General features: G+C 32.1%; 3 protein-coding genes across 16 annotated transcripts; all 3 read left to right on the top strand.

Moving 5' to 3' along the window:
- Positions 1-1,474: 1,474 nt before the first annotated feature.
- Positions 1,475-10,007, top strand: LOC143068106 (uncharacterized). 2 transcript variants are annotated; one of them, XM_076241893.1, is made up of 8 exons: positions 1,475-1,584; positions 1,896-1,979; positions 2,716-2,997; positions 4,231-4,420; positions 5,919-6,052; positions 6,689-6,844; positions 7,466-7,594; positions 9,369-10,007. In XM_076241893.1, the coding sequence occupies exons 1-8, from the start codon at positions 1,554-1,556 to the stop codon at positions 9,677-9,679; spliced, it is 1,317 nt and encodes a 438-aa protein (XP_076098008.1). In that variant the 5' UTR covers positions 1,475-1,553; the 3' UTR covers positions 9,680-10,007. The 2 variants fall into 2 exon arrangements, with proteins under 2 accessions (XP_076098008.1, XP_076098007.1); XM_076241892.1 differs by having other exon boundaries at positions 5,919-6,058.
- Positions 10,008-13,574: 3,567 nt separating this feature from the next.
- LOC143068105 (cell division cycle protein 20 homolog) lies at positions 13,575-26,603 on the top strand. 2 transcript variants are annotated; one of them, XM_076241890.1, is made up of 11 exons: positions 13,575-13,714; positions 17,868-18,005; positions 18,532-18,697; positions 19,349-19,545; positions 19,943-20,074; positions 20,371-20,570; positions 21,634-21,728; positions 22,250-22,475; positions 23,093-23,218; positions 24,583-24,700; positions 25,849-26,603. In XM_076241890.1, exons 2-11 carry the CDS (start codon positions 17,870-17,872, stop codon positions 26,037-26,039), a joined length of 1,587 nt encoding a protein of 528 aa, XP_076098005.1. In that variant the 5' UTR covers positions 13,575-13,714; positions 17,868-17,869; the 3' UTR covers positions 26,040-26,603. The 2 variants fall into 2 exon arrangements, with proteins under 2 accessions (XP_076098005.1, XP_076098006.1); XM_076241891.1 differs by having other exon boundaries at positions 13,657-13,680.
- A 3,526-nt stretch (positions 26,604-30,129) lies between these two features.
- LOC143068104 (uncharacterized) lies at positions 30,130-58,048 on the top strand. Of its 12 annotated transcripts, none has more exons than XM_076241877.1 (15): positions 30,130-30,365; positions 38,061-39,723; positions 40,544-40,654; positions 41,862-41,993; positions 42,659-42,772; positions 43,281-43,304; positions 44,901-44,969; positions 45,544-46,182; positions 46,425-46,748; positions 50,251-50,355; positions 51,099-51,143; positions 52,400-52,495; positions 52,607-52,633; positions 54,633-54,698; positions 55,455-58,048. In XM_076241877.1, the coding sequence occupies exons 2-15, from the start codon at positions 38,070-38,072 to the stop codon at positions 56,093-56,095; spliced, it is 4,047 nt and encodes a 1,348-aa protein (XP_076097992.1). In that variant the 5' UTR covers positions 30,130-30,365; positions 38,061-38,069; the 3' UTR covers positions 56,096-58,048. The 12 variants fall into 12 exon arrangements, with proteins under 12 accessions (XP_076097992.1, XP_076097996.1, XP_076097997.1 ...); XM_076241881.1 differs by lacking the exon at positions 41,862-41,993 and adding an exon at positions 41,188-41,232; XM_076241882.1 differs by lacking the exon at positions 40,544-40,654.
- The last annotated feature ends 14,041 nt before the right edge of the window (positions 58,049-72,089 follow it).

The following is a 72,089-nucleotide window of genomic DNA, read 5'->3' as shown; positions in this document are numbered from 1 at the left end:
GGGCATCCGTGTACCGGTGACACATTCTTGATTCTGATATTTTTAACAAGATCAGATTGGCACTCAAATAAGTAGTGAAACTCATTTCCAATTGACAAGGATCAGAGATGACACTGTCTTTCAACTCTAGGAATTCTATTCCATCTTCCTGTTTCAATTGGTACTTTTAGGTTACAGCATCGCAGCTTACTTATATTTTTACGATCTGCAGATGTTTCTAAGCCAAAGTCAATTTTGAAAAGACCGTAATATTCCCCCCCTCGATGAGTTTTTGATTTGAGAGTGCCATTTTTGGATGAACTCGTCTGATAATTTTTGCTTTATACTCGTTTTTAACTGAATTGGATCCATTTTTGATTGCATATCCCATATATAGCTAAATCCAGTATTGTCAAGTATGGATTTAACATGTTCAATCAATTTAAACTTATGCAATCCGGATTCGTTCAACTTGAACATTGTATGATATATAGAATAGAAGAAAGTTTATGATTATTGCAAACAATTCGGTTCCAAAAATTAACAATTCTAATTTTGATTATGATACCGATCGGACATCGACCAAGATCACCGTAAATCATAAAATTTGGAGTGGTTGTTCTAACCCAAGCTATATCAAAAGCTGTTTTACAGGTTCGCGTATTGCATTTCTTAAAGTTTTACACAAAGTAGTTTTAACATGGTAAGGCATTATATTCATTCTTCATTGATTAAATTTCTTCACATTTGCATTTGAACTTTAGCCTAAAACTAACTCTTATCTAAAGAAAAAAAACCAAAGTAGCACCTTAGAATGGATCATCCAGTATCAATTGGTGACTTAGCATGTTGTATTTCGGGAGAAAAGAGAAAACAATATTCCTTGGACGCGGGCAATGATTCCTTTAACAGGAATATATCACCCCACATTGAACTGTAGTTACATTAAGTAAACAACCAATGTCAGTTTCTAATTCTTATACCACAAAAATAATATAAAACAATTATCTAATATTTAATGCCAAACAAGCATTTGGGTTTACGATTGCATTTCCTTTTTTTAAAGAAAGCAACTTGTTTTATTATTGTTACATTTCCATGTAACCGTAGCCAGTGCCAACTTTAATTGCAGACTGCATGTTAACTGGAAGAAAAACTAAGTCCATTTATAAGAAAAATACAAATAAACAGGTACCAAATTTTAACAAAATTTACTGATCTTTACTTCTAGATACTAGCCTTTGATCATAAACAAGCTTCTGTCTAAGTTTGGTACAAATCCAGGATAGTATAAGAAAGTTATTATAAAAATTTTAAAGACTTTTATCTCAGAGTGAATGTATGATCATGTATTGTTTCTGGCAGAAAAACTAGTGAAAATCTGGGAACAGTATCCACTTTTTGAATAATTCTGCACATAGAATACGGATCTTATCCGTCCGTGAAAGATTCTGTAAATTCTGTAGTCTATTTCTGGGTTAAGGTTACATTTGCAAAGTGAAAGTAAAAGTAGCAAACAAGGAAATAAAAAAAATCCCGTTTAATTTAGTTAACGAATCAAACGGGTTCATTTTATGAAGTATTATGTGAGAAGTCGATGGCTAGGTAAGTAAATTTTGTATAAGAGTCGTCATTACGTCAATGACTCGTCATTGTATCATGTACTATGTACACAATATTAAACAAAGTATTATAAGATTATTAAAGAAAATACCCTCATACCAGAGCTATATATATATACTCACGGTTTGGGTTATGAGATGTTTATTGTTGACAAAATATGTTATTGTAAAAATTTTGTTTTTATTTCACTTTAGTGTTTTCATTGTGATTCAATATTCCATATAAAGAATATTAATAATCTGACATTGATGTCAAATTAAAATTTTCTTGATTTTCATGTAATCCTTTTTCAGATATAAAACAGCCAATGGAACAATGTTGGATGATGATATTAATCACAGGCTTTATTCATAGGACTTTATCATTTTGTCCAAATGGTCAGTATTAAGATTTGTCCGGAACATGCATGAAATATTTGCCACTGGACATTTTTATCAATCAACAATCATTCATTATAAAATTTTATCCTGAATGTGCATGAAATATTTGCCACTGAACATTAAACAACCAACAGTTAATCATCATGTAAATTGGTCCTGAACATGCATGAAATATTTTCTACTGGAATTAAGCAACTATAACAATCTATCAGTAGAGATAATCTAATCATCATTTAGATTAAGACTGATTATACCTAATTTTATTTTAGAAAATATATATATATGTGTGAAATATACTTTTTTGGTCACATGTCTATTATCTTGATGGTATGAGCCAACTTTCCTTATTACAAAGGTGTAATACCATTAAGCAGTATTCATTAAAATGATACTTAGTGTTGAGTGGGTTTACCAGCACATGCTATGAAAAATGTGATATCTTTTCTTTATGGTCAAATGTGTCAAACACCAGCATTGACTACCCTAATGACTGAATTTTCTTGTTGATGTCTCTTTTCAAGGAGATATTATAGTTTTAAACTAACTTAACACAACAATAAGTGTCATTGTGAATGAAAGATAAAATGCATGTCAATCAAAAAATGAATTTATGGTATAAGTTTGTATCTGTCATTAATTATGTCATGTATATATGTGTGATTCAGGTTAAAGTAAAAGTGAAACTAAGATGAGCTAATTCATCAATGCATCTTATATCTCTCAACTATTTCAGCTACAAACATCTGCAAAATAGAATATATTAGAGTTAACAAATACAAAGACCTTCACTGTCCTACCTCAGGAGCTACTGATCTGATCAAATGGCATTACAGGGAAAATAATAATAGGAACTGGACTTCTTTTAAATTTAAATTCTGCCGTAATTATCCAGGATTTACTAAGTGCAAAGTAAGAGATGGTGTGTTAAAACTGAACCATGCTTCTGGTGAATATGAAGGATTTTATAAATGTACTTCCAAACATACTGAACACTGCTTTGAATTGAAATTATATAGTAAGTATGACTAAAAGGAGATGTTGGTACAACCAATGGCACAAGTAATCAATTGGCGATTATCTATCAATCCATTTCAAAATCATCAATCCCTCCCGGAAAAAAATATTACGCAGAACTTTTAAAGTTTATTTTTGTATTGGTAGAGAAGATGTTTGTTGAAAACTTAATAAAAATCTAATCATTCCATTGCCAACTTTGCCCATTATATGATCATATGGCAAACATTAGTTTCAAGTAAAATTCAGATAAGCTTATAAATATACTTGGGGTTGAATGAAATGACAATTCTATTATTTCTATACCTCACACATCCAAATAATGGGGTTACATGGTTGATAGTTTTTGACTTGTGTGTCCATCAGTCTGTTATACATCTTTGTTTCCAGATGCCAAATTAAAACCTTTACATTGGATAACAATCTTACATGGATAGACATTTGGTTACGTATGTTGATATTTTTGTTTCCCTTTATCTAGTGTTGAGATTACAAAGTCTAAAAATTGACAAAAAAATATGCAGGATATTGGTTTCTTTGTGCTAAATCCAATACAGTTTTTGGCATTGTAACCTGACTTGATATATACCTGGGAGTCACATATATAGAAAATAGTCATGTCTGTATTGATTTTGAGGTCACTACAATTAAGTCAAGGTTGTAATTACTAAAATCAGACTGAAATTTGTGAGAGAAAAAAATGGTATTAATCAATTTATTTATTCAATTGCAAACTTACTTGTATATGGTTACATGTAATGAGAGAATGCTGCCTATTGTGTTAAGGTCATAACATCTAAGGTCAAGGTCAATGAAACAAAATAGACAAATGTTCAGGAAAGTTCTTTCTAAATGCTTATTCATACACTTCATATTGGATTGCAATCTTACTTGGACATATGGTCACATATCATGATAGAAAGATCCCATTGTATTTTAATTCTCTTCATTAAAAGTCAAGGTCAAAGTAACTATAAAGGGATCTGTTTCGACAATATTACCTGCTGAAATCATAACTTCAAAGATTCATACCTCAAAGTAAACAGAAAAAAACCTATACCATCTGGTTGCTTTAAGCCCTTCCCCCAGTTAATGTAGGTGTGTGGTATATGACATGTATGAACTTGCTAACATGTGTGAGGTTATGAATTATTTGACAATGTTAATTTAATGTGGGTTTTTTTGGCACCCCATTATATTTTTCTGAATTTCCTCGTTTTTTTCTTCTTTTTAGATTGTGACAAAAGAAAAGAACCACTAATATATGAACCGCCTAAAGAAATAACAGTAAACAAGAATGAGAGACGTATGATAAGATGTGGGGCAGACTTTGGTTGTGACAAGGGCATTAAGGGAACTATTTCCTGGGAACACAAAGGGCAGATAATTAACGAATCAAATCATCTATATCAAACTTGCTTTAGGTTTGTATTATTTTTAAAGTATTATCATGGCTTGATTGTTTGTCATTGAAAAGTAAGATAATAAATCTTTGTTAGTTGATATTGGCTTTAAACTAGCTATCAGTAACTGTGAGTTGTCTCAGAATCAGATATGTATTTAGTGTCTTTTTTGTAGGGATATATAAAAAAAACTCTTCTACATTCAATCTGGGTTTTTATGGCCCCGCAACAAAGTTGTCGGGGACATATAGTTTTACCCTTGTCCGTAATTCCGTAATTCCGAAATTCAGTAATTCCGCAACAAACAATTATATGTTGGTTTTTTTTCTAAACGGCTTTAGATATTGGACTGATTTTTGGTATGTGAGTTAATCATGATGAGTTACAGATAAAGTTTGAGTTTTGTTCCGCTTCACTAATTTTTGTCGAAATATCGGGCTTTGGACTTTGATAAATAGTTGAAAATCACAGTTATACAGACTTTTTTTCTAAATGCCTTCAGATATTGGACTGATTTTTGGTATGTGAGTTAAACATAATGAGTTACAGATCAAGTTTGAGTTTTGTTTCGGTTCACTAGTTTTTGTCGAAATTACAGGCTTTGGACTTTGATAAATTGTTGAAAATCACAGTTATACAGACTTTTTTTTCTAAAGGCTTTCAGATATTGGACTGATTTTTGGTATGTTAGTTAACCATGATGAGTTTCAGATCAAGTTTGAGTTTCGTTATGCTTCACTAGTATCTGTCGAAATTACAGGCTTTTGACTTTGATAATTGTTGAAAATCACAGTTATACAGACTTTTTTTCAAAACACTTTCAGATATTGGACTGATTTTTTGGTATGTGAGTTAACCATGATGAGTTACAGATCAAGTTTGAGTTTCATTCTGCTTCACTAATTTTTGTTGAAATAACGGGCTTTGGACTTTGAGAAATTATTGATTTCTCAGTTATATGTTTTTTTTTAAGGCCTTAAGATTTTGAGCAGATTTAGTATATGTGAGACTACCATCTTATTTGTGTCCGCATGTGTTGTTGAAATTGCAGATTTTTCAAATTTTTGGAACGGGGCCATTCGTGTTGTTTTGACACATCTAGTTTTGTTGCTTGTTTTTCTGCTTTGTTGAAATAATGAATAAAGCCTTTTTCAACCAATTTTTATCATTTGTACTTATGTTGTACTGTTGCACTATTGTCCAAAGTCAGGAGCCTTTTAATTCAGTCTTTTGTTGCTGTATATCATATTTGTATTTTGTTTATTGTTTTTACATCAGGCAGTTGGTTTACTCGTTTGAATTGTTGTACATTTGTTAATTCTTGGCCTATTATAGCAGGCTATGTGTATGGGTTTTGCTAATTGTTGAAGGCCGTTTGGTGACCTATAGTTGTAAATTTTTATGTCATTTGGTCTCTGATGGAGAGTTGTCTCATTGGCAATTATACCACATCTTCTTATTTTTATATTCATCAACATTGCATTGCTAATTTAATGCTTTATGATCCTACATTTTACAGGGAAAACGTAACAAGTATAGAATCTCAACTGACAATCCAACATGTGATAGAAGAGGACATACTTCATCCATTTGTATGTGTAGTAAAAGATAATCAAGGAACAAATGTCAGACGGTTCAATGTTACACTGATAGGTATAGGTAAATAGTTAAATTTTAGATAATGTCAGTAATGATGATTATAAATTATTGAACATTTTCATTTAGCAAATAGTTTATAAACCTACATGAAAATTAGAGTATACAAAATTGTTGGCCCTTCAAAAATAACCCTCATAAGTTATTAAATGTAAATAAAAAAAAGCTAACTTTAGTCTAGTACAATAATTGAAATGTGCCAGAGAGTTACTAATATAGAAAATATATGATGATATATATCTTAAAAGTACTCAATGGACAGGTGCTATTGATAGTATCCAATTTCAAAATATTGAATGAAACAAACTTCGCATATAATTTTGAGTTTTTAGAATTAAAAACAATACGATTAGAGTTACTTAAACATAACATAAAGAAACCAGAGGCTGTCAAAATGACAACACAGCAGGTTTTTCATCTATTAGTAACATTGTTAAAGTATTCAAGTGTCATTACTCCTGAACAAAATAAGCAGTATAATTGTAAAATTCAAACTTTTCTCAATAGATCTTGGAGCTTATTATAAATTTGGTATAGATTCTGGAGAATTGACCATTTAATTAGATTTTATTGACTTTTAAAAATACTAATAGTCAAGTCAGTGTCAATGAGAGTTTTATTTTTATATTTCAGATCCAAAACTTACAACATGTTATGTGACATATATTATACTGGCAGTAATTGGTTTTGTTTTAGTGGCAGCATTTATATTAATAGCTCTATTTTGTGCAGGAAAAGCTTTTTTCATTTTAACTCATTGTTCTTGCTTTAGCAGAATGAGTTGTACAGGTAAATATGTTAAGAAAATATTTCATTGTAAATATATAATTTCAATAAAGATTCTTGTAATAATGCAGTAACACTAGGCAGAGAGTGAAAATGTAATTTCATTTTAAAGGGTTAAGAGAGCTTTTCACATCACTTGTAGTTCAACGTTTGTCATTGTCCATTAATTTTTAAAAAAATAATCTGGTAGGGGACAAATTTCTGAAAGAGACAAGCAAAAAAAACCCAATAAATAGTCAAATAGTCAAGTGATTAGTAAAAAAATATTGCTTAAAGTAGGGTATGCACCCTTAAACCCCCACTGCACCTTTATACATGTGTATAAGTCAGTTTAAACTTAGATTAAAAACAAACTGCTTTTCATTAAAAAGTGGTGAAAGGAGAAAAAATTCTGCAATGTACAAAAATTAAGTTAAAGATTAGTTGCGGAACCATAGCTCATAGGTCCTTATGGTATTTTTTTACTTTTGCGGACCTATACGGTTCCGCAGCTAGTTAAAGATTTGACAACCCCTCAGGAAAAAGGTTCTTAGAAGGTGAATACATGTATATCTAAACAGTTGACTGTGCTATATTCAATATTAAACTGACACTAATAAATGAAAGTTATTTTCTTTCTAACAGGTTCTTACAGTTATGATGTATTTATTCTTTATGATGATGGAGATGAACTTCGAGCTAAGAAAGTTAAAGATGCACTTAAAAGCAATGGCTATAATATTGCCACTATGGATATTATTAAACCAGGATTTGGTAAAATCTTATAAAATTATAAAAATACTTATATGAAGGGAAGAATATCAGAAATATAGACGGTCATACAAAATTCAGAGATAACAAACACTTATATCGCATTGAAAATTTATATTCTTTTTACAATTTGTGACTGGATTTCAGAAAAAAGGTCTTACATAAGTTGAACTGGTGTATAAGACAACCCTGTCATCTTTCCCTATTTATATATAAGAGACTTATGCAGTGGAAAATACACTACCGACTGTTTATATATATATATATATATATAAAGAAAAATGTAACTCTTCTTACACAATATATACACAAATATAGCTAAATATGGTCTGTAACAATCTCCATTATAGTTGACATGTTGGATATTAATGATGGCATTGATTTAAGATTGATGGGTTTTTATGCCTAATTTATGGGCATTATGTTTTTTGGTCTGTGCATCTGTTCATCTGTTCATCGCTCTGTTTTTAATTGATATTCACAGTTTAGCACAATGTAAGTGTGATACTGGAATACTTTTTTTGGGTGGAGCAAACAAGATCTAAAAATATTTAAAGGAATTAATTAGGGCCCCGCCGACTAAGGCGGGTCGCCCTATAGTGATCAGTCTGTCCGTCCGTCCGTCTGTCCGTCCGTCCGTCTGTCCGTCCGTCCGTCCGTCCGTCCGTAACACTTTAACTTTGTGTCCGCTCTATATCTTAAAAACCGTTATGATTTCAAAGTTAATACTTGACATCCATTTTAACCAACACCAGAGGGTGTGTCATGATGTATGTAAAACTTCCTAGGTCAAAGGTCAAGGTCAAAAACTTTGGTTTCAGTTGACAACCCTGTGTCCTGTGGTGAAGATCGTGTCCGCTCTATATCTTGAGAACCGTTATGATTTCAAAGTTTAAACTTGACATCCATTTTAACCAACACCAGAGGGTGTGTCATGATGTATGTAAAACTTCCTAGGTCAAAGGTCAAGGTCAAAAACTTTAATTTCAGTTGACAACCCTGTGTCCTGTGGTGAAGATCGTGTCCGCTCTATATCTTGAGAACCGTTATGATTTCAAAGTTTATACTTGACATGTATATGAACCAACACCAGAGGGTGTGTCATAATTTATGAACGACTGCCTAGGGCAAAGTTCAAGGTCAAAAACTTTGGTTTCAGTTGACAACCCCATGTCCTATGGTAAAGATTGTGTCCGCTCTATATCTTGAGAACCGTTATCATTTCAAAGTTTATACTTGACATGTATATAAACCAACACCAAAGGGTGTGTCATAATTTATGTGCAACTTCCTAGGTCAAAGGTCAAGGTCAAAAACTTTGGTTTCAGTTGACAACCCCATGTCCTATGGTAAAGATCGTGTCCGCTCTATATCTTGAGAACCGTTATCATTTCAAAGTTTATACTTGACATGTTTATAAACCAACACCAAAGGGTGTGTCATAATTTATTTACAACTTCCTAGGTCAAAGGTCAAGGTCAAAAACTTTGATTTCAGTTGACAAACCCATGTCCTATGGTAAAGATACAATTTTTTAATGCACATTATTCACAGCGGGGCCCACAGAGATGACTCCCATCTCAATGATATCTAGTTATACCTATAATTTGTGATCCTTGTTCCCATTTTGGAATCTTGAGATCACATATTAACATTTTACAATAGGTAATTTTTCGTACTAGCCAAAGATGAACAGATAATGGCCAATGATAATATTATGTGCATGACAAAACACCTTTGAATATAATAAAAAGCATCAGAATGATTTTTTTTTCAGATTCAACTAAAGGAGTTAAGGACATAATGAAGGAGTGTGCCAGTTTACTTGTAATTTACCCAGGATTTAATATTTCTGAAGCCTTTGATCATCAGTTAACTTTTGGGAAACAAACTATAAAACCATATCTTTTATCGGTATTGGTAAATACTAAATGTAGAGAGCACTGCACGACAGATAAGGATTTTAAATCACTGGGACTAAAATGTTTTGTCTTTGATGACAATTTTTATAGCCGTATATCTTGGAGATTACCAAAGTTAAAGAAGTCAAAGAAAAGCAAGAAATATACTGAAACATTAATATCATAATTATTTTAAAAATAATATTTTCTACAGAGATTCTATTGTTTGAATAGTTAGAAATCTTTTTTTTGTCTGGCCATTTGTTTGGACATGTTCAAATGTTCAACATCAACAGCTGTATCATGTGGCAAGAAAGTTTCGGGATGAGGTTTTAGATTGCAAATGCATGTATGCAATGGACTTTTGAGAATTAAAAATCAGAATTGTATTTTAAGATGTTTTACAGAAAATGAGAGAGAATGTGATATATTGCTTTAAAAACAAATTTCTATAGAACAGTCCCAAGAAAATAACATGTGCACGTAAAATGAGAGGAATAAAGCTTGAAATCAAACTGAAATTGCTGATTTACCCCATTACCTTTACCTGTATCAATGGAGGTAAAACAATTCACAGGAAAAAAACTAAATCAAATATACTTGGATGTACTTTTCTAAGTTTGGCTATAACGGAGATATATATGAACATGCACTGATATGCCTGGACTGGGAATAGTATACCATGGTTGGGGTAACCCTCCCTCATTTTATTTCATTCTTTTTTATTTATTTCCTTAATAATATTTTTTATGCCCCACCTACGATAGTAGAGGGGCATTATATTTTATTGGTCTGTACGTCCGTTCGTCTGTTCGTTCGTCCGTTCGTCCTGCTTCAGGTTAAAGTTTTTGGTCAAGGTAGTTTTTGATGAAGTTGAAGTCAAATCAATTTTAAACTTAGTACACATGTTACCCATGATATGATCTTTCTAAATTTAATGCCAAATTAAAGTTTTGACCCAAATTTCACGGTCCACTGAACATAGAAAATGATAGTGCAAAGTTCAGGTTAAAGTTTTTGGTCAAGGTAGTTTTTGATGAAGTTGAAGTCCAATCAACTTGAAACTTAGTACAAATGTTCCCTATGATATAATCTTTCTAATTTAAATGCCAAATTAAAGTTTTGACCCCAATTTCACGGTCCACTGAACATGGAAAATGACAGTGCGAGTGGGGCTTCTATGTACTATGGACACATTCTTGTTTTTTTATATTTTTGTTATCAAAAACCTGACAATTTATTTCCTTGTGTTCAAAGTAGCTGAACATTTTAAATAAAAAATTGTGGAAAATCATGGATGACTTCATCTGAACCAAACTTTAAGGAAAGATAAATTCAGGATCTTCTTCAGGAACCATAGATGCCCATTAAAGCCATAAATCAGTAGCCAGACTCCTTACCTTGCAGAAAATTCATAGGTAGAATATTAAGAATAGGTATCCCACCCTCCCCCTCTCATTTATTTGACAGGCTGTTTATACTTATGGGGAACAAATATGCATGATCCATAGAACAGCCACTAGAATAATCAATCACATTTGGTACTTTAGAAATACATTCCTATGATATTGCTGTTTTTGTATTATTTTTGTCAAGCCTGCGACTTTTGTCGCAGAAAGCTCGTCTTAAGGATAGTGATCCGGCGGGGGAGGCTATTGCAGCTACGGCAGCAGCGTTAGCTCTTTTTTAAAAAGCTTTATATTTTAGAAGGTGGAAGACCTGGATGTTTCATACTTTTTTAGCTCACCTGGCCCAAAGAGCCAAGTGAGCTTTTTCCATCACTTGGCGTCCGGCGTCGTCCGGCGTCCGGCGTCGTCCGGCGTCCCGCGTCGTCGTTAACTTTTACAAAAATCTTCTCCTCTGAAACTACTGGGCCAAATTTAACCAAACTTGGTCACAATCATCATTGGGGTATCTAGTTTAAAAAATGTGTCCGGTGACCCGGCCATCCAACCAAGATGGCCGCCACGACTAAATATAGAACATAGGGGTAAAATGCAGTTTTTGGCTTATAACTCAAAAACCAAAGCATTTAGAGCAAATCTGACATGGGGGTAAAATTGTTAATCAGGTGAAGATCTATCTGCCCTGAAATTTTCAGATGAATCGGACAACCCGTTGTTGGGTTGCTGCCCCAAAATTGGTCATTTTAAGGAAATTTTGCTGTTTTTGGTTATTATCTTGAATATTATTATAGATAGAGATAAACTGTAAACAGCTAAGTGTTCAGCAAAGTAAGATTTACAAATAAGTCAACATGACCAAAATGGTCAGTTGACCCCTTCAGGAGTTATTGCCCTTTATAGTCAATTTTTAACCATTTTTCGTAAATCTTAGTAATCTTTTACAAAAATCTTCTCCTCTGAAACTACTGGGCTAAATTAATCCAAACTTGGCCACAATCATCTTTTGGGTATGTAGTTTAAAAAATGTGTCCGGTGATCCAGCCATCCAACCAAAATGGCCACCACAGCTAAATATAGAACATAGGGGTAAAATGCAGTGTTTGGCTTATAACTCAAAAATCAAAGCATTTAGAGCAAATCTGACAAAGTTAAATTGTTTATCATGTCAAGATCTATCTGCCCTGAAATTTTCAGATGGATCCGACAACCGGTTGTTGGGTTACTGCCCCTAAATTGGTAATTTTAAGGAAGTTTTGCCGTTTTTTGTTATTATCTTGAATATTATTATAGATAGAGATAAACTGTAAACAGCAATAATGTACAGCAAAGTAAGACCTAAAAATAATTAAGTCAACATGACCAAAATGGTCAATTGACCCCCCAAGGAGTTATTGTACTGTATAGTAAATTTTTAACAATTTTCATAAAATTTGTAAATTTTTACTATAAACATTTTCCACTGAAACTACTGGGCCAAGTTCATTATAAATAGAGATAATTGTAAGCAGCAAGAATGTTCAGTAAAGTAAGATCTTCAAACGCATCACCATCACCAAAACACAATTTTGTCATGAATCCATGTGTGTGTCCTTCATTTATGATATGCACATAGACCAAGGTGAGCAACACAGGCTCTTTAGAGCCTCTAGTATATAGATACCTCATGTTACGAAGCTTTCGTCTGTCACATGATAATTGTCCTTGACCTCATTTTCATTATTCAGTGACTACTTGAAAAAAAAGTTCAGATTTTTTGTTATGTTAATTTCTCTCTTATTATGAGTAATAGGATAACTATGTTTGGTATGTGCGTACATTGCAAGGTCCTCATGCCCGTCAGATAGTTTTCACTTGACTTTAACCTCTGATGATTTTATGGATTAGTGAACAAGATTCAGTTTTAGTGGTCAAGTCCATATTTCAGATTCTATAAGAAATAGGTCATATATATTTTGTATATGGAAGGATTGTAAGGTGTACATGACCAACTGGCATGTGCCCTCTGACCTTGACCTCATTTTCATGGTTCAGTGGTTATTAGTTAAGTTTTGTGTTTTGGTCCGTTTTTCTTATACTGTATGAAATAGGTCTACTATATTTGGTGAATGAAATGATTGTAAGGTGTACATGTCCAACTGGCAAAGGCCATCTGACCTTGACCTCATTTTCATGGTTCAGTGGTCAAAGATAATGGTTTTGATCGAGTTTTGGTCTTTTTTTCTTATACTATATGCTAAAAATGTTCAAAAGGAGAGATATTTTATTTTCTCTCCTTTCTCCAACTTTTTCTCCTTTCTCCCCGCCTTCCTCTCCTTTCTCCTTTCTCCAACCCCCTGCCACTGCCCTTTCTCTCTGTCTCCCTTAATTACCCCTGTCCTCCCCCTCATAGTGGTATGTGTGAGTGTATGCAAGTGGGAGAGAATGGCTTTTTATTTTTACTTTATGTGATCTGAGACTACTATAACTGTGTTATAGTAGTCTCAGATGTGATTACATGCTTGTTATGAGCCCTATGATTAGGAAATAAAATATCTTTATCTTTATCTTATCTTATCTTATCATAATTTCCCGGGGTTTTAGTAACACAAATAATGACCAATCAAATAATGCACTTTTGTAACATTTCCGGTTAAAATAACACGTGATAAAATTCCCGCAAATTCAAAAAACCCAAAACAAAACAGTCGCTGAGCCACATTGCAAGGATTTTAATAGTATTTCTATTAAAATCCTTGATGGATTTTAGAGAGAAAATATTCTTAAGAAATTTATGACACAGAAGACAAGTGAAACTTAATTCTTAATGCAATAAGCAGGTAATTACTTTCTATAAGTGCATGGCCCAGTTGGCGAACTTATTATTATTTTTTGAGATATTGTTAAAATAAAAACTGTTTCGATCCTTGAGAATGCTTAGCTAACTGTACAGCTTACTTTCAGTTAAAATTGGTATATATAAAAATTCCATTTGCCTTCCCTAGACGAAGACACATTTTTTGCCCTCACCTTTTTTCTAAATTATAATTTTAATATATATATATCAGTGACCGCTGCTGTGGATAGTAAACTAGGTAATAGAATTGATGGTGGCACGGTAGTATTTCTTGGTCCATAGGGGATAATGATAGCCTTTTTCGAATTTTCACCCATTTCTAACACTGCGAAAAATTCTACATTCACAGTTAACTGAAGTACTTTCATTTTACTATTCAGAAATTAATTTGAATGTGTATCATGACCGTTTACTTTTTTTGCTATTTTTAAAAACCTAAGGCCACTAGTACATTTAGGTCTTTTATCGCGCAGTGAATACAAAATTTAAAAAAATTCCCAAAAACTTATTTTCATCTGTATGTAAAATTATTTCATATTTTTCTACACCTGATTCATCCCTCAGTTTGGGAAAGTATGTTCAGTTGATACTGTATTTTAAGTCCAATCACACTGTTCAGATACATTGACCTAAGTAGGGAAAACAAAAGAGGAACCTAAATTATGGAATGCAAATACTACCGTGCCACCTTAAAGTGGATCTCCTGTAGTTGGTGATCGCAATATACTATTGAGTCTTGGAAAGAGAGAGCTGAAAGAAAGCAAAGAAGAGAGTTAAGAGTTTGTTAAAATGCTAAGACAGTACGTTTCCCTTAAGAAAAAAAAACATCAGAAGATTTAAAACTTTCTTTGATTACAATCACAGTGTACCATCATGGCATCATCAGTTAAACATACAATAATTTCATATAAAATTGTCATGTCATATGTAAATATCATTATGACACCTTAAATAAAAGATTTAATTACCTATGTGTTTTGTTTATTTAAGTTTCATCATAAGGAATTGAAAAATATGGCCGTATTTACACCTCCAAAAGTTACTATGAGTACAGACAAACTGGTACATCCAGGAAAGTTTTAAGGCATGGCAGGAACTAGATAAATAAAAGTTATATGAAGTCTACGTTTCAGAAAATTAAAAACTTACCTGGATTTTGATGTTCATTTTTTTCCAGTCTGCAGAAGATAGCAAAATAAACAAACACCAGAGTTTCATTTGATACGGTCCACTCAGTTACACAGTTTAAACCTGTTAAATAACCTATTGTTTAAAGGTGTCTATTGTCAAATGATTGTCCATCTATTGTCCATTTAAATCAATACTACTCACAACATTGATTATATGAGGGGAGCTTCTCAATCATTTTCACTACTTAGTTATTTTTTGCACCTTCTGCAGGAACGAAAAAAAAATGGATAGCAAAATCTAGAAAAGTTTATAATTTTCTGAAACATAAAATGCATTTAAAATTTATATATCTAGTTCCTGCCATCCCTTAAAACTGTTACAGGTGTATAGGTTAGTCTGTACTCAGAGTAAAATTTGGGGTGTAAATACGGCCATTTTAGCCAAAAGGTTATGATGAACCTTAAAAAAACACAATACTGGTACAATACTGGAATACAATACTGGTACAAAATTTTTGGAAAATGACGCGTCAGCAGCATTGTTCCGATACCAGAACAATAGGAAGTCTATTATTGCCTCCGCCAAACGCACTCGGTTTCATATTTACTATTTTACAAACTAACTGGTATCTGCTTGTATTCCGCTACACTCAAACAAAGTGTTGCAGTCGGACGGGAACCAGTTTACATACTTTATTTTATTTACAAGAAAATTGTTGACCTGTCCATAGAAAGGCTTACATGTATAGTCCGTGGTTTTATTCTCCAAAATTGGACCTTCCAGAGGGGGTGCGGACTATAGAGTACAATAAGCAAGAAATAAGAGAACAAGTTCAATTTCGCGGCGAGGTGGTTTGTTTACCTTCCGCCATCTTTGTTATTGATATTGTAGCGGGCGCTCTCATCATTTTTCAAACTAATAATTTTAACTTATCCATATTAATAAGTTATTTCTATTTAATATCAAATTTAAACTGATAAATATAACAACTAAACCTTTCATTACAAATTTCTCGTTTCTTTTCAACATGTTCAATGCATTTGAAATAAACTAGTATCTGCTAGATTGAAACGATTCAAACATAGTAAAAAAGACAACCGTAAACCAGCTTAGAATTTGTAAACTACAAAACATGCAAAACGTAATCGGTTATTTTTCATTCCGTTTTGGTGTTTCATACCGACTTATATGGTTTGTATAAGCTTAAGACCCTTCAAACATTAATGTGATAGGTATATTAAAGACTGTTTTACAAAAGGATGGAACTGTTTTACTTTCAAAGTCGTATTATAGTGATATCTGTCATGTACGGATTTCGACTCTCACCAGTTAATTTCTTCTTTTACACATGCTTTTTAAACTTCCTCTTTAAACATCGCAAGTTTCAAAATTGTTTTTTAAGTGAATTAAACTTATTGTTACAATCATTAAGCGTTCTAGTATCATTTTCAAGCAGTTTCTACTTCTGTTTGATGATGGAAAACAGGTTTTCTCAAGAAAATACCGCAAACGATCGCAGAGGATTTGAAATGTACAAGTCAAATCGCTACCTGGTTAAATCGGCATCTAGTCAAATCGGCACCTATTTGAAGTCAATTCGGCATCCAATAATATTTGTTATAATATTTTCTATTCAATTAATAACTTTTATCAAGTACATAGTTAATATGTTGTTGTGTATAAAGGTAAACAACGAAGCCCTTACCCAAGCCGTTGTTTTAACAATGAGACAATTAGAAAAATAAAATGGAAAACTATGAGTCCCTTTCAATAAATAAAACTTTCATGCCAAATAATTAGCAAATTTAAGGTGTTTTTTTCAGGAAAGTTTAAACAGCATTAAACCAACAATCCTGTAAAATGCTCAACTGGTTAAAAAATGCATAAAAAATATCCAATACCTCATATATATATGATTAAAAATACACATTTAGTTGAGAAAAATAAATATATACAAAATGTACATGAACCCCCAAAAATGTGAAAGTTAATATTTTTGGACAATCGATATCCCTTCCTTAGGTATTTAACTCTTTTTGCTTAAAATCTTTTTGCTAACGCTCAGGATAAAATTCGAATATCACGGCCCAGGCCATGTGTAAATTTCCAACAATCTATGGCTTTCATGAATTATTTCTTAATCATGGGTACAAGGACATCAATCGTAAATATAGCTCAAAATGCAGACTTCTTATACGTTCAGGTATTTCACATCCACTCTTTTATACATGTAGTAATATTCTTTATAAAGCACAAAAATGTCAGTATTCACCTCACAAGCTTACAAAATCTTTAAATAGACTTATTATATAGTTACGATACTGTTGTCAGGTCATTAATGATTGCAGGTAGGGTTGAGATCTCATAAACATGTTTAACCCTGCCGCATTTTTGCGCCTGCCCAAGTCAGGAGCCTCTGGCCTCTTTTAGTCTTGTATTATTTTTAATTTTAGTTTCTTGTGTATAATTTGGAGTTTAGTATGGCGTTCATTATCACTGAACTATTATATATATTTGTGTAGGGGCCAGCTGAAGGACGCCTCCGGGTGCGGGAATTTCTTGCTGCATTGAAGACCTATTGGTGACTTTCTGCTGTTGTCTCTTTGACACATTCCACATTTCCATTCTCAATTTTCTTATTCATAAACTATAATTACTTGTAGCAAAAACTTCACAACAAAACATAAATTTAAACATTTAAACATCATCAAAAAATTTATAAAACACCAATTATTATATTAATAATGTGGAACTTAATCTCTGTTTAGATCTTATTCAATGTACATGTAGTATTGTTATCTGAAGCACTTTTCTTTAAATAATATACATTTTACCGCCATCCGGAATGATCAAAATCAAGGCCATATCACTTTACTTGTTGACTCTAGCTTGGTCTCTAGACTAATAAACTACATGTACATGTATGTGCCATACTTATGTCCTGTATACAGTGTACTTATGTATATACATGTATTCCATTACAAATTTGAATTTATTATTATTAGCAATGGCACAGTTTAGCTTTGAAAACATGGTGACAGAACTGACAAAATTAGATGGCCCTATACAGAATGGTCCACTCATGAGATGGCAGAGAAAGGCAGCAGAATCAGGACTGAAGTTATCTGTACCTCTTGATAAAGGTAAATTATAGTAATAGTTGTGTCCTCGTGTAGTGTGATGATGTATGAATGTTTTGAAATGAGATTACAATATTTTCATGTAAACTGGTTTAAGTTTTTCTATTAGAAGTGGGTACTAGACAAATTGGCCTCTTTCTAAAGTCCTAGCTGTAGGATTCTCTACTCAGACTACTGACGAGAAAAGTGATAATGATTAGAATTTTTTTTTTTATTTCCATTAACTAGAGTAATTCAGATAGACTTTAAGGCTCTCAGGTCAATTTCCATTAAATTATAAATAATTTCAGAGCATTTAAGAAGTTTTATGTTTGTAGATATTCAAAAGATTTTTATGATTAAATAGTGTAAAATATTGAGTTACTGATCTAGTTTTATTTCTGACCTCAAACTTTTCTTAGAATAAATATGTCCTGTCATTCTGCTGGAGGGACCATTGGAGTCCTCCTGACACATGATTTTAAAGGGTTTTTTAATAAGTTCAAAATTGGAAATACATGCAAAATTGTTAAATAATTATTTACTGTAGGCGGACAATCACCAAGGCGACCAAAATCAGCACGAACTCCAGGAAAGACTCCAAAAACACCAAGTACAGCAAAAACACCACATAAAACGCCAGGAAAACAAGGAAAGGCGCCATCAAAAACACCAAGCAAAACCCCAGGAAAGACGCAAGCTCCACAAAATGATAGGTTAATTTAAACAATTTTCTAACAAATTGAAAATAGCTCTACAACACATATCTATTGTTAAGAAAGAAGACATTAAAACTTTAAAATCTGGTAGCATCACAGGAAAACACAAAATATATTTCCTTACTTACCAACTCACATATTTTTCAAATGTTTAAGTAATACAAGCTTTTGCTGTCAACTGTTTGTCTAAAATGCTAAAAGACGGGGGAAATGATTTTCAATTTGTAAGTGGATGATCAACTGGAAAGTAGAGCTCAATATTTCTCATTATTGCCATTTTATTTTACTGTACCAGACAATCTGGTTGAGTCTTTGACGGAATATACAGAATCAACAGAAATTGTTATATTATAAGTGATACATAAAATTCAGCTACAGTTTTGTGTGTCAGAGATACTCAAGAATCCTAGCCATTTAGTGAAAGTCCAGTAAGGACGACAGCTGTCCATTTTCAAAATTGTATTTTACCTCTAAATATATTTTTTTTTGGTTAATTTGTGTTGTATTTGTTGCATTCTTGCCTATGTTCAATCCACATCTATTGTTTTTGACTCAAAGTTCTGTCAAAGACTCAAAAGATATTGTAATATTATATTTTAAAGTGATAGATAAAATTCAGCTAAAGTTTTGTCTTATTGGTTCCAACAGATTTATACCCAGTAGATCAACAACAGATATAGATCTTGGCCACTTTGCTTTGATGAATGAAAATTCTGAAAATGCAGATCCTGAGCCTAATAATGCTCAATACCAACAGCATCTGAATGAAGCTCTAAACAAGGGACAGAACCCACACAACACTAAGATTTTATCTTTCAAGAACAAAGCTCCAGATGCACCAGAAGGTTTGTAAATGTAAAAAAGAAGATGTGGTATGATTGCCAATGAGACAACTCTCCACAAGAGACCAAATAACAAGAAATTAACAACTATAGGTCACCGTACGACCTTCAACAATGTGCAAAGCCCATACAGCATAGTCAGCTGTATAAGGCCCCGAAATGACAATGTAAAACAATTCAAACAAGAAAAATGTTTTTTTTTTTTAAACATTCCTAGTCAAAATTTCTCTTATTATCTCCCTGAAAATTCATCTGTACGTATGTTTGCAGCTTTTGTAAAAGCAATAACTGCAGTCGTATAGCTAGGAAGTGAATAAATGCTTATTCTAGTTATATATTGACTTAAAATTTGTTTATTTGAATACTTCTTCTTTTAAACAATGTTTTACTTATTTTTAAGGATATTGTAACAATCTAAAAGTGTTATATAGTTGCGCTGGTAAATCTACAGCTCCCAAGGGAACTACACAGAGACAAATTCCTCAGCAACCAGAGAGAATCCTTGATGCACCTGAGCTCTTTGATGATTACTGTAAGTAGTATTTTAAAGGAGAAAAAAAATACAGAAAAAGAAAAAAAAACACTGAGTATATATTCTTTACATTTTTAAAACAAACATATACCAGCATAAGATTTTAGTATATCCTCAATGAATTAGATATCAGTCTTATATTGTAAGCCTAATAACTTTCCCCACTAAAAAATAAAAAGAATATAAAATTAAAATCTTCATGAATACTTTGGATTTACCAAATATCCACAGCAATGAATGCACTCTTTTCACATCTTATATTATCTGTCATTGTGTCTGTACATTGTATTTTGTAGATTTGAATCTTTTGGATTGGTCTTGTTGTAACTTATTATCTGTGGCACTTGGTGGAGGTGTATATATCTGGAATTCTGCTGATGGATCCATTATACAGCTGATGGAATTACAGACTCCTGACGACTATGTATCCTCTGTAAACTGGGTAAAGGAAGGGGGGAATTTTCTAGGTATTGGAACCAGCAATGGCTCTGTACAGGTGAGGCACTTATATTTTATCCAGTTATTATATATTATTAATTAACTACACTGTTATTGGACTTAATATGATGAAAACTGCCTATGCAATATAGTGTGTAAACTGGGCCAATACAGAATAACTTGGCCAATATAGAATTTTTTCTGTATTGGCCGAGTTATTCTATATTGCCCGAGTTGACATAAGTACAGGATTTTTGAATGTCTCTTGATTTAACATTGAAAGTCACGATAAACACAAACTGAAAGTAAACAGTTGTTTTGAAGATGCAGTTGTCATTTAGTTATCATAAACATGCTGAAAATGTCAGTATGGCATACATTTCAGGCGAAAGACGGTCACATTCATTTAAAAGGTATTTTGAAAGCCGACGATGGAACTATTTCAGGTTTGGGGAACGAGTAGATTATCACAAAGTTAATTTCTTGACGACCTCATAATTTCAAGATTGTACACATCGATTTTAAATTAGTTTCTGCATAACACATGCAATGGCAGTACCTTTCCAATTACTATTTATGTGTTGCGTCTAAATTTAAGTTGTAACACTTAATAGTGACTGAAAAGGGTAGAAAAATTCATCAGATGAGAAATGCTGAAGACACCTGGAAACAGCACCAGATCATTATGTATTGCATCTAATAAAAAGAAACAATCTGAGATTTGGATAGTTCCACTTCAAGGTAAAAATATTTATCTCTTTTGAAATGAAATTAAAAAAATATTGTAACACTGTAGTTAATTAATAAAGATATTATTACGTGTATTTCTATATTGGCCTTCGGCTATGCCTCAGGCCAATACAGCAAGCCTCAGACCAATAACACAAGGCCAATACAGAAATACTTACGTAATAATGTCATAATAATAATTTCAAAATATTTAGTGATATTTGAATAGTTCTTAAGTCCTAATTTAATTGATCAAACTCTAGTCATTTTTCATAAATTATATTATGTTATAAAACATGATAGTAACATTTCCATTCTTTTTTGTGTGTCTTGGTCATGGTTCTGTTAAAAATAACTGATCAATTAATTTGAATTATTATATATTATTTTAGTTATGGGATGTAACCCAGAATAAGATGATTAGAAACATGTCTGGCCACGCTGCCCGTGTTGGGTCATTGTCATGGAATGCTCATGTTTTAAGCAGGTATATATGCCAAAAATGTAACATTTCTGTACACAATTGCAAGGAATGTGTATCATGTGTATACTTGTGAACATCATATGCTTAAGAATTTCACTAAAATATTGTATTTATGCATGCATTTGTCCACTTGCTGTCTTGTTCAATTGTCCTGATATCACATTATTGACTTTGAGTTCTCCAATTTTTGTGAGTACCAATTTTTGAGGATTGATATTATAGTGTTAACAAATATCCTTCTCAAAAGTAGCAGTTTTTATGAGATTTTATATTTTGATGTATAATATTTAGATAAAATGTATTTCAGTTCTATTTATTGAAGACTCTTTGTGGTGATAAAAGCAGCAAATTAAAAGTAATGACAAATATTGGAAGTGTCCATACGTTTAACAGATTAAATGGTTAGAATAATGTGTTCCATATTTGTATTCATGACAAGCACTTACTGCATAAAAAAACAGTATATTTTGAAAAGAATGAAAATTTACTTTGTAATTTTATGAACTTCTTTAATGATTTTTCAGTGGGTCTAGAAGTGGAGCTATATATCATCATGATGTTAGAGTTGCCAATCATCATGTGTCCACTTTAAACAATCACAGCCAGGAAGTATGTGGTTTAGCCTGGTCCCCTGATGGGAGGTACTTAGCCAGTGGAGGAAACGACAACCTCCTCAACATATGGGATGCTACTTTGAGTGAGGAAGTTGCACCATTACATACATTTTCTCATCATCAAGCAGCAGTAAAGGTACAAATGTTACATACATTTTAAAGTATTTAGCAGTATTAAAAAAAATTAAAATGTTGATCTGTCTAGAAGAATAGTTTAATTGTTTTAATGTTTCCAGAATAACTCTAGCATTATTTTTGTTCAAGACCCTGCAATCATGGCAATGTTATTACATAGTCATTTGCTAATATTACAAGACAATGAAAGAAAAATTATTTTGCTTCTGAACAACTGAGAATCATCTAGATTTTATGTACCAACAACACATCATTTTTAAAGAAAAATCTATGGATTTGAAATTTGATGATTTTAAAAGAAAGATTTTATATTGCCAATGTCCACCTATTTTGAAAGATAACAATCAGTTATATTTAAGAAATAAGATATAAATGCACTACTTTTCTGAATTACAGTTGTAGTTAAAGAGTCAAAAGTTGTATGCAATAACTTGGAATAATAAGTTACGGCACCACATTTATTATGCGTTCTACAAGAAAATTAATTAATATAGTGTCGTGGTACGAAAAAGCCCTTAGGAGAATATCGCCATGCAAAATCTTTGCGATTCTGTAGTCAAGTTTATTAGAACTAAAACAATCAAGCAGATCACATTAAAACTTTTGTTTATCTTTTAGGCCTTAGCCTGGTGTCCTTGGAACCCACAGCTGTTAGCCAGTGGAGGAGGGACAGCAGACAGACATATCAGATTTTGGAGTGTACCTACAGGATCATGTTTAAATGCTGTTGACACTGATTCACAGGTGACCTATCTATTCATATAACCATGTTTTGTTTATTTTAATGTCAGTTCAGGCATTGAATCAATGTATATTATCAGTATTAAAGTCAGGTTATTATTTTTACTCCTTCCTAGATGTGTCATCACATGTATTGGAACATTTGCATCTGTCCTTATAATTAGTATGAAAAATTAAATCTTTTAAAGTTTGTGTCTAAATGCTTTATCTGGATTTACATTTTGTACTTTCATAAGGCCAGGATTTTTTAATATGTTGGTTTGTGGATCCGCCGACCCGATTTTGCCAATTTGCAGAATAAAAATAAAATTTACTTTTCATGCTTTTTTATTCCCGCCGACCTTAACAAAAACATTATCTCTATATAAAAAAAAAATGATAATGAAATGCATTAAACCCTAATGGAATTGATAACACTTTCTGTTGTGAAAACTAAAACTTCCAATTTATGTATCTAAAAATAGACAAATCAATCATAACTGACCTTGAAATATGCAAATAATTTTGCGGAACAAAACGGGTGTTTAAAACCAATTACACGTTTAGTTCGTTTCCCGTATTTGTCATCATTCCATAAGATAGAAAAATGGAGAATGAATTTGTCCAACCGTACGGTAGAAGACGTCAAGTTAAAGAACTTAATTACTGTAAAACAAATCCTTTGGAATTTTCTTCAGACTTGTGTCATTGATAATAAAAAAAAATCGTTCATTTGATTTGGATATAAAAAACGGGAATACATAACAACTGATGAACCCAATATCCTCGTTTTTCCAGTGGACGATTCTATTACGTTTTTGACATGTGTGTTGAAACTTATTTTTGTTTGCATATTTTTCATTATCATTTTTCATGTTTGAAGAACATTAACCATCAAGTTTCCTCAAATTTATTAAGGGCTACGTTTGTGAAATGACGATTTAATTTAGTCTTTCTCCGTGGACACAAACCCCCTTTTTTCACAGAAAATTATTAGATCTAGGCGATGTTTATGGCAGCTGAGCAATAATACATCGAACTAATATACATGTATAAGAAATTATGATAAAATAGCAAACCAAACATATTGTTAGAAAGGTGAAATGTATTTTTTTTGCATATTTTTCTGTCTTGAGAGATATTTTTTTCTTTTTTTATCCGACCGACCGACCCAACTTTTTCATGGGGAAAGTCCATAAACCAACAAATTAAAAAACCCTGGCCTAAGGAATGTTCAACCCAAAACATTTGAAGGCCAGCGATACATACTTGAGGAGCTGTATAAACCAAAATTGTCCACATAATCTGGCTATTCCTTTGGTTGTTGTCCCTGACAATTCCCTGTCCATTCTCAATTTTATTAACATATCAATTTTCTTTTTCTACAGGTTTGTTCTATTCTATGGTCCCAGGAGTACAAGGAACTGATTTCAGGCCATGGGTACTCTCAAAATCAACTGACAATATGGAAATATCCCATTATGAACAGAATAATGGATTTAACAGGTAATTTTCCAAAACAACATAGTACACTGATCCTTTAAAACATCCTCAAATTGCGACAATTCAGAGTTTTGTTTTGTTTCAGGTGTCTATGTTTGACAGTTAAAATCATTTAGAATCCTTATTGGTTTTGTTTGTAGAGATCTTGACAAAATTATCTGAATAATAAGCCTGATAAGTTTGGACAGTTAGAATGACCAAGAAGCAACTAACTGTCCAAACTAATCAGTCTTATTATTCAGATTATTTTGTCAAGATCTCTACAAACAAAACCAATATGCTATTTTTTGCATTGATCAGAAACAAATAAAAAGGAAAACGTAAAATTGTACTGTTGAGAATTAGAACTGTGAATTAACAGAATAGAAGTCAATTCGAAACAACCAACTCCTGAATTTGAATTATGCAAGGACCACCAATCTTTGAATTTTTTTTTTTTTTTACCCACTCTCCATAGGTTCATAAAGGCCATACAAATTTCTACCTACCAAAGCTACGTAAAGACAGATATAAAACACAGAAATATGTTTCAGATGTTTAGTTTGATAAATAAATCATGTTTATTTGCTCAATATTTGTTATTTTTATTCAATAAGGTTTTTGTCAAGACAAAATTAAAAAAAAAATTGATACCATACATGCAGACTAGTATTACTGGAATTAACATGCTTGCACTGATGAAAAAGGAATGAGTTACATCCAACAAATATTGTAGTAGACTTATCAGAATGGGTGAAGACACAAAGAATTGTTGAAGTTCAGCTATGCTTTTGAAGAGCCCCACCTACCCCCACTCACACACCCACTCATATATTGTTCAATTTTTAAAGGCCGTGCCAGAATATACTCCTGAATGGGATCAGAAAATAAAACAAATTTGTGCTAATTACAGAAAAAAAATAGTTTTCATTGAGGTCTGGGAACAAGAGTATTTTCTGGAACAGTCATTAGAAAGCAAAATATAATTCAGTAATCAGAAAAGCCATGTTGTTTTGAATGATTTTATAAAGCAGTAGGACGACAACAGTTTTAACTGTGCAAATATAAAATTGAGAAAGAAAATGTATGTAGCCAGTTGAAATTTATTGAATACAGAATGGTTAATATATAATTTATTAATAGATTAAAACTTACAACAATGAATATTTCAGGACATACTGCACGTGTGTTGTGTTTGACAATGTCACCAGATGGCACCACTGTAGCCAGTGCAGCAGCAGATGAGACAATCAGATTATGGAAATGTTTTGCAGTCGACAAAGGAAAAAAAGAAACCACCAGCAAACCAGTTAAAGAAACATCAAAATTGGGGAAAATTTCGAACTTTGGCAGCATCCGGTGAAGTTTTGCAACTTAAAAGAAAAGTGATTTGCTCAAATTTTGTTTACTTAATCCAGATCAAAAGCTAGCAGTATTGATAAACAATTTATGTGTACTCTTAACATTTTTATTTCGACATATCTCAGTTATTTCAGTTTATATAAAATGTTGGAAATCCTTTTTGAAATGCTAAGTTACAATTTTATAAAAATCCAATGTTTCTTCTTATAATGTTGATTTTTCATAGTGTCAACTTCAATCTGTGATATATTCCATTGTGCTTTCAATGTGTAAATGTATTGTGTGTTAGAAGGTTATGCAAAAGTAATTGAATGGAAATTTGTAGTCTAGGTTGGAAGATAAGCAACAAAGATATTGTTTTACCATTTTACCAGAAGTATGTTTAAATGCATGTGTTCTCTTATAAATTTTTGTTTCTTGTTTGAGTGAAATGATGCTGTATATCATCAGTTGTAAATACTCATTTTGATTTATCATACATTATCATAGTCATGACATGTCTAATAATATTCCATGTGTAATCTATACTTGTATATATTATCATAAATAAACAGTTTTGTTCATTTGATAATTCTTTATTTCAATATCTCAGTTAAAATTAGTGTTTGTTAAACTGCTTTATATCCAATGAAATTATTCCTGTAAATTATGTAATTATAATTTCTTCAACAGGTCAAAGTAAATACTTTTTTTAATTTTATGAAAATTAAATGAGGCATGTCTGTTTAGTCATAGTGATGTGTACCCCTTAGGTATGATCATAATATGAGAGAATGGTTGATCTTATTGGTATGAAAACATTGCTTCTTTGATTGTTTAAAAAAGATGAGAGGAGGGAGAAGCAGGCCATACATCTTCTAAGAACTTGCTCATTCAGATGTATGTTTTCATTCTGAGTGGAAAAAGTGTTACAGCTTTCAGACATCTTTTAAATGAACCTTTAAGTGAAAAAGAACAATTTTCTAAATGTTCTATTTATCTCATTCTGATTGAGAAAAACTGACTTAAAAATAGTTCATAATGATCTGAGAAAGTTCTTTTATAGAGCTTAAACCACACAAAAAGTTGACTATAATTCGATGTGATGACAACAAAGGCAGACTTGTTTTGGGGGATATTTGAAATTTGAAGAGGCGTTTAAGGCCACATGCCATCTATTTCAATAGATTTAAAAGTGTTATAAGCTTGCTTTTAGCTAAGAAAACATTTATAGAAGGCTTTTATACTGATTTAATTGCTGGCCCTGTAAGAATGGTCTTTGTGGCATTATAAACTTAACATGTATAGCCTTATATTTTAGAAGGTAGAAGACTTGGATGCCTCATACCTTGTATATAGATGTCTTATGCCAGAAGTTTCTTCCATTTGTCCTTTGAATTTGACCTGATGTTCATTGTTTAGAAGCAGCTTAACATTTGTACATTTTTAAACCTCCCCTAATATCCTAAAGGATATTCTTGTACATTTTTTTTTATCATGTATTATCATATTTCTTGCTCTACAATGTCTATCAAACTACAAAAAATCTTTTTAATTAAAACTTAACTTGGCCACTATTATTGGGGTATTTAGTTTAGAAAGTGTGTTTCTGATGGTCCAGTTACCAACCAATATGGCCAACTCGGAAATTATTAGAAAATAGATATAAAACACAAGAAAATCATTTTAGATGTATTAAAGCTGACAGGAGTAGAAAGGTTCACAACGATTCAATCTACCTACAGTTTCTTTACAATCAAACTGTCAGGAGACTTCTTTTGATAACAGTTCTTGCCCATTTACGCCCGTTATAGTAAAACCTATAACAGAAAAAGAAACTTTCAAAACCCCAAATTATCAGTATATAAGTTAATATGGCCTAAATCATCAGACAATATAGAATAAGAGTTATGCCCGTGAATGGTGATTTGTACAAATTATTTGCGTGTTTGTTGAGCCTACAACTTCTGCCACAGAAAGCAAGACATAGGCATTATGTTTTCTGATTTGTCCGTTTGTTCCTTTGTCCATTCATTTGTCAGTCTGTCTGTCCAGCTTCTGGTTAAAGTGTTTGGTTGATTTAGTTTTTGATGAAGTTGAAGTTTAATCAACTTGAAACTTAGTACACATGTTCCCTTTGGTATGATCTTTCTAAATTTAATGCCAAATAAGAGTATACCCCAATTTCACAATCCACTGAACATAGAAAATGGTAGTGTGGTTGGGGCATCAGTGAACTATGGACACATTCTTGTTACATAGGATTTATGTTATCTTATTCATGTTACGAAGTTTCCATCAGTCACATGTCTAATGTTCTTGGCCTCATTTTCATGGTTCAGTGACTTGAAAAAAAGATTTTTTATAATGTTTAATTTTCTCTTATTATAAGTAATAGGAAAACTATATTTGGTATGATCGTACCTTGCAAGGTCCTCATGACTGTCAGACAGTTTTCACTTGACCTTGACCTCATTTCATCGTTCAGTGAACAAGGTTAAGTTTTGGTGGTCAAGTCCATATATCTCAGATACTATAAGCATAGGTCTAGTATGTAAGGTGTACATGTCCAACTGGCAGTTGTCATCTGACCTTGACCTCATTTTCATGGTTTATTGGTTATAGTAAAGTTTTTTTTTTATTTTGGTCTGTTTTTCTTATACTGTATGCAATATGTTTACTATATTTGGTGTATGGAATGATTATAAGGTGTATATGTCTAGCTGGCAGGTGTCATCTGACCTTGACCTTATTTTCATGGTTCAGTGCTCAAAGTTAAGTTTTTGACTTTTGATCTTTTTTTCTTAAACTATAAGCAATTATAGATCAACTATATTTGTTGTATGGAAGTATTGTTAGCTGTACATGTCTGTCTGTTATGGTTATTTGACCTTGATCTCATTTTCATGGTTCATTGCAATGTTTAATTTCTTGGTTAATGTTAGGTTTGTGTGATAGTTGTAATAAAGCTTTATATTTAGGACTGTCAACATATCATTGATTATTGAGGAAGGCGAGATATTTCTGCGTGTGCACTCTTGTTGATATTCTCTATTTCTCTTATGATTTATACAGTATATTTGGTATGAGTGTGCCTTGCAAGGTCCTCGTGCCTGTCAGACAGTTTTCACTTGACCTCGACCTCATTTCCTGGATCAGTGAACAAGGTAAAGTTTTCATGGTCAACTCCATATCTCAGATACTTTATGCAATAGGTCACAAGGCATGGTTATATATTCATACTATAGGTATTTGAATTTTGCTTTAGGTGTAATACCACCAAATCATGGTACGTCACATCCGGTTGCATACGAAAGTAGGCCTAAAAAAATATTCCCTTGAATTTGACAGTTGTAGAAAATTAACCCTGCATTTCAATGCACTTAAATTTTTCTGAGTCGTAAATATGTATGTTGGATGTCTGAAAGCATCATTCTTTTTTTATTTGATGGTCTTATAAAATATTTTGGAACGTTAAGGTTACGTAGTTACCAAAGCAGGTAACATGTAAATAACAGTGTAAAAATTGGGTTGTTTACTTCCGGCGATGATTATTTTCTTATATGCAATGAAATGTAGTGTGAAATTTTCACTGTATCACTGGAAAGGATTAAACTTTACACATGCAAAGTATTTCTTTGGTTGAAATAAAGGTAAATACTGTACAATTTTTTTAAAAGTGCCAATTTAACAAAGACTAATAGGGAAAAATCAATGGTGGTATTACACCTTTAATGAGGCGAGACATTTTTACATTTGTATATTACCGTGAACATCATATTAAAGTATTTCTATAACATGTCATTCTAAATACAAGTAACGTAGACACGAACTCATTCACAGCAATTCGGCTGTTGATAAACAATAAAATGGATTTCTAAGTTGGACCATTAAAATATCTACCCTATATTTACTTACTATAAACGTTTAAAATAATTTGAACGAGCCGGAAAAATGAAAAGGATAAGAAATCAAAATATAATTAATAAAATCCAATAAAGTTGAACACCTTAAACTATTCTTACAAATTTAAATCACCTGTTCGGCTTTAACATGTACGTTCAAATACATTTCTTCCTTTACGATATAGGTAAAATAGAACCCGATTACATATACAATTGACCTATTATATCAAATCTTGTATTTGAAGGTTTGGATAGATTATTTCAATGTGCAAATATACAAGGGCTCCAATCTACCGTGGTTTTGGACGATTGCACATTGAATAAAGACAGAATAATTTGATTCATGTATATCTGGAATGCATCAGCCATTGAAATGTAATATCACAAATACTATGGACAGTTTTAATGTATCCATGTTGATTTTGAAAGGTTATTTTTAACAGGTAGGTGTTTAAAATCTATCAAATTTCAATACCTAGCATATGAAGTTGTTTTAAAAATTCACACATTAATAAAACCAGTTATGTTTACACTACTACTATTTTTTCTAAAACGATTCGGTGCAGTCTGAAACATATCAGACCTCTTCTGCTTAATCTATATATGACACTACTGTAGATCATTTTAAGATTTGTTCTGTCATGTTTAATGTGTTGTTGATTCACCGGTTTCAATGTTGTTATCAGCGTCCCACTGACAATTTTCGAAATGTATCTTTCCATTACCTGCATTCTTGTAATATAGATGTCCTTATTGTTGCTTGTTAAACTGGACGAAAAAGAATGCATATAGTGAGTTGTTATGATCCATTACACATACAACAGACATATTCATATCAAAGCTTGTTCAAAACTTTGACCAAATTTTATTACAGACATAGGTGTTATTGTTGCTATATAACTCAACCCTGCATGAATTATCCCTTGTTTAATGACTGCAAATTTAGTCATATTTGCATGCAAAATACTGATGACAGATTCAGTATATATGGGAATTACGGTTAGCTTGTAGTGCAACTCATGTGCTGATACAGAAACGATGTTTTACTAGGTGAAAACATTGCTCAAAAAATGAGAAGACTTGAATCGTCAGTTATCTGTTACTTAAGTTGTACGCAAACTTATGCAAGTTGTACGACTTTGCCCCCCGCAGAGCTATAGAAAAACAGTACATTAACGGGTGTTACACGGACTCTTTTTAGATGATACACGGACTCTTTTTAGTTGTTACACGGACACTTTTTATGAATAGAATCACTCGTGCATGATAAGTGAGTTCATGGGCACTTTAACTTTCAATTAGATTTGAACTTTTTGGTTCACCGACTTATTTCCTGTCTTTTTATTGAACAAAATATTTACGTTAGCATCAATATCTTTTTTCAAACATTTCCAGTTAAATACTATTCATATCAGTACACTTAGGTATTAGACATTTAACTTTAATAGTGGGGGGGGGGGGGGGGTGTTTCTCCTAAAATAGATATTTTTATCCCAAATTTTATGAGAAAAAAAATATTATGGTCGAGCAGATGACAAATTAATGTTTTGCATGATTCCTGATTTTCCGAATACCGTTAATAGTGCTAATTTAAACAAAAACATTTGGGTGATGACGTTGAAAAGTAAATAGTTAATATACTAAAAAAAGAACACACCGCCCCCTTTATGAAGCAAAATATTCGGTCAATAAATGTTTTCTTCAATATATGGACATGAATAGTATTTTGGACAATGCTGAAAGTAAAGAAATGCTGATACTTACGTGTATATTTCAATAACAATAAGACAGGAAATAAGTAAATAAAAATCAAATCTAATATCAAAAGATAAAGTGCCTATCAACTCATCAATGCACGATTGATCCTATAAACGAAAAGTGTTCATGTAATACACGTCCAAATAATAAGCAGCAAATCTAGAAGAAAATCATTCAACTTATGTCATCAATTTTGGGCGGTAAGCTGCGATTGGATCATATATTAACACGTGTTTAATCCCGATCAACACTTGCGGCAATGGACATTTGAGCGCATTGACAGGACATTTGAGCGAAAAAAAAGGACGTTTGAGCGCCAAAGTATAGGACATTTGAGCGCCTAAATTTTAGGACATTTGAGCGAAAATAAGAATAAGCGTAGGACATTTGAGCGAAAACAAATAACGATTCATCTGTTATATAAGTATCAGTCAGGTAATCTGCAAATTCTATACAAGGCTTGTCGTTAGGTACAACGGCCATAAAATCTTCTACGAAACAGTCGGCTACTTCGTCTGGAGCTAAAAAGGCTATCCCCAAAATCCCTTTAAGCCATTTACTAATGTCTGAATCAAGCTCTTTGTATTGTTGACTAAGTCCAACTTTCTGGATTTTTCGCCACCAGGCTTGGCCTAAGTGAAACCTACAGCATTTGATCTCTATAGACGGGAAAAAATCCTTCATAACTTTCATTACCCGTTCTTCAAAATCGACGTGTACTGCTTTCGGTTGAAGTGTGTGACCTTGATTTCAAGTGCCAAGGGACATTTCACTTAATAGATATATATATAAGAATTTTAGAACAAAGAAAATTTGCATAGCCAATGAATTATAGTAGAATTGATTGGTAAATAGAGATCAACTTAGGATTTCACTTACATAAACCAGCCAGAACCGGTCGAATTACTCGGGTGTGAAATAAAATAAAAAATATTTATAACTAAATCTTACTTTTTTTTCTTACTTTTAAAAAAAAATCTTAATTCGTGTAAAATTATCAGGGAAAATTTCGCTCAAATGTCCTGTCTGAAAACTCAGGTAAGGTTAATATCCCGGCGCTCAAATGTCCTATGAAGTCGGCGCTCAAATGACCCTATGTGCTTTTTTCTTTTTCGCTCAAATGTCCTATGCCCAACACTTGCAAATCTAGAGACGAGCATGAATTAAAAAAAAAATCAAAATATATACCTGAATATATATAATATTAAGACAAAATCCATTTTTTTCATAAACATTTCATTCACTATTGAAGTAGGAAATTCATTCTTTTGATACATTTTTATTGTTATCGAATTTATATAAGTGGCGGATCCAGGTCCAAATCCAGGACAAAACAGGTGGGGGGTCCAACTTTAAGTCCCCATTTAAATGCATTGATCGTCAAAAAAGGGTGTTCCAACCCCTGCGAATCCACCACTGAATATTAAATTCGTGTATTTTGCAACAAACGCGCGATTTTTACATTTTTTTTTATTGGAGGATGGAATGGCACATCCTACATTTTTTCATCAAAAATAAAAACCACAGCCTCTTTATTTTAAAATGATTAGACCTCCCCCTCTCCGCTTTCCGTTTCATTGATAAAAATCAAACGTTATCTTACTTACCATTAAAATATTTCTTTAATACATTACCTTTTTACGAAGTTGCATTTTAAAAGTCTAAAATGCGTACAACATTCATCTTTTACTTTAAATGGTTCTTTTTTTTTATCGAATTATTAGATTCCTGATTTTTTTTTTCTTGAAAAAAAATCTCGGTTGAAGGGAAATGAAAAAAAAATGTGTTTATACTAATATGATAACTTACATTTATTTACTGCTTTATGGCTATCTAAGTTTCTCAAATGTTTAGTCTTGCTAAAAGTATTATTAGTTTCTTGAAACGTCGTACATGTCAGATAAAAAACAAAAGTAACAAAAGAAACAGGCCGGTTACAACCAGCCGAATAGTTTTTCTGCACTTGTAGTCAGGTCAAGGTCCTCGGCTATCGCCTCGGACCTTGACCTGACTACTCGTGCAGAAAAACTATCCGGCAACGGTTGTTACCGGCCTGTTTCTTTGTTACCTTTGTATTTTATCTAATACTTATTGATATCAAAGGTACAATTGTAAATGCTCTTTTGTTCCGACGTTGGAAAGTTCCGGGCGGAAAGAACTAACTAGCCGAAAAGTTCCAATGGAACTTATTAACTAGTCACTTTGTTCTTCCTCTGGTTTAAAAGTTCCACCGGAACATATCAACTAGTTAGAAAGTTCCTTTTTGCCAAATTAGTCAAAACAGGAACTAACTAACTAGCCCAAAAGTTCCAAAGGAACATATCAACCAGTCACAAAGTTCCATTTGGAGAATTGATGCAAAGTAAAAGCGCAACATATTATATTTGAACCTTTCAAAGGGGAACCAAGATACTGATTACAAAAGTCAAAAGGAACTTATCAACTAGTCAGAAACAGTTCCTCTTTGGAAAATTAGTCAAAACCGGAACTAACAACCTAGCCCAAAATTTCCTCCTCATGTGTGCACTTTTAAAAATATCAATTTCAGATTAATGTATAACAATAAATTAACTTATTCCGTTATGAAGGCAACATTCTGACCGAATTAACTAGTTGTTCTGTTCCGCAAGAACTGTTGAACTAGCCACATTGTTCCGGGAATTTTCAACTAGTTACTTTTTTTCCGGAACTTTTTGACGGCACTCGGAAAACTTTTCGAACTGTTTCTCTAAATAGAAACCAGATTAAATTATAAACTATCCATGTTTCCATTCGGCAGGATCAAGGAACGCAACTTAATCGCGATAAAAAGTCAGTTTGAAAATAATATACAGCAATAACAATCCTAGTACCATCATCTAAGAGAATATTATTTGTACAATATAGGTTAAAAAAAATATGAGGAGTAAACTACTGCAACGATTCAATTTTTTTCTTTGTTTTGTTGATTATCTTAGTATGGATTGATTAATTGTAGTTATCTTAAAGTGAAAATGACATTTGGAAATTAAGACTACACTGTGAAAAGAAGTTACTGAATGAGATATGGGATTGATTGTTCTTAAAACAGACCATCTACGAACAAAGTTGATCAGTTGAAAGGGTTCATGATTTAGCGAGCATTCTCCCTGTTCAAGTTCATGATTTAACCTCCACACCCGACCGTTTTTCTATGTCATAACCCAAATGAAGCCCAATGAACATCCCTCTTAATTGCATCGAAACTATTGTCGGCCTTGCAGTGGTAGTCTGTATGTCGATATATTGCTGTAAGAAACAAATACTTTGCCTACTTGTGAATTATAGAAATATTTCCAATGCAATCTTAACAATTCATAGACAAGAACAGATTAACATCTACAACTTAGGCACAATGTTAAAAACCCGACAATTAAATCACATTGTTTAAATGCATATTATTGAGACGACTTATCTTTGATACACAATTGCCTAATTACAACAACAAATAATTGTATCAAATACTTATGAGTCCTTTTGTCAATCAAATAAGACCCATTGTCAGTCATTTCAATAGTGACCACAAAGATGTCAGTTAAAAACTTCAACTCAATTGTAGTTACACTAAAGAAGTAACACGGGTACTAACAAGGCTGGTCGAATTAATGACATAGGGTGAACGTAATGCACTACAAAAAGAATGTAAAATCTAACGGTTGTTAAGTCTTTAAGAAGATTAATCTTATAAAAATCGTTAGCTTTAAGACTAATAGAATTTTTAACATTCAATATTTGATTAAGAAAATTCGGAGATAACCCGATTAATCGAACAACAAATATCAAATGCATTCTGGGATTAAATGCCGACCTACGCGCTTGAGTTGTTGACAAGATTTAATTAAATACGCAAATTACTATAATCCACTTTTTTTCATTTAAAAGTTGAAGGAACTTTCAACAGTTTTAAGAACTATTTTTTTTAGAGTTGTGTTATTGCGTTTATAATCACCCTAAGCAATCCTCAAACGTTGATGGTAAGCTGTATCTTAAGAAGAAGAATCAAAACTTTTTAAGAAAAATTAAAAATGTAAGAATTAAGTCACCTTTACTTCTCCCATCTGCATGTCCATCCTCTGGGGGCTTCAACTTGACAGGTAAGGATGTATAACCATGCAGCTAACTTTAGTCGGAATAAGGACGTTGAATCTGATGTTTCTAATATAAAGTATGAAGCTCTCAGCATTTCAATTTGAAAAAAAAACTTGCAATAACTTTTGGAAGAGTGTTTTGATGACCCACTGCAATGGTATGCGAAATTTCTTCAAACATTCCATCATTATCTTTTCCCAGTGGCATTCAAAGACTTGTCTGATGTTTGGTCTACTGTTTCATTTGCATAAAACATTTGCCTTGGAATAACGAAACAATCCAGTAATCAATCATTTAAAAATGGTGTTGGCACATTTACGTTGCCGAGAATGATTGATTACGGTCCAGTGGTAAAAAAGTATGTTCGGGATGACAGCAAATTAACAATGAATACAATAGAAAGATATGATTTTGCCAGTATAAAGGGAGGACAATGTGGACTGCCACTGGTAAAATCATGTGTATAGGATAGGGATAGACATTTTGCATAGCAACAGGCCAACTACAGACTTCGCAGGAAGTTTGTGCGTGGATCCCTCAACGCACAGAGAGCGTACGTCTCATTTATTTGCAAGGCATCCCTCAACGTACAGAGAGCGTACGTCTCATTTACTTACCAGGCATTGGACTTAACGTTTCATTGCAACCGGACATGAATGCATGATTAAACATCCAACACAGCCCAAAAAACACCCCAATTTAGTTATAGGGTGTTACTGCATGAACGAGAGAAGTCCAGGGATTACAATATATCGCTATAGCCCAGTCAATCTTTGGTGTTTTTTTTTTTGGAAATTCTGTTTACACTCAGTAATACATGATATGCTTTAGTGATTAGACTCCCTATACTACTGATGACGATAAGATGTTAGACACGAATTAAATAACCACGAACGAATGGACGAAACCTTCCAAAGTATCTGAAATCGCCATAAGTTTCTGAGGGGGGTTGTGCTGTTCAATATTCAGCTATTCAGTTTTCTATGCAGTCTCTCGTCGCTGTGCGTATTTAGACATTGTATTGTTTGATTTTTTCTTCGAATTGTGTTTATTTTTATAGTCCTTTTAATGTGTCCGTCTCTTTTTCAAACATAGAAAATACTCAATTGACAAATTTTTATGTATAGTAGCTTAGCTATAAAGTATTTAAAATTTTTGGCTGGTGTTCAATTTACTCACATTTTGATGAAATATAAACAGTATATTCAAACCAATAAAACTTATTTGGTTGTTGCATTTTAACTGTTTATTTGCATTTAAATGTAGGTATTTACCATTTACAGAATTTGGATGCCAACTACTTGATAAATGGTATAAGGACCCAGCAACGGATAAAGTCTATTGAACATATTGTAATGGATCGGAATTATAGAGGGTCTTTGTATCTTCTTGTATTGACTAAAATCAATAAGCAATCCAAACGATCTTGAAATGTCAGAGTACATATATTTGCAAGTCACATAACTTCTAAAATAATTTGGCTAAGATTTTACTTGTCAAATTTGTAGGTCTATTCATTTTGACTTTTATTTATAAGTATTTAGATTGAGAAAGAAGAACTATTCACACACAACATAACATATTAAATATATACTATTAATGTAATGCATTGATTTCGAATCTCTCTTTCTCCCTTTGAAATGAAATTTAAACCCAAGTATAAAAAGAATATAGGATTGGAGTTCATTCTATATATAGCTGAAATAATTGTTGATCAACTCGTTGTACTTATAACCTTGCTGGCTTATTGAAGGTGTTTATGTAGAAACAAATAGGCTCTTTAGTAAATAATTTGACTTGCCAGTCCAAACCCATATACATATATGTAAGGAATGACTGTAATATTTTTTCTGTCTATGGAGAAATAACATAAACAATTTGATGCACACTGAATAACGCGCGCAGCGGGTTATTTAACAATGTGCTCCACATTTTTATGTTATTTCGAATAGACAGAAAAAATATTACAGTCCTTTCTTATAATTTAATTCTCAATTCCATTATAAAGAAAACCATGAAAAAACGTTGATGACGTCACGGTCACATAACTAAATTATGTCTATGGGCTGATAACAAAATAACGTCAGCCAATCAGCAGACGCGTTACATCCAAAATTAAATTATTAATAATTATCATGAGATTTCTGCAACACCTATTAGAATGGTTTTTTTTTTAAACTAAACAGATAAAACTCTGTTTGCTGTTTCACTTACAAAATGACATATATTTTTCCTCTCTAAAATTCTAATTAAACAATATCATTTCTTTGCAGAAAACTATCATGAATATAAACCAGAACGCCTTCCTCTTGTGTCCGATTTGTGAAAAGGAATATGACGACAGACGCGGTGCCCCACGTGTTCTGCCATGTCTACACACCTGCTGCTCGACGTGCTTACAAGATCTTTTGAACGACAACGAACTTTGTTGTCAAGAATGCCAAACTCGTTTTGACAAAACTTTTGATGGAGTTGAAGCCTTTCCGTTAGACACTGCCATTAGAAATTATTTAGATTTTATTAGGGTTCAACTTCGACCTACAGAGGTTCCTTGTACTGACTGTCCAGATGAAGCAAATGCGCATGCATTTTGTCGGGACTGTTTCCTATTTATATGCCACGAATGTACACGTGCTCATAAAAGAACGCACGTAACAAAGAAACATATTTTAGTATCTATAGAAGATATGCGAGAATGTGACCTTCGCGATTTTCACCGAAAAGACACATGTCAAACTAAAGGACACGAAGAACAGATATTTACATTCTACTGTGATAAACGCGGCTGCGATGTACCAATTTGTACCCTCTGCGCAGTCTCAGACCATAACCAACAGCACGGTCATATCATTCGTAACTTGAGCGAAGTTTATGAAGATAGCAAATCAACCGTTCATAACGTTATCCGAGAAATAAACAACAGGGGAAATCCAATGTCTGAAGCTGTATCACAATTCGAATCTGTAGTGGACGATTTGACAGAAAAGGAATCTGAAATAAACCATGAAATTGATTCCATATTTGATCGATTTCAAAAACTATTAGAAGAGCGAAGAGAAAGGCTTCATAGAGAAGTAGAACACCATTGCCAATCTAGAAAACGTGAACTTACGGAAAAAGTCTCGGAATTGAAAAGTTACTCAACAAATGTTAAAACTGCCGTAGAATTTGCTACCAGAGTCATGTCATATACTACTGCGTCAGAATTCCTCGTGTTACGTGATGTGCTGCTAAAGAGAATTTTAGAGTTAAAAAACCACAAGGTCTCCATTCCAGCAAAAGATGATGTGGCACTGAGATTTTATCGTGGTGCCTCCGACGAATCATTTGCAGATTTGGTTAATTCTATCGGAAAGGTCGTAACAAAGGACTCGTCTAATTCTCCTGAAACTGTAAACTCCAGCTTCCAAAGTGAAAGCTATAGAAACTCTAAGCGAAGTAGTTTTAGCGACTTTCAGATCGAATTGCAGAAAGATTTCAACACTTTGAACAGTTTGAATAATTCTCCTTCTTTAAATGAACAACAAGGATCAAAGTTTGATTATCGAATTCAAAAAACAAGTTACCAGTCAACCAAACAAAGCATGTCTAATGGCCCTCAGTTGTTAACACCTAGTTCTCGAAGTGATGATTACGATACCATTAAACCAAGCATTCAAACCCAGTATTACACCCCAAAACAAAGCAAACAATCGGAATACCGATATCCAGCTGAAAACGAGAGCGGTGTCGTGCAAGTCGAATTTAACGGCCAGTCTTTAGAATCAAGAGATATACAAACTCCTGACTCGGAATTTGAGACAGCTCGAAGTGAATTAAGAGATGTTGCTAAAAGCATAAACGAATCCAAGTTCAAACCAATCGTGAATGGAACAACGGAATCAACTTCTCCAAGCCAGGACAAACCCAGCTTTTTCAGTCGGCATTTATCAAGTCGTAAGTTATCTAGTGTAAAACTTTTCTGGGCACATTTGCGAATCGGTTTCAAATTTTCTTATTTATATATCAAAATACTTACGACACAGCTTTGGTTTAGTATACTAACTCCATGGTATAGGCGCATGTTGCTTAACTTTTTGATTTCGATAGATAGTCATTTATACATATGACCTTTCAATATCATAACTCTTTTATTTTATATTAAAAAGTAAATTATATACCTGATGATGTACAGTCCAATTGAAAAAAATCTTGTAAATAGACTGAATGTTGCTAGAAAAGTGAAGGGAGAAACTGAAACGAAATATAATTAACGAGTATACATTATCGGAAATTGTTTTAGGTAAACCCCAACATCATATAAGTTTTTTTTTAAAACCTAATCCTGATGCTATCGTTAGATTGACTAGCACAACTTTGTCAGTTTTTAAATTTTTTTCTTTCACTTTCTGCCGAGTACTTGCAATATTTTTTTAATTGTTTAGTCTTGTTTTTGTTTTACTTCATTTGAACACACGATGAAGGCAACAGGTTTTATACTGTATTTTACATTTGTCATCTGGTATATAAATTGGCTTTTAATAGTTTCAAGGATTTGTTTAGTAAGAGCTTTCTATACAAATCATTAGTTTTAATGATTTCATGTAGAAAATATTAAATAAATCTATTGCAAACTGATGATGAAATAAGTTTCGCAAGAGTCACAACCATCTTTTTATGTAGACACTAATGATTTCTGTTCATCACACTAAATGTTTTCATTTTATGTTCTAATAAGCATGCATTTGCTAACTCACTTTCATGCATTTTGTATTAGCTCCGGAAAACTTGCATGTCATTTCATCTGAAACTACTGAAAGAGACACATTAGCAGACGATACACAGCGCGAGTCAATCGTTCACCAGGCGGGACTTACCGACTGTCTTCGTAAGTATCTCTCGGGCTTATATATCAGCTAATGGAAAGTTTGATGTAAAAATTACATTGATTTGGCTTTGGAATCATTTTCAAATGACAGATGACCAAACAGTAGGCCTATGTAGGTCACAGTAATATGGTGACCGGTTAAGGCTTTTTCGCCTTTCACCTTTCATATTATATAGGGCGAACACGCAAAGTCAAAAATGCGAAAATGGTTTCACTTTTTAGATTTCGCGATTTTGCGTTTGCCACTTCATTTTTTTGCCCTATAGAATATAGATGGCGAAAACGCGAAATGACCTTAAACGGCCACTATGCAGTAAGCAGTTACATCTTTAGGCTGAACTAGTAGGCTACAAAATCAAATTGCTTTTTGTTCAATTCAACAGTTGTAGTCATGCAATCACATATCAAACATCAATTTATGCATTTTTTTGTATAATGTGTTGCTTCATATTTACAATAATTGTCTGGTGATGATTTCAAAATTTTTAAATCATAAATAGAAATCTGATCAATTAATTTCTTGTTCTATCCAGAAAGTCTGGAAAATAAAGGCGAATTACCGAGACTAATCTTTCCTGGTATGTCAGTTGTTATTTGTAGTTTGCTTTCAAACACTTTAGACGAAAGGCGACATAATATTTTTCTTGTACTTTATATATTATTTTAAAACAGTGTCAATCACAAACAAGTTGTTTGCATTAACAAAATTAAAAATAATTTAAAAATGAAAGCGACATACAGTTTTCAAAGTGTTTGAACTCAAATTACACTTTTTGCCTTTTTTTAAATTGATTTTCATAATGCTAGCATTTATTTTAATAAAATTCTGACTTCATATTTAGTAATATAAAAATAGTTTAGTAGCGTTTGTTAGATAACAGTTTCTTCTAAGTATACTTGATTTAATAGATGACGTATTTTTGTGGTGAAGTGAAAATAGAAAGCTTATATATAATAATAGTGATAAAAATATTAATACTAATAGTAACCTTTGCATTAAGTAAATTTGTTTGTTTTAGAAGTAGATATTGTACATCTTGATGGATATGTATCTCGCACGAATTTATAAAAAAAAAAAAATGACAAGACTTTACATGTTCATATGAATACACTTTTGCTATAGTTTATGTTTTTTAATTCATTCCCTTCAAAATGAGAACACATCGATGACTTATTCAACTACAACTATTATAAATATATACTTTAGTGAAGACGAAAGTTGAAAATGAAAGAAGGCAAACTGCAAGAGCAAGGCGCTCTAACTCTTGTCCCCCTACACGTAGTACCAACATTCTTAATATGCTTAAAACATGGAAGCTTTGTTTAAAACTAAAAAAGGGTAAGACAAATGATGACCCGAGTGAATTCCCAATGTTATTTTATAAAAATCTTTGTTTGAACTTATTAGTGCATGATTGGTTTGTGTTTTAAGAGAGTTTATGATGAAGTTAAGGGTGCGAATTTTTGTGGAAAGAAAACGATATAAAGACTTAAATTTTCATTGTATAACATTCTGGTTGCTGTTAGTATATCAAGATCACTTAATTAGCATTGAAACTCTTTTTGACATTTGAGGCTTCATCATTTCTTTCATTGTGTGTACTGTCTTGTCCAATAGTTTGTGTTTATGGTATCCCTAAGTCTATTACACGAAGCCATTTCCAATATAACATTCTATCATTAACAATTATAGTAATACAGATTCTTCTGTACAAATGTTTTGATATTTTATTTATTTTATTGGATGAACTGAAAATTTTGTTTACAGGGAATTATGCAAAGTCGTATTACATAGGTTTTGTGATTATGTTGTAACTACATATAGAATTGAAGAAAACTTGAAGTATGTTGATTCAAATATGATATTTTAGAATTATCATACATTCAGTTTTGAAAATAAAGTAACAATATACTACTCGATTTGTTATACTGCAGTTTAGAAGGAAAAACAAACTTTCCTCACTATCGCTATACTTCGCTTTATTTTTATTTTTTTGTAAACAGAGCGAAGCCTTAGCGTCAGATCAAAAGAGGAAAGTCCGCGTGCTGAAGAGACGAGTTCTGTACAAACCACAGAAACAGCTTTTGTACCCCCACGTGCTCACAGACCACCATCTCGTAAGTCAATTTATCGGTGTATATTTCATATTTACAACTCGTATCGTTTTTCCTAATGTTCACGTTTACCATAGTCTTAATACAGTAAGGACTCATAAACACTAATTATCAACTGCATATGTTTTTTTGTCAGTTTTCTATGTTGTAGTTATTTAATATAGCTTATTTAGATATGTACATGTTGTAAGAATGATTCAATTGGTTCTAATAACTGCAAATCAATACCTAATAAATTTTACCAGATTCTATATAGTACAAATGATGGAAATTCAATTTCAATTTTATAAGTCCGCTTTTCGGTGCTTAATTCTTGAAGCTTAACTTGCAAACATTTGTTTCGTAGTTATTACAATTTGGAGTTAATACCATGTCGATTAATGTACATCGTTTTGTCTGTGGTCACCGTCAATTTTCTGTTATTACTCGCGCTATGTGAGTAAAACATCATTATTAACTTTGTCATGAGTCATTTTATTTTATCATATTCATTTACCATTTACTTTTATAGAAGATCAAAGTGAAGATGTTGGAGGTAACTATATAATGAGCATACTGATAAAAAATATATATTTCTGTATTTTATATTTATTAATTCATAATTCAATGCACTGATATATATTCACAGAACTGCATAAAATCAATAGAGCATGCTAAATACCCAGCACATCGTTTTTCACACCATTCTATGCTGTTTTTTTTGCATCCCTCAAAAAGCTGCCTTTAAAAAACCAAAATCTGTAAGTTATTTGCTTCTATAGAAAATTAAAAAAAAAATCACACATCTTTTAAAAGAACACATTTTTTCATAATCATATAGATGTTGGCAATAATTTTTATTCGCATACAAGTTAAAAATTGTGTTGAAACAACTAAAATATGAAAAAAAAACATACACATTTGTTTTCCTGATCACATACTTCCATTGTCATTTGTGGGTTGTGTACTCTCATTCTATACCTGAATATGGATGCAAATTATGCCAATGGATGTTAAACGATGGTACTTTGCCAAAGTTCTTCATGGTAAAACAGTTATATTTCATAATATTCCATCTTTTAACTTTTTTCACTCATTTCTTCAACAGAAGTTTGTTATTATTAAATATTTTCAAATATATTTTTACGGATTTCGAGCACTCCCTGAAAGAATAAACGTATATATTTTTTCTCAAAATGTTAGTATAATGAGATACTTGATACATGTCTGTTAATATTCAAGTATTTAAGAGATCGTTTTGAATATAGAATTTAATAATAATTTGTTCCGATAAACAAGAGAGAAAGGGTACATAAGTTTAATGAGTCCATAACGTTTTGTTTTACACATTAAATTGCTTTATTACATAACCATCCGCCAGACAAACATGCTTTTATTTAATAGTAGATTAGCCAGAATATTTTGATCTTTGCATTCTTTACTAGAAAGCCGTACTCAGATTATAACATTGATACAGGTGCACTCAGATTTAACTGTTCTATGTTTGATAACTTTTACTTTATACTTACATTTGAAAAGATTTAAAGACAAAAATTTTTTTTACGATATGAATATTAAACTCATGTGAACTATAACGCTATTATATATGAAGGCTGGTTAGAATAAAGGATGATATTGTAAAACTTTAGTTTTGATATTTCTTGTGAATTTTTTTAGAATCGTCAAAACGCAATCATTTATTCTTTCAACTCCATATGCAATTCATTACTTTGATTTATCAATCATATAGCATTCACACTTTCAGAGTCTGAGAATTTCGCTTTCACTTGATTCATTTTTCATTTGGGTTTTAAAACAAAACCACAAGTTACTAAGACTTATTTAACTGAAACCAACATTTTTACATGAAAATAATACATGTTCATCACATTATTGTGTAAAAAGAGATTGCAAACATGATTCAAATAACATTTAATGATAAAGTGAAAATTGAATTATTATCTGTGGTTCTTTTTTCAATAAAAAATAAAAAAAAAATATATTTCCATGATTTTCTCACAAGATTTTTGTTTGTTTTTTTCATTTTTCATTTAGAATATTTTACATTTCATATCTAAGGGATAACATTGGATGGTATAAGTTTACTCTGTTTATAATTGTTTTTGAAATATGTTTATCAATGTGTTTTCAGTTTTTGTTCGTAATGGTATTGCTGATGGACAACCAAGGTCTGGACCGGCCATTTTCAACGACGTCACAAGTAATACATTTGTTCATTTACTTTTGTTAACAATTTAAAAAATGTATCCAATACTTCTATGATTTTTTCCTCCTAAGTAATTAAGAATCCATATTGTTCGTAGCAAACATATTAACATTGTTTTCATTTCGAATTATTTTTCAAAGTAACATGTACACTATAAAATGTTTAAGTTATTGAACTAAAAATATTAAGTAAAAACAATGTTAAACTTTTCTATAACATCCCTTATCCCATATCTCTAACAGCAAAGTTGTCATTAAAACCATCAAAATTCAACTAGATTGCGTAGTTCGAGAAGCCTATTCACAATTATCTATGTTCGAAATATTTAGTTCTATTATGAGCCAGTCGGTGGACTGAACTGTAATTAGAATAAGATGTTTGAAAGAGCTTTTGAATATGGTTAATTTGAATATTAATTTAACATAGCCTCTGACATTATTTAAATAAATAATGAGTTTAAAAGATATTTACATGAATATGTACAAAATGTGTATGTGGCATATCATGTAGATTGTTTGTGTTTGTTATTCAAACTACGCTGCTCAGAATAAAGAACGTTTTCTTACAGGTCCAGATTTTTCATTTGATGTTTTGACTGTTCACGAAGAGAGAGAAGTTTCCATTGACGGAAAGACATTGCGTAACAGGAAAACTGGAAATCCGTCCAGTAGCACAGTAGTTGGACCAAATCAACTGAAACAGTACAAAGGAATTATTGGAAATTATTTCTTCCAGCAACCAGGAAAGTACTACTACGAGGTTGATGTTACTTTTAATATCATCCAACCATTAGAACAGACTTGGTTAGTGTTTGAGCTGGGCCTTAGCAGAAAAGAGGACATCGACAAACATCACACGGTTGAAAGACACGAGTTTGCACGATCATTTTACGTTGCTCGTTATCCAGAGGATGGAAAACTGTCACAGGAATTTTGGCATAACCGTGATCTAAAGGCTATCATTCCTCTGTGTGATAACAGTCCTGGTCTTACCGTAGAGATGACCTATGGGATTCTTATAAACACAGCTACTGGAAAAATTACTATAGCTGATGTCAAGAGGGAAAAGAAGTTATACACTTTTACTGACGTCGATTTTTCTCAGCCATTGTTCCCTGTTTTTGGGACTTACAATTCTGATCTTGTGAACGTCATTATGAGAATACGAGCTGGAGCTTCACTGGTACAGTTTCCTCCGTTTCTGAAAGGTAAGTAATTTTGAATAAAGCTGTTATCATGAATGTAAATAATGATATACAGAATTATATGTGATGCATGTAAAATGAAAGATTTTAGATAAGTTATTTATTACAAAGATTTTTGTTGCAACTACCGGCACTTGCATTTTTTAAATGTTACTTTTTTTTTTTTTTTTTTTGCATATATCACTTTTGAATTACTAAACAACGTATTTAAAGCTACTTATTTGAGAATGTTTACTTATGTACAGGTAATGAAGCATTAGATAGTCCAAGAAAGACGGATCCATTTGACTCTGATCAACGTATACCTGCAGAGAACGAGAGAGGCATGATACAACGTCAGATCAGCATGCCAACTAGAATGGCAGGTGGTCAACATAATTTATTATCACCTAGAAATAATATGTCAAGGTCCTCTGAAAATATAAATGAAACTTCATTTGATAGCGCCCGCAGTGGACTGAGAACCACCACTGCAAAACCTGTCAAATCTAAATTTGGATCTGTGACTAATGGCAACTGTTCACCAAAAGAAAAACCACCACAAAGTTTCTTTAACAGAACTAGAAGTCGTAAGTCTCATGATGAATAATTTGTTTTAGAATAGTTACTGCTTTAAAAATGATAATACCATCTTTTATTTCAATATCAGAAACTGTGTGTCCATCAGATTTCATTATTTACAATTGTTGTCTTTCGTCTAGGTGTCTATATATAAAATCAGTGTGTTGCATTCATCGATCAGTGCTTCTGTGGAAAAAGTTACATTTGCTCCATTGCTTATTCATACATTCGTAAACTATAACGCCGAGGTAGTATAGAAATTTTAAAGTCTGTAGATTTTACCTATAAAATGCTGCATTTTATAGTTTTTATAGATGTCTAACATAAATAACAAGGTTGAAGTTTTTTTTTTGTGAAGTAATGCTCTTTAACCTAAAGTCTATGTTTTATAAAATAAAATAAAATAATATAAGTTGTTACCACTTGCAAACATTATCAACCGACATTAATTTTGTTTTTGACTATTATACCTTATATGTGAAATAAAGGCAACAGTATTATACCCTTGTTGAAAAGTCATAAATCGATTGAGAGAAAACAAATCCGGGTTACAAACTTAAAACGGAAACACATGGGAAACACATCAACTATGATAGGAAAACAACGATGTTAACGATTAAACCCACACGACCCATTGGTTAATTGTATTGCATAGACTTTGTTTTTGTGCTTCTTATAAAAGCAACGCACCGGTGCAATCAAAAACCAACTTACCCATAATATATAGTGTGTCTTTTCTAGATGTGTTTACATCAGATATAATTGTTTACCATTTCCGCTCTCTCCTGAATGTGTTCATATAATATTGTTTTGTTGAATCTATTGATCTTTCCTTCAATGAGAAATGACAGTAATATTTGCTCAATTGCTTTATTCGTTATTGATGATGTTAACATTTTTTTCTTGTTTTTTAAGTTATGTTGATTATGTTTTAGATAATCAACCAACAAAATTGTCTTTCCTTAACTAGATCAGAACTTTTAATATACGAGCCAGTCCGTGCGAAAAGGTACAAAAACGAAAATTTTACGAAATTCTAAAAAGTGTGCATAATTATTGGTAGTAGAATTGTGATTTACAAAACACATTTACTTTTCCTCATATCCTTAAGCTGTGAGCTACACTCACCTGCAAGTGTTGAGACCCCCCTTTAGTTTTCATTTTCAAAGTACAGTTTAAATGGCTTGATTTGCCAATTGATTATGTTAACCCCGGTAGCAGTGGGGATAAGGCTCTCGCTTACGATGCTGATATCATTACAATCAGACCGGGCAACGGTTTGAATCCCGTGCAACAACGGTTGATTTATATAATATTAAATAACTTAACTTAACTTAAATTTCAATTTCTAAAACACAAGAGGTCATAGTTCTTGTATTTTCCCTCATGTTTTAATTTTGTCTTACTTTCCTTAAACCGGTAAAACTGAAGAAAATTATTGACTTTTGTCTCTCTAGTGTCGTAAAATTTACGTTTCTGGTCGGTATAGCATTAGTCCGGGGAACAAATGATTTTACACTTGCTCAAAAACCAAAAATTCAGATATTTCTACGTCTTTTGCTGTTTTAAATGACAAATTCGGGATAGAATTGACAATCTTATGAATGTTTACATTAATGTAATTTTTTTTCGAATAAAATCGTTATTCAAAATAATATAACAAACTTTGATAACGAGTCCTGTAAAGTTTATCAAAAGGACTTTTTGTACCTTTTCGCATGGACTGACTCATATTAGTATCTTCTAAAAATTGAATGTTATATGAAATTAAGCGTATGGCTCCACAATAACTCGTTTGAAGGATGCAAGCTTTTTTGACAATAAAGTGTATGATCTTTGTTTTACGTTACCTTACCATGAATTTACTTTATCGTGGTAACTGGTAATGTTCAGCATCAAATAATACGTTAGATGATAAATTAAAGATGCGTGTATAAATGTATCAGTGTTTTTTTTTTTAGCTCACCTGGCCCAAAGGGCCAAGTGAGCTTTTCCCATCACTTGGCGTCCGTCGTCCGTCGTCGTCATCGTCCTGCGTCCGTCGTCGTTAACTTTTAAAAAATCTTCTCCTCTGAAACTACCAAGCTAAATTTTACCAAACTTGGCCACAATCATCATTGGGGTATCTAGTTTAAAAAATGTGTCCGTTGACCCGGTCAACCAACCAAGATGGCCGCCATGGCTAAAAATAGAACATAGGGGTAAAATGCAGTTTTTGGCTTATAACTCAAATACCAAAGCAATTAGAGCAAATCTAACTAGGTAAAATTGTTCATCAGGTCAACATCTATTTGCCCTTAAATTTTCAGATATATCGGACAACCTGTTGTTGGGTTGCTGCCCCTGAATTGGTAATTTTATGGAAATTTTACTGTTTTGGGTTATTATCTTGAATACTATTATAGATAGAGATAAACTGTATACAGCAATAATGTTCAGGAAAATAAGATTTACAAATAAGTCAACATGACCGAAATGGTCAGTTGACCCCTTTAGGAGTTATTGCCCTTTATAGTCAATTTTTAACCATTTTTCGTAAATCTTAGTAATCTTTTACAAAAAATCGTCTCTGATGAAACTACTGGGTTAAATAATCCAAACTTGGCCACAATCATTTTTGGGGTATTAAGTTTTAAAAATGTGTCCTGTGACCCGGCCATCCAACCAAGATGGCCACCACGGCTAAAAATAGAACATAGGGGTAAAATGCAGTTTTTGGCTTATAACTCTAAAACCAAAGCATTTAGAGCAAATCTGACTGGGGTAAAATTGTTTATCAGGTCAAGATCTATTTGCCCTTAAATTTTCAGATGAATCGGACAACTCGTTGTTTGGTTGCTGCCCCTAAATTGGTAAGTTTAAGGAAATTTTGCTGTTTTTGGTTATTATCTTGAATACTATTATAGATAGAGATAACCTGTAAACAGCAATAATGTTCAGAAAAGTAAGATTTACAAATAAGTCAACATGATTGAAATGGTCAATTGACCCCCTAAGGAGTTATTGTCCTTTATAGTCAATTTTTAACAATTTTCATAAAATTTGTAAATTTTTACTAACATTTTCCACTGAAACTACTGGGCCAAGTTCATTATAGATAGAGATAATTGTAAGCAGCAAGAATGTTCAGTAAAGTAAGATGTACAAACACATCACCATCACCAAAACACAATTTTGTCATGAATCTATCTGCTTCTTTTGTTTAATATTCATGTAAACCAAGGTGAGCGACACAGGCTCTTTAGTGCCTCTAGTTCCCTAGTTTCATCAACTCCAAAAAATTAAGAAATACGATTTTTTTTTCTTCTAAGACACGTCAAGGTTGTGCCTAACATTACAACTGATTTTAATAGCTTAAAAAACTAATATTGTTTGTCACTTGACAATTATGGTTTTTGTTATTTTCTTTTAATACAAATGGTTTCGGCTTAAAATAAGACTTAACATAGAATTGGTTTTTTGAGTTACTCACAAATTCATTTAGACATTCTTAAATAACATTTCTAACAGCTCCTACAGTAAAGACGCAACCCGTTCCTGGTAAACTCCGAACATCAGCTTCAACATCACAGTTAGATACCTTGTCTAGACCATTAGGCCTTGGAGACTTTATGAGTAAGTAAAGCATGTTATAAAAAAGAAACGATTTACGAAGGTTTATGCCTTAACTCAGAAACATATAGGGCATAAATTGTGCATGCTTATGATATAAAACGTGTTTTTTATGCCCCACCTACGATAGTAGAGGGGCATTATGTTTTATGGTCTGTGCGTCCGTCCGTCTGTCCGTTCGTCCGTCCGTCTGTTCGTTCGTCCGTCCGTCTGTCCCGCCTCAGGTTAAAGTTTTTGGTCGAGGTAGTTTTTAATGAAGTTGAAGTCCAATCGACTTCAAACTTGGTACACATGTTCCCTATGATATGATCTTTCTAATTTTAATGCCAAATTAGAGATTTTACCCCAATTTCACGGTCCACTGAACATAGAAAATGATAGTGCGAGTGGGGCATTCGTGTACTGAGGACACATTCTTGTTATGGTTAACTTTTATGTGACTTGGATAGACCACATCTTCTAATAACTATTGAAAAGATTTTTTTTATATTGTAAATTTAAATCCACATATCCAAGCAAATGATATTCACTAAAATGAATAACATAAGAATTGTGTGTGATGGATATAAGATTGCAGCCCAGTGACGTTAAAGAGAAACAACAGAAATTAATTTCATGTTGAAATTTTAATGTGGAGAAAATAGACAACAAATTAATAAATCCAATCCTTTACACATGCGTGATTATTAATCCAAACTATATCATTTAGTACATTTTAAACGTCATTTTTGTCATTATCATAACAGAGGAACTCGAAAAGAGAGGGAATTTACCTAACAAGGTTCAAACTGGTAGGGACACTAACATTAGTCGCCAATTGGTACCATATATTACTCTATGCCAGTCATTGCTGTTCATATATATGCTTTATTACTAAAAGCTTATTGTTTTCAATGTATTTAGAATGTAAATAATTGTTTTAGTTTATAGTGTTATGAATTAGTGACACATATGTCAGTATGTAGATGTTTTCTCTTCTTCTGGCAGTCTGTTCCTTTAATGCTATTTTTCTTCAATTAGTCTTGATACTTTTTTACTGCTGATAAAATATAAACATGTTATGAAAAGAAAATATTGTGACTTTACATGTTGGTCCCATTGGGGTCTGACCGTGACGCGGGATCGGCCGATCTTTTTTTAAGCGTGACACGTGAAAGTCCGATAATTAAGCGAGAAAACGGGAAACGAAGTCCTGCGGGGCACGGGGAATTACATGTGCTATTATGGCAACGAGAAGCGGGATACGGGATTTTCACTCGACAAAACGTGGCATCTGGGATCAGATCAGATCACCCCAAACGAGACCCCTTACATATGTTTTTTTTTTAAACATACAATGAAAAACAATAGAGGGAAACACTTTTGCCATTGACAAAACAAGTGTCTGAAGTAACTAGAAGAACATTAAATAAAGCATAAACTCACCACTTGACTTGCATGATGCTTGTAAAAATCTAACTGTATGATGTATGTGAATTTATAAAATATATTTCGAGATGTTATATAGCCTTTTCAAACCACGGAGTCTTGTGTCGTAACCACAGTCACTTATATATAAATGTTTTAGTCGTTATTCCATAAGAGTGAATTGCGCTTTTGAAAATTTGACTACTTTACATGTCAGCCGATGCTTATTCTAAACTTTTAATATATCTTCCTTTGCTAGTAAATACAAGTTTTTTGTGTATTATAACGAGAAAATCTGTTTATAGTTTCCTGTTTAACAGATAAAATAAGCATTTTCAATTTTTTTTAACCGGAATGTAGCTTTTTCCGCTGTTCCCTTTTAGATTGAAAATGCTATATCTATAATGGAAATTTATTTGAGTTGAAAAGGCTATTTATTAATACTTTAAGTTATATCTTTTCCTATCCATAACACCAAATTAATTCCATACAGTATTTAGGATTTATATCTTTTAAGATGTATTTAGAAGATAATTATGCGAAAAATATATAATTATTAGACAACAACTGCTTTATTGCTTACTAGCACCACTTAATGTAGATGTGTCCTACCTCTGCACATTATATTATTTTTCCACAGAGAGAAGTCTGAGTCAGACTGGGGAAAAATCATTTCAGCCGACTTCTGAAAGATCATTTAAACCAATAACTTCTCCTCTGAACCAAAGACGTTCTTGTAAGTATTTCTTTTAGTATTATAAAATAAACTAAGAGGTTCGATTTATTAACTCGCTTAACTTTCACATTTATCACCCGTCTGGCATTCTAACTTCTCTTTACTTTTTAGATGACACTGATACGGACGACGATGAAGGTAAAATTAGGCCAATGTTTGGTCGTGATTGCATTCAGTGTATTTTATCAAAGTCGTGTAAATTGTCAATGAAAACCATACCCATTTACACATTGAAAACCTTTGCATGTAGACCACCGGTGTAAATATCCCTAAAGAATACCTATCTGAGTTATATCTGTTCTGTATAATGATGTCGTGATAAAATGCATAAGACATTTCCATTGTGATAAAAATAAAAAAAAAAAAAAAACAAGATAAAAGATATAAAAGACATTTTGAAAAAGGAATGAAAGAATTTCGCATTAACTTAGACAAAGTATAGCCACATCAATGTTTGAAACGTTATAAATATCACAGCTTTGTCATGGTTTCATATTTTTATCAGAATCATAATACCTAATTTCAAATCACAAATAAATAACTCGAAACAAAGAAGTAATGAATTGTCAATAGATGTGCTTTTTAACCACCTCATTTAGTACAAAACCTTCAAGGAATTGAGTAATTGTAGATATATAAACTCATTTTAGATACCTGGATTATTATCTTCGATAAACAATGAAACATCAGCAGAATGGATATAACTGGAAAATCCCAAATATTTTAAGGCATCCGAACCGGTGTGTTACTGTTATTGTTTTAATTTTTGCACTAGTTTGATCTTCCTCACGAATATTTACGTCCCTTTTTTCTGTTAATAGCCTATCCGCTTTCCAGTTTTAAATCATCCCTATACATATAAACAATAACTCAATGCCATTTGATAAATTTAAAGTTTTTAATAATTTGTTTCATAAAAGGATAAGTGTTCAGGAGTTATGTATGAATTTCCTCAGTTGTGCCAGAATAGACAGCTCGTTTAGTTTAGTTCATGAATGCAATGAAATAAATATACAAATAATAATGATATTCATGCTTTAGCAGTACAGGTTATAATATGTAAATGTAAAAAAAATATACATAGCATTTTAGCTGTTTTGATACTGCTTAGGCGAATACTCTGGAAATAATTAAATTATAACATTATAACAATAATGCTGCTTTTTGGAAGTAATGACACAAAAGTCACGCAATACGTTTCAACTATAATGTTTTAATTAATCTATACAAAATCAATTTTAGCAGCGAATGTGCTTATGTCTGAGCTGTTTAACATTTGAGCTTAGCTCATGAATGCAGTTTAAGAATGATAACAGATTTAAAAAAAAGCAATGCACAAAAGTCATGCAATACGTTTCATTTTTCATAATGATTATCTACTCAACATTCCGTTTAGTAGTGACTGTGCTTGCATTTAAGCTGTTGAGTGTTTGAGATTGGCTACTGATTTTATATACGTTTTCTACAATTAGGTTTTGCCAGATTAGTTTCATGTGATGCTCCTCGGTACCACTCTAAGATGTTGAAATTTCTTTTCAAATGGACTTGTTGGTTGCTTGTGTGATATGCCTATATTTGATTAAGTTGATTGCTTGCTACAAGATTTTTTTAGATTATGGTCGAAAAGAAAAGACCGTGGTTTTCCTAGTAAATACATGCCAAATGATTCCATATTTTTTTCTCCAATAAGCATATATGAATGTGAGAAATCTATACAAAATATTATCAGTTAAACAACATTAATATGAACGAAAGATTTTTTTCTATTTTTTTTATTTTGTGATCATTTTACATGCAATCAAATTTGTTTTGGGCCAGTTTTTAAGGGATATTAAAAGTAAGCAAAAAGTAAAGTTTTATTATTAATTAAAGAAAACATTTTTTTTTGCCTTCGTCTATGTCGATCATTCATCTGTTCGTTGTAATAGAGGAAATGTTTAGATCACTGATTTAGGTTCTGAATAGTGATGCTATCTTTTGAAATGATGTTCATAAGTTTGAAGAATGATGCAAACTTTATTCGGTGACGCTCAACCTTAATAATGACTATACATGGTGAATTTCAATATCAAATACCGGGTAAAAATACAAATAATTAAGGCATATACTGATGTATTCGTATCCCCTATATTTGTAGTATTTGCGAAAAGTTCCAGCTCAGAGGAGGTGAAATCGGGACCAGCAACATTCAACGACGTGCAATGTGAGTACAGTAATATTGTAAGGCAAAGATCAATATCACAATTTGACCAGTTTCCAAAGAATAACATCAGATGTTCCATTCAAAATTATAATCAAAAGACTTACCTGAAATAGTAATTTGCAGTCACTACTGTGAAAGACATTATATTTCTTTAGAATGTTACTTGGCTATACTTATCTTTTTCTAGTTTCAAAAGTTCACTTACTATTTCTACTGTTCAACAGGCACGACCTTCGTCACTATAAAGTAATATAACATAGTTTTGATGCATCGACACTGACTATTTCCATTTCTATAAAAGAGCACATTGGAGCAAAATATAACGGAAATAGTTTCGCCGTGTATTTGTTAAAGTGTTTTTAAAAAAGCTAGATTATTTGTTTCCTCAATTCTAAAATATCCAAATACTAGTAACCTGCTTTAAAGTCAACAGACCAGTATAAAAAAAGTCGATTCTGATATCTGTCTTGACTGCTTTTAATTTCATCCAAAACATTGATATATTGATTATTTCGAATGTACTCATGGTACTGTTTCTTGTACACCAACTCTATATATGTTCTTTTCTTTTCTTATAGTCTTTCATAAACAGAAAAATAGCATAGAATTGTGTAGGCCTAAAACAACTCATCATTCGGATGTCGTTTCGTTACAATGTTTAAACATTTTGCCTCTGTTTAACAATTTTGTTATATGAACGGAGGTATGTCTGTTTGAAACCATATTTGTTACTCAATATTTTTTCGTATTTTAAAGGTCCAGATTTTACCCTTGACGTAGATACTTGTCATGAAGAAAGAGAGGCCTCGGTAGACGGGAAAATATTCAAGAATCGCAAAACTGGAAAACCATCATCTGGCAACCCGAAGAAACAGTTAAAACAATACAAGGGAATTCTTGGTAATTTTTCCTTTAAAGAACCCGGCAAATATTATTTTGAAGTGGTTGTTACATTCAATATTATCCAACCACTCGAGCAAACATGGCTCGTGTTTGAAATTGGTCTATGTAGACGAGAAGATGTTGATAAACACCACACTGTAGAACGTCACGAGCATGCAAGATCTTTTTACGTCGCAAGGTACCCAGAAGATGGAAAACTAGCACAGGAATTTTGGCACAACCGTGATCTCCTTGCCTATGTACCCCTCAGCGAAAATAAAGCGGGATTGAACTTGGAGGTTACCTATGGAATGGTAGTGGACACGAAGAGGAAGAAATGGATCATAGCCGACGTGAAGAAAGAGAAGAAACTGCATACTTTTTCAGGATTAAACTTCACCAAACCACTTTTGCCGGTATTTGGAGCGTACAATCCAGATCTCATCAGTGTTGAAATGAAGGTTAAGACTGGTGCGCAAATTTCTTCATATCCTGCATTTCTAAAAGGTCTTTAAGATCGAATTAAAGAATAGTCTTGCCAAATATTAGTGCCATTTAGAAACTGATTATAATGAACATATACGTTTGTTAAGGTTTTTAGTTGGAATTAGTCAATAGAAATCTATATTATGTAAATATTATTTTTTTTTACAATTTCCCTAATATTTTAAGGCATTGGGAATTATTCTATACCTATGTATAAATATCTCCAATCTAATTAAAAACCGATCTCTTATCGCTCCCGTTTTCTGATATGTCGCGTGGGAGATCTAGCGAAACCCGCTTTGAGGTCACATGTGTGTGGACTGGAAGTTATAAATTTATAATGATATGCAAATGAGTTGATGACTTATCAATAAACCAATAAAAAAAATTTATGCATTTTTTGGACTGACGATTTCTTCGTAAATAAAATGAGTTACATCCCTTTACCTCACGATAAACTTTCAAGATCGTCGAAGACTCATTTTCATTTGTCGAAAAAGACACACCTACGAGGTCACTCACATGTGACCTCAAAGCGGGTTTCGTTAGATCTCCCACGTGAAATATCAGAAAACGGAGCGATGAGAGATTGAATTTTAATTAGATTGAAATATCTCATTCTGAGTAATTAAATTTAACAATGGTGTACTTAATAATTTGAGTTGGAAATTGACTGTGTATATATAGACATTGGTTGTTATATTTGCATTTATTTGTGTATGCTACTTTTATATATGCATTTATTTTTTTATATAAATTCATTGTAATTTTAGAATTTGCTTAAGTTTGTTTTCCGTCCACAATTTTTATATTCTAGTAGCAAACGATAATTTCCTACTCTGATAAAATACTACTATTATTCAAAGTGGTAGTAGGAAAATTAGTTTAGCGCCGCGAAAACACGCCTTTCAATCAGACTTTACATGAGGCATGGGTAAAAAATTATGATTTTGAAATAAAAACACTTTCTAGTTCATAAATCAGCTAAAAGATAAAGATTAATCATTACAAAAATTCAATTATAAGACTAATATGCTTTGGTTCAAAACAAAACGATTGATTTTGTCAAACTATTATGGTACATATTCCTTCTCGAAATGATTTAACTTTTATAAGTGAAAAGGAATATATATATATATTTCTATAATTCTTACACGATTTCTGCCTTTCCTGACCTGTTGATTACTTATTCAATCAACGTGTGGTTCGTTTAATCTCAGTCCTTCATTGGTAAAAATTCGATTACAACATCTACTTGTTGGCCTTCCTCTGACTTTCCTTTTGTGACGTAAAAAAAGAACACATCTTTTGCAGATCATTCTGAAAAAAAGGATTGAATGTGTCTGCATATCATTTAAAAATCCTAAAAGAAAGAGACTCGTCACCAAACCTTGTGCAATACCATATGTATCAATTTTCGACAGTTAAAATTTGAATATATAAAACGCTCGACAAGCCTCGAGTTTAAAGTTTTAAGTTTAACTGTCTCTTGTGGATAAATATAGTATCACACTCGATACAGTGGCAGAGTCTATATATATATATACCAAATTGTGAAATCATAAGGAATTAGTTACTTCTGTTATATATTTATGGTTGTTAGGAAATGTTTATTACTTTTTGCTTTTGCTCAAAGTTAAATGTATGTGATGGACGTTTTCAATGAAATGTGCATGTATTGAACTGTGAAAATACCTTTTTTGTACATTAAGAGATTTGTTTTGATTAACTGTTGTTGTTTTAAAATATGTTTTTTTTTTCTGACAACTTCTTAATCGGCTACATGATTTTTTTATTATAACCTTCCAATGTTTTTAAACGCTACATTTGGTTAGGCTAATTTTAGAATATGAACTGCATGCCAAGTGATACATGTACTTTAATTTCTTCTGTGATATATAGTTATGATCTGTGATACTAATTATACATTTTAAATCTATTTTTAGAGTGATATATTTATAAATTATTCAACATAGACAGAACTCTTTGTTTTTTTCCTTGCTCTCTCTCTTATAAAGACATCATTTGAAGTCATTTGTCGACAAATTGTTGAATGATCTATTGAAAACTTTTACATATTGAATTGTGAAAAAAAATCTGCTTTCTATGAATTAATCAAGATGTTGGGGGAACGACAACATCAAATTAAATCCAAAAAGATAAAAAAGAAATATGTAAATGTTACCTTTATTAATCCCAGGTTTAGGACACAATAGATATAAAGATATGAAGATGTGGTATAATAACCAATCAGAGACCAAATTATATAGAAATTAACAACTATATGCCATGGTACAACCGTTCAACAATTCGCACAGTCAGCTATAAAAGGTCCTGAAATAACAATGGTAAAACAGTGCAAACGAGAAAACTTACGGCCTGAGACTACTAACATTTGTAATCTAAGCAAACCGGTTTTTTTTTCTGTGCGAAATATTTTTATATGTTAAATTCTTTCAAACTGAATATTACCTTAGCTATATTTGGCAAAATTTTTAGGAATTTTTGGTCCTCAATATCAACTCCATACTTTATTTGACACTTTTTTTTATTTAATTTTTTTTTATCTGTGTTTAATTCTAGCGTCACTGGTGAGTCTTTTGTAGCGAAACCCGGGTCTGGTCAAAATTCAAAATTCCAATCCTGGTATCTATGATGAGTTTATTTGCAGCTTTTCTAATGATGTGCTGTAAGACCGAAGTACATTGTTTGTATTGTATACCAAAGCTTCACAAATTTCCGTACGCACAACGGTACATTGCCAGCTCATTTGGATGTTCTGCAGAGGAATTGTACATGATTGACAAAAATGTTGTTTGCAATAAATGAAGGTATTCATAAATAACTGTTCACTCGCATAGGGTACTGACCATATGTTGATTCTTAAAAAGCTATTATCTTGGATAATTTCATAGCTCAATCTTTCTCGGAAATTGATTCTATCAAAACTTTTGATTTTCCAATCTTTTATACAACCATTACCAATGTGAAATTTTGTTAGTGGTGAACAAAAAGGTAAACAGACAACACTGAGGAACAATTGCTCAGTATGTTGGAGTTTCTTAGTGACAATAAATTTGTGGATTTTTTAGGTACGCTTTTACATCAAATTGTCAGCATACTTATGGGAACGAACTACACGTCTTTTCTTGACCTCTTTTTACTTTCATAAGAGTTCCGTGAAAAACTTTTCAAAAACTAGAAGATCACATAATTTCATATTCAGATATGTTGATGATGTTCTTTCCATTATTACTACAAATAAGGTATCCTCCAGAACTAGAAATTAAAGGAACAACACACACGGCGTACTCCTCCCCATGTGTAGACTTATAATTCGACAGCGGTCATCAGCATTATATCAACTTCATCTGCATATCGGATACATATTTTTTAATTTTTCGAAAAAAATAAGGATTTTCTAATCCCAGGAATAGATTACCTTAGCCGTATTTGGCACAACTTTTTGGAATTTTGGGTCTTCAATTCTCTTCAACTTTTTACCTTTTTGGCTCTTTAATCATTTTGATCTGAGCGTTACTGATGAGTCCTATGTAGACGAAACGCGCGTCTGGCGTATTAAATTATAATCCTGGTACCTTTGACAACTATTCCCAACCCATTCTATATCCAAGAGTTTGCAGCTGCTACTCATACTTTAAAAAACGTCACCAGTTTCTGAGCAAAATGTTAATCAACCAGGGTTATGTCAAAGAAAATTTCGTCTTTTTCTAAACGAATTCATCCGAAAATACCAAGACTTTGTTGATAAATATTCCGTATCATCTTCACAAATAATACAGAATGGTCTTAGGCCAACTAAAATTAATTAGTAGATTTTCATCCAAATTTTTGAAAAAAATGGGGCGGGTGGAAGGATTTTATTTTTTAAATTTTATTTCATATGATACCCTCGTCACGAGTTCTTCATACCGCGGGGTATATGCTAGTGGAAAACAAGCTTGTATAATGTATATACATGCTGTATAAGGAATTCTACACTATTTTTAAACTCTTAAATAAAAATCCCTGATTGGCAACCACTGTTATACATGTAATTGCCGCTTTAGAAACCTATTTATAGTATACATCAAAAAGAAGAGAAATGCTCTCTTCAGTTGGACTATACCTACACCAAATTTATTTTGCTTTATAAGCAATGGTTTGTAGTCCCCATAAAATCAATAAAATGTATTGGTACAATTGTATGCAACACAAGTACAAACTGTATTGTGAGTACAGAATAAAATGTAAACTCAGTGTTGAAAGTAATTATGATGTAAAACATGAACTTAACCAAAAAGTAGTTGTTGTTTAATGACTAAATTGAAGGTATTGGGACAGTTACAGAGGGTGTTTGCTGTTGGTCAACAAAATAACAACAGCCAAGGGCTTGTTATAATTAAAATGCGTGTTTGTCGACTTTTTTTTCAATATACGGTCATAAATCAAATAAGTTCGTGCTTGTGTCAATTTGTTTAATCCAGTCATGTTTTTTTACCAATTTGTTCTACGATTCTTGCGCTTTGGATATCATTCACAGTCCACATTTCCTGTCACAAAGTCATTGTATAAATAAAGAAAAAAACACGGTTTTCGATTCACTTGTGACTACCGCAATTTGCGTTTCAGCGTAACACGAATATTTCATGCTCTTCTCGTTATCAATCACTATTCTCGGAAGATGATGTTGTCATCATAGAGCAGCAGAATATGTCGACTTAATCATTTTCGTTTGATTACTCGAAGAAATACAAAAACGAAATTTGAAACAGGAAGTTTTGAATGAAACGAAATTATCGATGGTTCCCGGTAACGGACATGAACAAAATCCGGAAATCGTATTTTTGTTAAATAAAAAAAATCGGGGCGGGACGATTTCAGAGGGGCGGGCGGGGATGAAAATCTAGCAATTAATTTTAATTGGCCTTACAGAAAAGATTATTGGTAATAAAAGTTGTTCATCTTCTTAATGACGTGTTATCTTGTTCTTTTAATTTGTCTTTGTATATTTACTGTTTAGTCAATTTGTTTTTATATATTTTGGGTTGGCTCGATATTCATACATACTACCACTGTGTTATTTTGCTCTGATCATTATTTATTTTACTGTCGTTCATTTTTGCTTATGCGATTTGTCTATAGAGTGTCTGTTTTGTGTTTCTTTGTTGGCATGTTGTTTGTTTTAATAGTGATAAAATCAAAACTTAATGTTGACTTCGGTAGTACATTTTTTTATATTTTGAACCTATCATGTCTGTTTGTTTTTGCTCAATTATTGTTTTCAATAATGGATTATATGCAACTTCCATACTACATAAGGGAATATTTGTGTACCAAGTCAGGATTGTGACCGTTGTTTACCATTCATTTGATGTGTTTTAGCTTCGAATTTGCCATTTGATAAGATACGACATCAAAAGATCGATGTAGGATAAAAAACTTAAATCGAATAGTTTGGGGTGGGGGGGGGACCGGGGGGGGGGGGGGGTCATTGTTGCAAGTTTTGTTAATCTAAAATCGATTTTACATATATCCATATAGGTAAATCAATTTTCCCCAAATTAAGTTAAGAAGGGGGGTAGGGGGGTCAGCGAAAAAACTATGTGAATTAAGTTTTTTTTTATCCTTCATTGAACTTTTGATGTCGTCCCTAAGGGACTTCTCGTTTAGAGTTTGGTATTTTACCTTTGGATAGATCTGACTGTTCAACTGGTTTTTAGAGTTTGTTGTTATGTTGTGCTGTAACACCACTGTTTCTTGTTATGGGAGTGTTACGCACTCACCAATACGTCAAACCCGCCACATTTTTCATATGCCTGTTCTTCGTCTGGAGTCTGTTATCTAGTGGTGGTTGTTGGTACATTTTTGTTATATTTGATTTTCGTAAATTGTTTAGTCATAAATAAGGTCAATGGTTTTCTCAATTGAATTCTTCAGAGTAATGAGAAAGAATGACTTGATAGTCAATCCGCATGCAATAAGTAAAGCTAAATGTCGTTGGCGTACTATGAAAACTAGCAGCTGCTTCAAGACAACTAACAAATTATATATTACGTCATTAGCAAAACACTTAACTTTTGAGTCTATTTTTTAATCGATGAGGTATGTATATCACAAATTTTCAGAAAAAGTGACTTAGAAAAGAATATTTCGATATTAAATAGTTTATATATAAAAGATACTTAAACATTGTTTTCTTGAAACTAGTTATTTTGCGACGAGCATCAATAAAATGTTTTTCACGCTTTTAAACGCCGACGTATCTTTACAGAATCAACATGTTTGTAATTTTACTATATATCGTTATCTTTTCAATTCAACCTAAACGAAAGTAGCGAGTAAACCGTGTTTTTGACTATAACAAGACCAACTGATCGTTTTAAAATCGAATTGTCTACATTACAAACTCAAGTTAGTCACTATAAAATTTTCCTTAGTTTCTTTATTGTAATGCAAGCATAGTTTTCCTAGGACTAAAACAAGATTGTGTATTGCTGATCATTTCATTTCTCAGAGGTGTACCTTACGATATGATAGTGTAAAAAAGGTATGGTTCCTTTAACACCAATTTTAAGCATTTCATGCGTTATTTCATTAGGTTTGAACATGCTTTAATGATTGTAGGTTAGGTGCTTTTTCTGAAATAGTTTTCTTCACATTCTTTCATAATGTTTTTTGCCTAAAGATAAGTTATTAGAAAGGAATAGTTTATACAACGAACAGTTTCAATTTCTTATCCTTTATAACGTTTCTTATACTTAATAATAAGAATAGTTTTAATATTTTCTTTTAATTGAATTATTAAGTTTGGATTTTTTTCTGATTGAGTTACCTTCCCTAGTCTACAGTTTGGGCGTCATGATGTTTCAAAAGCATTAATTATTTAAATAATTTTGTTTATCAAAGTTAGCTGCCATTAAAGGAGTTTTTAAAAGATTTTAAAAAGCAATGGTTGTTATTGTATTTCGAGTATAATTGATTCATAGTATTTACATCCTCATTTGTGAACAATTTGGATAATCAGAAATATTCAGCTTAATCTTTGTATAAACAAATCTATTTCGGTTTTGATAATCCGGCAATGAGATTGAAATAGAATTGTTTGAGTGTTTACAATATATATGTAGTGGTCACAAACTGCAGAAATCGCAATATACGTGTATCATATACTATTATTTAGGCGTAATATTAAAATCATTACTTATGGAAAAAAAGGATGGTCAAAAGGTATGTTCTTCTATAAAATGGCTCTATGAATAGTTTATATATTAATTAATTTTGAGATCATTTTTTGTTTTTATTGATATTTATTAATATAGCAAAGCATGTTTAACTAGTCTACGAAATATAGTCATAATTTAAAAAGGCACAATAAAGTACGAAGTTGAAGAACCAAAAATTTATAAAACTTTTGCCAAAATCAGCTAAGGTAATCTATTCCTTACATAGGTATTCTATTATTATGTTGTAAGTTAGCAAATAACAATATTTAGGCTTAGTAGTTATTGATTTGGTTCATTCTGGCTATTCCTACATTTTGAATTTTATAGGTAAATTAGTAAAATTTTATGTAGGAGTTCCCAGAATTTTTGTGTAAACAATGGGATTATGTAGGATTATGTTGTAACAACACTACACTAATGAGATCTAATGAATCAAGGTAAATCCAGGTAATTCTTGTAGAAAATAAAGAAAAAGAATAATTTATATCAGTCTTTTATTTCATTTAATAATTTCATATCACAGTTAATGTAAATAATATTCAAAAGCACAATATGAATTTATAGCTAAAATGGCATGCACAAGTAATAGCAATTATTTACAATAATATATACAAGTAAATTATATCATTTGAAATATCAATGTTAAATCATTCTTTAAACCAAGCACTAAATTTTGAGTTTATCATGATTGAACATATAAAAGAATACAAAGTCTTAATCAATGTGCAGGAGATGAGAAGCAGCATCTCCATACTCGACTGGAGTAAGTTCATCATTCTGAAACCTTATTTTCAGTGTTTGGAGTCTGTCATTTATTTCCCTGTACTTCCTCTTTCTTGGGATACGTTTCCCACCAGCTCTGTACTGGATCAATGTCTCAACACACTAATCATAATGAAGATGTTTGGGTGAGCTGTCTTTACTAACTTCTATGCCAACCTTCTAAATGGTTTGTTGTTCTAGGACCTTCTGTTGCATAGTGATTCCACTCAGTAAAGTTAAGTGTTGGTGTGTTAGTATCTGAATCATTGATGTCTTCAAGTGCATTAAACCAAACATCTTCAATTGTATTGGGTGGTAAAAGTGGCAGTACTGCAGCTCTACGAACAAGTTGGAGACCATGCTTCACAAGTTAATAGTGTTCAAAGCTTATCAAAGTTCAAAGTCATTTGGCTTTGCTTAATCTATTATGCCAATTTATACACTTATCTATAATAATTAAGTACTTTCGATATTATATTCATTTATAAAAATCATAATTTGTTAAGATAATGAAATTAATAAATTCTTTGAGGCTGAAGTTGAAAGTGTGGGTAACTATTAATTTTCTTTTTAAATACGTTTTTTTTTCAGACTTTCCAGATTTTTAAATGCTTTTTCTACTATTTCTTTCATTTTATTTTTATTTTACCAATGCTTCTACTTCCTTTTCTTTCAATTAGTTTTAATTTTTAGAAATTCCATGGTATTAAAATACTTAAAATTATTACTTTATGCATGTTTTCAAACAAAAAAGTCTCATTTTTTCATAGAAATAATAATTTTTATTTAATTTCCACAGGTAAATTTACCTTTAACCAAATTAGACACTAATGACTAAAACAACATATTTCGCAATAACAACATGTATTGTTCTTCCACTAATCTCCCATGTAGGAATAGCCAGAATAGTAAAATACAAAATGTAGGAATAGCCAGAAGACACCATTGATTTTTCAAGCTGATAGACCCTAATGTTTTAGATAAATATGGAGACAGATCTTTAGGTAAATGTTGTGAGTGTTTCGATTCATGTTTAAAGGGGCACTAGCTGTCAAATTCATGGTAACCGATTTGACTCAAATTCTCATATTTGGTTTATAACAATGTAAAACATTTATCCAAACTATCAAAAGTCATAAATAAACAGTTTACAAAGCATGGGGTAGATAAAAAAAAGGGTTCGTTTCGTGTGTATTTTAGTCCGGATGCCATCTAATAAACTATCGATTTTACCTCAGATGACCATATAAGCGATGTAAACAAAAATAAAGAAGCGAATAGATTAAACCAACACGTGCAATTGGATTTTTATAGGTCTTTGATTTTATTTTATAGATTAAAAATAGATGTTTCTCATTGCTTTTAACCGTATAAGAATGATTTTATGTGCATCGAATTAGTAATCAAATGATTCACCGTAGTTTCACTTTCATTGTTGACATTCTTTTTCTTTAAATAACCGGTACAAGTACAATGCATGCGTTGTCAATCTCTAGCTAGGGGTTAACTTGAAGTTCACATGAATACGTATTAGATAAAATACAAAGGTAACAAAGAAACAGGCCGGTAACAACCGTTGCCGGATAGTTTTTCTGCACGAGTAGTCAGGTCAAGGTCCGAGGCGATAGCCGAGGACCTTGACCTGACTACAAGTGCAGAAAAACTATTCGGCTGGTTGTAACCGGCCTGTTTCTTTTGTTACTTTTGTTTTTTATCTGACTTGTACGACGTTTCAAGAAACTAATAATACTTTTAGCAAGACTAAACATTTGAGAAACTTAGATAGCCATAAAGCAGTAAATAAATGTAAGTTATCATATTAGTATAAACACATTTTTTTTTTCATTTCCCTTCAACCGAGATTTTTTTTCAAGAAAAAAAAAATCAGGAATCTAATAATTCGATAAAAAAAAAAGAACCATTTAAAGTAAAAGATGAATGTTGTACGCATTTTAGACTTTTAAAATGCAACTTCGTAAAAAGGTAATGTATTAAAGAAATATTTTAATGGTAAGTAAGATAACGTTTGATTTTTATCAATGAAACGGAAAGCGGAGAGGGGGAGGTCTAATCATTTTAAAATAAAGAGGCTGTGGTTTTTATTTTTGATGAAAAAATGTAGGATGTGCCATTCCATCCTCCAATAAAAAAAAATGTAAAAATCGCGCGTTTGTTGCAAAATACACGAATTTAATATTCAGTGGTGGATTCGCAGGGGTTGGAACACCCTTTTTTGACGATCAATGCATTTAAATGGGGACTTAAAGTTGGACCCCCCACCTGTTTTGTCCTGGATTTGGACCTGGATCCGCCACTTATATAAATTCGATAACAATAAAAATGTATCAAAAGAATGAATTTCCTACTTCAATAGTGAATGAAATGTTTATGAAAAAAATGGATTTTGTCTTAATATTATATATATTCAGGTATATATTTTGATTTTTTTTTTAATTCATGCTCGTCTCTAGATTTGCAAGTGTTGATCGGGATTAAACACGTGTTAATATATGATCCAATCGCAGCTTACCGCCCAAAATTGATGACATAAGTTGAATGATTTTCTTCTAGATTTGCTGCTTATTATTTGGACGTGTATTACATGAACACTTTTCGTTTATAGGATCAATCGTGCATTGATGAGTTGATAGGCACTTTATCTTTTGATATTAGATTTGATTTTTATTTACTTATTTCCTGTCTTATTGTTATTGAAATATACACGTAAGTATCAGCATTTCTTTACTTTCAGCATTAATTGTCCAAAATACTATTCATGTCCATATATTGAAGAAAACATTTATTGACCGAATATTTTGCTTCATAAAGGGGGCGGTGTGTTCTTTTTTTAGTATATTAACTATTTACTTTTCAACGTCATCACCCAAATGTTTTTGTTTAAATTAGCACTATTAACGGTATTCGGAAAATCAGGAATCATGCAAAACATTAATTTGTCATCTGCTCGACCATAATATTTTTTTTCTCATAAAATTTGGGATAAAAATATCTATTTTAGGAGAAACACCCCCCCCCCCCCCCCACTATTAAAGTTAAATGTCTAATACCTAAGTGTACTGATATGAATAGTATTTAACTGGAAATGTTTGAAAAAAGATATTGATGCTAACGTAAATATTTTGTTCAATAAAAAGACAGGAAATAAGTCGGTGAACCAAAAAGTTCAAATCTAATTGAAAGTTAAAGTGCCCATGAACTCACTTATGATGCACGAGTGATTCTATTCATAAAAAGTGTCCGTGTAACAACTAAAAAGAGTCCGTGTATCATCTAAAAAGAGTCCGTGTAACACCCGTTAATGTACTGTTTTTCTATAGCTCTGCGGGGGGCAAAGTCGTACAAGGATTTAAAGAGGTCGACTCATTCACTTGCAAGTGAATGACTAATTATCAATGTTTCTTAGCGTAATTTGACAAAATTGAACATTTTTGGCTGCAAAAAGTGAATTGTTATTTCACTATTTCACTTTCATTATTGATTGAACAGAAAAAAATCAAACTTTAGATTTTTTATATATCTCGTAGCTAGTGCCCCTTTAAAGATTGAACAAAAGCGAAGCAATTGAATATTAATGGTTTGTCTTTGATTTATATTTCCCCCTTTGCCATCTGCTTTAACATTTAATACGGATGAGATCTTGACAAATCACTATTCTTCGTGGCCTCATTCAACATGATTCCATTTAGCAGCAAATCAGAGGACTTACCTTGTTTGTATTGGATGCCACTACATCAAAATTCCGTACAAACTATAATTTATTGCCGGCTCATGTGCATGTCAAACCAAATAATTGGTTGTTAGATTTACCACAATTGTGTCCGCTGTGAAAGAGAAAATACAGGAATACTGTGGTACTGCTAACTCGCATAGTGGTATTAAGCCTTTGTGGATGGATTCTTTAAAACTCTGGAAAATTTCAAATCTCGGTCCTTCTCAGAATTTTTTACACCGCAATACCACATGAAACGTTGAAACCCGTATGACATTTCCTTTTCTTCAAACTCCAAATTCATTGAGTTGGGATACAAATTAGCACATTTTGTTGATAATGAACCAGAGAATTAAACGTAAAGAGTAAAATTCTCAACAATATCCAAAAGCTTGTTGCTGCTACTCAGAATTTTAATACGTAATCGACGTCTTAGCAAAACATTGATCAGCCAGGGTTTTGTCAAAGACCGTATTTTCTCTTAAAAAGTCCATTGGAAAGAATCAAGACAATATGATTACATTTTTAGTGTCAACTGTAAAAAAAAATGTTTTGGAGCTGACGTAAATATATTTGAACTTTAGGAGCTGACGTTGGCTTATTCATTTTAACTTTTCTTGTATTTGTTTTGGTACCATTGTCTTCTTTTTGGTAATATAATTTTGAAGTCTCAGTTTTTGTAAATCCTGTTTTCGGGTTTTTTCCTGTTGTGGTTGTGTTCAGATGTGCAATTCAAACTCTTTACGTTTTCAAAGAGCCTCTGGCCTTTGTTAGTCTTGTATTATTTTAATTTTAGTTTCTTGTGTACAATTTGGAAATTAGTATGGCGTTCATTATCACTGGACTAGTATATATTTGTTTAGGGGCCAGCTGAAGGACACCTCTGGGTGCGGGAATTTCTCGCTACATTGAAGACCTGTTGGTGACCCTCTGCTGTTGTTTTTTATTTGGTCGGGTTGTTGTCTCTTTGACACATTCCCCATTTCCATTCTCAATTTTATTTTCATTTTGTACACCCTTTTCTTGATTTCAAAATTGGTTTTGTCAGGTTTTAAGGATTTTCCATTACTTGAATTTACATTGGAGTTCTGTATTTGAGTTAATACGTTTTATCGTGATTTCTCCCACTTTCTCCATATATTTCATTAAAAAAAATTATCCATTAAAAATAATTAGAAGAGTGGACAATACTTTGTTTTCTTTAATACCGATTCAAAGTTAGAAAGCAAACAACAAATTTCGGACTTTCCGGTCGAATCCATTATAATTGCCGTTTTATCTTTTTGGTTATTTACAATTTCACATCTTTTACTGTGAAACAAGTATTTAATTGTTTTCTACTATCACGAAAACAACAATTAAGTTTTATGACCGAAAAAAAATAACACTCTATAAAATATTTGTAAGAGTTAATTGGTCGTTTTATTCTTTTTAATAACAGACAAGACTTTGATAACATGAATTAATAGATTAACAAACATCCAGACAATCAAGTTCGCGCCTTTTTAAAGGATAGCAGACGGTCTTTAGTGTCGTAAATGTAACGTTATTTTTTTAAGGTGTGGCGTGTAATATCCGTAAAGTGTTGTCTGTTCGCGCTTTCAAAAAACAATCTTTGATTATGTAGAAAAAGAAAATTTAGACACTTGTCTATTGTGAAAGAACACAATATTGATTCCGTTGGATGGCTATCTTCTATATACCGAAGATATGTTACCAGTATTTTTTACACAAAAATACAAATTAAATATTCTTCTACCCAGACTAGGTGAAATGCCTGTACCAAGTCAGGAATATGACAGTTGTTGTCCATTCATTTGATGTGTTTTATCATTTAAGAAATAATTGATGCATGCTATACTTAATTGTAGTTTTAACATGGGTGACATTATATTCGTGATTATTTTTGCCCGAGCGACAGTGAGGAGCAAAAGACTGGCAATGAGATTTTTCAGAGGGAGGAGTGGATTAGTGGAAAGTTCCTTTGTGTGTTAATATGAGTTTTTTGTGGGTGCGGGTGTATATTTGTATATAGCGCATTAATAGAGTGCGCCGATTTAGTACGGCGATTCATACCCGAAGAAAAAAAGAAAGAAAGAAAGAAAGAACAGCCATCATGAACGGTTATCGTATCTAGGTCAAATATTTCAATTTCGAACTGCAACACATTACAGTCATATTTAATGAATTAGTAACAACATGTGCATCATTTAAGAGTTTGGAAATGTTTTAAATTAATGAAATATATTAAATGCATGCTAATTTGATAAAACTCATTATTCTGCAGAAACTCAAAAAACGCATTAGCAAACAAATTTTATTGGATTTAGATCATGGGTTCATTCATAATGGGAAAGAAGCACGTCATATTAGAATTGATTTTCGTCATTTGATAAGGGACTTCCTGTTTTGAATTTTCCTCGGAGTTTTTTTGTAATTTTACTTTTGAATAATTTTAATTTTGTATGAAATCCATGTTGACAAATCTTTTGTTGACGAAACGCAATTCTGACAAAATTATAAGCTTGGTATCTTTGATGAAGTTTTTATCAACCACTGGTTTCGATACCATTGCTGGTGGAGGTATCCAATAGTCCTGCAAGTCTGTGTTGACATGAATTATCATTGATATTGTCTTGTTTATAAACCAATTTTTTACAAAACTTTGCATATTTCGAAATACTAAGGATTGTCTTCCCTACGAATAGATTACCGTAGCTGGATATTGCAAAACCTTTCGAAATATTTGGCTTCAGTGCTCAACTTCATACTTTATTTGTACTTTTAACTGTTTGATTCGAGCTTCACTACTGAGTCTTTTGTAGACAAAACGAGCGTCTGGTGTACAAATAAGCCTGATATCTTTGGTGAGATTTTTTAATATGATTAAACTCTCCTTTGTTGTTACTAGAACGCTCATTCTGTTAGTTCAAATATTTCTGCGAATCAGTGAGACATTGTGCGCTGTCTAGCATACCTGTGTACAAAAACTATATGGATAAATCATTGATTATTTAACGCTAAAATCTGCTGGTATATGAAAAAGTCAATGTTTTGATGGAGGAATTTCAAAAAAGTTTGTAGTTAAAAAAAAATTGTGCAAAACTGATATAAGATAAACTTTGCTGAAAGTTTTATTCATTGAACTTCAGACCATATTAATGAAGTAAGAGATGTACTGTAAGTCGGTACAAACTTATTAACGGAGAAAGTGATCCCTATATGTACCCTTTTAAGCAAGTTGATAAAACCATTGAGTGTTCTCAGAATCCTTATATGATAAAAATAAAAACAAAACTATCAATTTGGTGCGTTCCAAAGCAAAGCGCTAAGTCTTGATGTACCTACACAATGAACTCCCAAACCATTTTAAGATGTTAACGCCAAGGATGTCAAACAACTTGCCAAGAATTAATGTGAAGAAAACGGATCTTCGAATGAAAAACCAATTTCATCTAGGGTCTCTTTTGCCTAAGGAATTAAGAATCAGTTTCCTAATTTAGGACTAAGGGGACGACCATTTGATATTCGGGATGTTGGGGGGGGGGGCAGGAGGATTTGTTTTTGATCGGTTATTTATTTTTGTAAACTAAGAGGACAGATTATTCATTTTCTTTACTAATGAAGCAAGATTTTTCATTTTCATTAAAGTAAGGGACTGATTATTCTTTTTCACAACTATATTTATGATATTTGAACATAAAATTTTTAAATCATTTGTTTATTATAAATAATACTTGTATAGTCAAGTCATAATGTACCATTTAATCAGAATTAATCATCATCCGCTGCATAAAATGAATCTTTTATGTCCCCAACTGCATATGCTTGTATTGTATACATACATAATATTAAAGTTTGGTTGTAACCAGCCCCTTTCAAAAGTATTGGCAAACATAATTCGCCGAGCCGTGTTTCGAAGACCTTTTCTTAATCTGAAAATGCAAGTTCTGTATAATTTTTTGACAATATGTTGGTCTCAAAGCAAAACATATGAATTCAGTGTAAGACTTAAGTTTCTAGGGACAACATCAAAAGACCAATGTGCATGATAAAGCAAAATGGAATTCACATAGTTTAGTTTGTGGCTGCTGTTTTTTTTTTTTAAACTCATGATCAAGTTCAATACAAAATTACTAGATTACAAAAGGAATGCAACACTAACAGAATACAGAAGGGCAATCAATGAACATAGACAAAGAAATAAGAATTATTGATCCCGAAAAAATCAGGGCTACAAATGTAAGTTTAAGGGAAAACAGAACTTGCTTCTTGCGAGGCACTCGCCGTGAACACAATTTGATA

The sequence above is a fragment of the Mytilus galloprovincialis genome, chromosome 3, assembly GCF_965363235.1.
Source record: "Mytilus galloprovincialis chromosome 3, xbMytGall1.hap1.1, whole genome shotgun sequence".
Taxonomy (NCBI): domain Eukaryota; kingdom Metazoa; phylum Mollusca; class Bivalvia; order Mytilida; family Mytilidae; genus Mytilus; species Mytilus galloprovincialis.
This window is presented reverse-complemented; position numbering and strand designations above follow the sequence as displayed.

Coding starts and splice junctions, on each gene's coding strand:
- LOC143068106 (XM_076241892.1), top strand. CDS start 1,554: ATGAAGTATTATGTGAGAAGTCGATGGCTAG. Junction 1,980..2,715: donor TTTATCATTTTGTCCAAATG/GTCAGTATTAAG, acceptor CAACTATTTCAG/CTACAAACATCTGCAAAATA. Junction 2,998..4,230: donor CTTTGAATTGAAATTATATA/GTAAGTATGACT, acceptor TCTTCTTTTTAG/ATTGTGACAAAAGAAAAGAA.
- LOC143068105 (XM_076241890.1), top strand. CDS start 17,870: ATGGCACAGTTTAGCTTTGAAAACATGGTGACAGAACTGACAAAATTA. Junction 18,698..19,348: donor CAAGCTCCACAAAATGATAG/GTTAATTTAAAC, acceptor TGGTTCCAACAG/ATTTATACCCAGTAGATCAA. Junction 21,729..22,249: donor AATGCTCATGTTTTAAGCAG/GTATATATGCCA, acceptor ATGATTTTTCAG/TGGGTCTAGAAGTGGAGCTA.
- LOC143068104 (XM_076241877.1), top strand. CDS start 38,070: ATGAATATAAACCAGAACGCCTTCCTCTTGTGTCCGATTTGTGAAAAG. Junction 51,144..52,399: donor ACCTAACAAGGTTCAAACTG/GTAGGGACACTA, acceptor ATTTTTCCACAG/AGAGAAGTCTGAGTCAGACT. Junction 52,634..54,632: donor TGATACGGACGACGATGAAG/GTAAAATTAGGC, acceptor CTATATTTGTAG/TATTTGCGAAAAGTTCCAGC.